The sequence below is a fragment of the Erythrolamprus reginae genome, chromosome Z (assembly GCF_031021105.1).
Source record: "Erythrolamprus reginae isolate rEryReg1 chromosome Z, rEryReg1.hap1, whole genome shotgun sequence".
Classification (NCBI taxonomy): Eukaryota; Metazoa; Chordata; class Lepidosauria; order Squamata; family Dipsadidae; genus Erythrolamprus; species Erythrolamprus reginae.
In genome coordinates, this window is record NC_091963.1 from 123,472,720 (window position 1) to 123,544,808 (window position 72,089).

The 72,089-nt window shown below is 36.9% G+C and overlaps 5 protein-coding genes and 1 pseudogene across 5 annotated transcripts; all 6 read right to left on the reverse strand.

Annotated features, from left to right (window-relative positions):
- Positions 1 to 12,334: 12,334 nt before the first annotated feature.
- Positions 12,335 to 13,275, reverse strand: LOC139153073 (olfactory receptor 14A16-like; annotated as a pseudogene).
- A 5,357-nt stretch (positions 13,276 to 18,632) lies between these two features.
- Positions 18,633 to 31,889, reverse strand: LOC139154052 (olfactory receptor 14A16-like). The gene is made up of 2 exons (XM_070728483.1): positions 31,814 to 31,889; positions 18,633 to 19,537 (listed from the first exon to the last, which is right to left on the reverse strand). The coding sequence occupies exons 1-2, from the start codon at positions 31,887 to 31,889 to the stop codon at positions 18,633 to 18,635; spliced, it is 981 nt and encodes a 326-aa protein (XP_070584584.1).
- A 2,305-nt stretch (positions 31,890 to 34,194) lies between these two features.
- Positions 34,195 to 35,115, reverse strand: LOC139154053 (olfactory receptor 14A16-like). Its single transcript, XM_070728484.1, has one exon. The coding sequence runs from the start codon at positions 35,113 to 35,115 to the stop codon at positions 34,195 to 34,197; it is 921 nt and encodes a 306-aa protein (XP_070584585.1).
- An 11,712-nt stretch (positions 35,116 to 46,827) lies between these two features.
- On the reverse strand, positions 46,828 to 47,766 carry LOC139154054 (olfactory receptor 14A16-like). Its single transcript, XM_070728485.1, has one exon. The coding sequence runs from the start codon at positions 47,764 to 47,766 to the stop codon at positions 46,828 to 46,830; it is 939 nt and encodes a 312-aa protein (XP_070584586.1).
- Positions 47,767 to 58,707: 10,941 nt separating this feature from the next.
- On the reverse strand, positions 58,708 to 62,263 carry LOC139175741 (olfactory receptor 14A2-like). The gene is made up of 2 exons (XM_070766980.1): positions 62,236 to 62,263; positions 58,708 to 59,303 (listed from the first exon to the last, which is right to left on the reverse strand). The coding sequence occupies exons 1-2, from the start codon at positions 62,261 to 62,263 to the stop codon at positions 58,708 to 58,710; spliced, it is 624 nt and encodes a 207-aa protein (XP_070623081.1).
- An 8,071-nt stretch (positions 62,264 to 70,334) lies between these two features.
- Positions 70,335 to 71,261, reverse strand: LOC139154055 (olfactory receptor 14A16-like). The gene has a single exon (XM_070728486.1). The coding sequence runs from the start codon at positions 71,259 to 71,261 to the stop codon at positions 70,335 to 70,337; it is 927 nt and encodes a 308-aa protein (XP_070584587.1).
- Positions 71,262 to 72,089: the final 828 nt, after the last annotated feature.

The following is a 72,089-nucleotide window of genomic DNA, read 5'->3' on the forward strand; positions in this document are numbered from 1 at the left end:
TCACGTGCTTGGACCTTGTATGCCGTCAGATCAAAGTAGGTGCACTGGACCCAGCACCATCTCAGGGATGAAGTCATTGACTGCCCCACCCTGAGGGAAAGACAAGTGGCAAATGAGGCAAAATTCGCCACTGGCCTTCTTGGGAACCACACCAAGAGGGAACACTTTAGGTAAGGATGGGAGGAGAGGGGAAGGAGCCAAGCACCCAGCCCTCTGGTACCTCTTTAGAAATTTGTGCCCTAACGAACTCCTCCCACCCCACTACTGACCAGAGGTTTGTGGAAGTTAAAGTCCCCCTGGGGGGCCCCAGATAGGAAATCCAGAAAAAATGTCCCCAGAAGAGGAAACGCAAAGCAACACCTCAGTCCTCCCCTGGGCTCATCTGCCTGCAGTAGGACCTTCAGCCAATCCAGTTTAACTGGGCCCTCCACCTTGAGAAGTGGGGAGTTGCCTGCCAGGGATCGACTTCTCTTTACCCCTTCCCCTTCTGGAGCGCAAGCACCCAAGTAGCATGCATGCCTCCGCAGACATTGCACACATGGCGGAATCTGCAAAAAGGGTGGGGACGATAGCCCCTTGTGCTAAATTCAAAGCAGGGAAAGATCAAGTGACCCTCCTGCCCCACTCCAGCAGGGGGAGTAGTCACAGCTGGTGCCCTAAGCAGGTAGTGCCTTATCCCCAGAGATGGAAACTCTAGTGGCATGAAGCCATAGGTCCTAGATAGTGACATCCCATGGCAGGGCCTTATTGAGTGCTGCCCTCCTGCGGAATGCTTCATCATAACGCTTCACCCTGGAACTCAAAGTGGGCATGGACAATAAAGTCCATATATTTAAGCATGGAAGGAGCCCTAAAAGGTGTGATAGGTATATAGCCAAGAGCCAAAAGACCTCTCTACCTTCACCGTCTCACTACGCTCCTCCTTGACTTCCTGTTCCCTGTCCTCCTTGGGGATTTCCCTATTTAATAATGTAAAGAGATCAACATATTCACCCCGCCGTATCTTTTTCTTGGTGGAAGGAGGGAGATGAAACCCCAAAGGGGTAATTGGACCCAATGGTATAGCCCTGAGGAGAGGGGCAGCCAGAGGGACAGCATCTCCAGTACCATCTCCTGGCCAGGAGCTTATTTATTTATTTATTTATTTATTTATTTATTTATTTATTTATTTATTTATTATTTGGATTTGTATGCCGCCCCTCTCCGAAGACTCGGGGCGGCTGAGCTTAGCTCATCCAAAGGCCCAGAAGACAGGGCAGAACCCTCAGAGGACCGAAGTCCAGGTAGGTGCGCACAAACCATGCTCCATCTGGCATCCATCTCATCCAGGTGGCCTAAAATCATGGAAACTGTAGCAACAGTTAATGTGGTACTGCGCCCACAAGCCCGCGTAGCCCATCCCTTCCCCCTGGGCACTCTCAGCTAGCCGGGCCCTCTCCGTGGGGATGACCACCCTTCCTGAGCGAGTGGCAAAGTTAGGCCTGCAGGGAAGGCTGCCCCTTCCTTGGAGCCATGGCCCTGTTTATTTATTATTATTATTATTATTATTATTATTATTATTATTATTATTATTTTATAAATCCCTAAAATTGATATATCCCATTAATCCAGGTATGTATTTATGTATGGATAGATTATATCCTTTGCCAGAACCCTTAAGGAATACATTTATTGTACACCTTTGACAATTGGGCTTGACAGGAGTAATGTAGAAAAAGCAAGCCTCCACAAAATAGCTGCCTGTCAAGATAACAAAATGGTGGCCAGGATCCACAAGGTAGTAAATTTTATTTATTTATTTATTTATTAGATTTGTATGCCGCCCCTCTCCGTAGACTCGGGGCAGCTCACAACACAATAAAACAGTTACTGACAAATCTAATAATTTACAATTTAAAATTTAAAATAGTTAAAAACCCCATTTTTAAGCAGATATACCTACAAACATACTATACATAAATTATATAGGCCCGGGGGAGATATCTCAATTCCCCCATGCCTGATGACAAAGGTGGGTTTTAAGGAGTTTGCGAAAGGCAAGGAGGGTAGGGGCGGTTCTAATCTCTGGGGGGAGCTGGTTCCAGAGAGTCAGGGCCGCCACAGAGAAGGCTCTTCCCCTGGGGCCCACCAACCGACATTGTTTAGTTGACGGGACCCGGAGAAGGCCCACTCTGTGGGACCTAATCGGTCACTGGGATTCGTGCAGCAGAAGGCGGTCTCGGAGATATTCTGGTCCGATGCCATGAAGGGCTTTATAGGTCATAACCAACACTTTGAATTGTGACCGGAAATTGATCGGCAACCAATGCAGACTGCGGAGTGTTGGTGTAACATGGGGCCCACCTCGCCAAACTGCCAAAGGAGAACAGGCTAGAAGCAGGAAAAAGCTATGAAATACAAGGGATTATATTTATTTATTTATTTATTTATCTATCTATCTATCTATCTATCTATCTATCTATCTATCTATCTATCTATCTATCTTTCTATCTATCTATCTATCTATCTATCTAACTAACTATATTAAGGAATAACAGGCCTAAAAGGAGACCTGGCACAGAATGCCTAAAGGTAAGCCTGCCAAAAAATGTCTTCCTACAAACGAGGCCCAAATGGTGACAGGCAAGCCCAGCCAAAAGCTGGAAAGACCAAATAATTTTAATATAAGACCAAAGACCGAAAGCTGGAAAGACCAAATAATTTTAAGCAAAAGGCTTAAAGGATTGATACCATCCAAAGAGAAACCTTTCTTTCTTTCTCTTAAACCCAATTCCTTTCCTCCCCCACCCCCTTATCAAACCAGACGTGGCCTGGGCCCAGGTCACGCAGCTATTCCCATGTTGGCGAACAGCACTTGTTTGCTGTTCAAATGACAGCTGGGGTGAAAAGGAAGAGGCCTCCCCTGCACAGCCCTATTTATAGGGCTCGCAGAGCATGCCCCCAGCTGTCAAAAGTAGCTTCGGCCAGAACACCAGCAGCATTACTGGATCGCCCCTTATTGGGTGATCAGCATGCCCCCAGCTGTCAAAACAGCTTCACCTGGTAGCCTAGCAACCAGATGAAGCCCCGGGAAAAGAGGCTGCATTGCCTGCTATCAGGCAAGCAGCCCCATCCCCTGGCCCAGCCGAAGCCTCGGCTGGTTGCCAGGGGTGACAGGGAGATTGCACGTCATCTTGCGCGATCTCCCCAAGCCGGCAGCAAGCCGGAGAGCGTCTTCTCTTCTGGCCCCCTCGCAACTCCAGCCAGCCGTTTTAAATGGCTGGCTGTTCATTTTTCTTACTAAGTATATATAAAACCTTCTCAACTTGCAGTCCACAGTTGTTAGCCTATTCTTTTTTATTATTATTATTTTATTTAAAATGAAACAGACATATGAAAACACACAAACATTAAAAAAAAATACACATATCTGGGATGATTTACTTCCCACTTTTTGTCAGAAGCACTTACGGAATTGTATATGGTTTTGCGTAAAATTGAAAATATTTTAGTCTATGTTCACTGTAAACACTGTACTGTACATTTTTATGTAAGAGAAAATAAAGAAGAAAATAAACATTTTAGAGAAGAACTTGAACGAAAATAGAAAAAAATACTTCAAAAAGCGAAAAAATCTAATTTCCAATTTTGAAAAAAGAGCTGACCTTATTAATTATTAATCTTTTAAACCTTGCATTCTATTTCATTTATTTGATTGTTTCTTTGTTTAAACCAATTGTAAAATTTATCCCAAATTCTATAATTATCTGTTTCTTTTTTCCCATCTAGTTTTTTGGTTAACATATCCATTTCAGCACATTCCACATAATTTTTAATAATCATTTCTTCTTTTGGAATGTCCTCCCTTTTCCATAGTGGAGTGTATGTTATTCTAACTGCTGTTAAAATATGCATAACCAAATATTTATCTTCTTTTTATATGATTTATTAAAGACCCCTAATAAAAAGAATTCTTTTTCCCCCCTCTATTTTTTCTTTTAAAATTTCTATTAACCAGTCCTCTATAGTTTTCCAATAGGTTTTGGCTTTAATACATGTCCACCATAAATGATAGAAAGATCCTTTTTCTTTTTTACATTTCCAGCGGCGATACATTTGGGAACATTTTTTAAATTCTCTTGGGGGCTAGATGCCAATGGGAGAATATCTTACATTGGTTTATTTAAATGCATTTGACTTGGTAATTTGCCAGTTAAAGGGCCACATTTTTCCCATTTATCTAATTCAATTGAATATCCGAATTATTTCCCCAACTGATCATATTTTTTTTTACTATCTCCACCTCCAATTTGTAATTAATTAAAAATTTATAAATTTTGCCAATTAATTTTGTGTCTGTGCCCATAATTATCTTATCTAGACCACTCTTCCCCACTTTAAAACCATATCCCACCTTGTCTTTTTGATATGTATCGTGTACTGTAAGTACTGTATGTACACCAATCTAAAGGTCTCCCTTTTTTTCCTAATTCTTCTTTTGATTTTAACATGAATTGTTCTTTCAATAACTCTTTATATCTTATAGAATTATTTAAATGTATTAGATTAGGATGGTATTCAGTTTCAATTGGAGAGACCCATTCAGGTATTTTTCGGTAGTGGTGTTTCTTAATATCCTGCCATATTTGTATTAGTGCGTTCCTAAGTATGTGTTTTTTAAAATATGCATATGTTTTGTGTTTTCTGTACCATACATAAGCATGCCATCCCAGAAGTAGATCATATCCTTCTAAAGTTAGTATTCTCTTATTTTCTAAAGTGATCCAGTCTTTAATCCAGGATAGTCCTATGGCATAGTAATATAATTTCCAGTTAGGTAGGCCTAACCCTCCCCTTTCTTTTACATCTTGTAATGATTTTAATTTTATTCTCATTTTTTTACCTAACCAAATGAATTTAGAAATTATCCTAGTTAATTCTGTAAAAAAATTCCTTCCTGGGTCAATTGGGATCATTTGGAATAGATAAAGAAATCTGGGTAAGACACTCATTTTTAGACCATTTATTCTTCCTAGTAAAGATAATTGTAGGTTCTTCCAACTCTGTAACTCTTTTCTTATTTGACAGCCTATTCTTTATTTATCATTATATCTATGTTTTCATACTTGAGACTACAAACTTTTTCTTCTCCTTCAATAGACTTACTGTCTGCTGTTTTATATTCTGTTTTGCCTCCTGTTCTGAATCCCATTATTTATAGCTTCAGAAACAAAGAAGCTGTGTGGAAAGTAATGTCAAAAATTAAAAGGAACTTTTGAATCTGATTGATCCATGTTCAAAATGCAAATCTATTATTCTGCTAACACAGCCTCCCTATGCAGAATCTGAATAATTTCCTATTTACATCCTTCTATGACAATCTAGCTTAACGTTCAGGATTTGATTGTTGATTACATGCAGTGGGGAGAGATTTTTGAAGGAAGCCTTTGCACAAGTGATGTTCTGCACAATTAATGAACCAACTATTCTGTCTTTATTTATGTTTCTGTCTTTATTTATGTTTTCAAAAGTAATTGGATCTCATTCCTTAAAAGAGATTTCTTGCATTTCAACAATTCTGTTTCATTAACACATAAAGCAGCTTGCAAACATGTGACTGTCTGTTGCAACTTTCTATATTGGCTTTCCCAGTAAAGTCCCCAGATGGTAATAAGTTACCGCTGAAAGTCTCTCTCACTGATGCACCTTCCCCATCTTCTCTGCACTCATACTGTACAGGCGATTTGCATAACCTACATTGTATCCCTATGCAACCTCTCCAAATTGTGCTGTACTTCTCGGGCACACCCATGCATGATTCTCCACCCATTCAGGTCCCTTGGGTAACCTCCTCCACTGAAGAGAAACATACTCCTTCCTGATCCACACCTCATCTCTGCACATTCTTCTTGATCCATGTGGCTCCAATCACACATTCCCATATACTCCTCATCACCTCCCCCCATCTATGTTGCACCTTCATGCACCCTTTGATCTATGTAGTATCTCTTGTGCACCCCCACGTATCCTTCCTGACCCAATGTATGTGTCACCTCTCTCCCTTACCCACACAGTATCACTTACACACCCCATATACTCTTTCTAAACCACATTTCATCTGTTCTGCACCCCATTGCATTCTTATGCACCTCCCTGATATTACCCATATCCTTCCAAGGAGGTGGAGAAGGAGTTGTTATTGGATTATAGTGCAGACTTTGGTACCTCAAGTATATGGCACATAGAACTTTATATACTCATATAACAGTTGAATAGGTAAAAAATAATAAACGAAGCATTGATTTTAGTCATTCAATGGTGATATTGGGGTTATTCTTTGAATTGGTGGGATTATCCATAGACGAACTTTCTTATTTTCAATCCCCAAACCTTGAGCAATAAATACTTCTTTAACTTTGATATGATCTCATTGGTATCTGGTATTAAAACATGCTCTTTAATTTTGATGGTAGAAAAACACAGGAAACGTCGCACATAAGGTAAGTTCAATTTACTGTTCTGGGCAAACTTCAGTGATTTTCAGAGATCATTGAAAACAGAAATGCTTAATTATGGCTCAAAACATTATAAAGCTACAAAGAAATCACTCCAAAATAGACCAAATTTGCGGACCAAATTAGCAGAAGTGCTGCATATTCATTTGCTTTGAAGTGGTTTGTATGCCATCATCCCTTTAGGGTTCCTGACTTGCAGAAAGAAAATAAAGAGTTTCTTTTTCTTACTGTTTTCTTGAATATAATTGTATTACGTTAAATTCCTCAATATTATTGAATATATCCTAGTTGCTCTCTTATATTATTATGTTATTTTATTATTCTGCCTTGCAATAAAGCTTTAAATACTCATACTGATATGGTCATTACTTTCTGAACCCCAAATAATCTATATCTAAAACTACAGTACTACAGTTCCCTAATTTTAACTCTTAAATTGAGTTCACGATGGAACATAGTCAATATTTTCTTCATTCTGGTACTTTGTTGATGTTAATAGATGTGTTGAATACTCTTTGTTAAAATGGGAAAAATAAAAAAAATGTTCATGTGGATTAATATCTTATTTTGCTTCTTCCATAAAACTAATCATTTTTATAATGATTTTTTAAAAAAATATTTTTTAAAATAATGTTTTTTTAAAAAAAATTAAGAATGTATGCAATGCAGACATAACTCTTAAAATGTTCAGAAGCAATATTTATTTCCACATTTTCACATTTCTAAATATATATATTCAATATGTACGTAAAATTTATCACAATCACACAGGTGATAACAAAAAAATCTACAGAGTTTTTAGAGCAGAATAGAGATGTCCTTAATCTTGATAAATGTATATTTTCTTTTATGTACACTGAGAGCATATGCACCAAAGTATGTCCAATCACACTTGGCCAATAAAGAATTCTATTCTATTCTTGAATAAGTAGTACAGCAACCATTTATGCAACCTCATTACTAACTTCAGATCGTGCAGAATGCAGCTGCGAGAGCAGTCATGGGCCTACCTAGGTATGCCCATGTTTCACCAACACTCCGCAGTCTGCATTGGTTGCCGATCAACTTCCGGTCACAATTCAAAGTGTTGGTTATGACCTTTAAAGCCCTTCATGGCACTGGACCAGAATATCTCCGAGACCGCCTGCTGCCGCACGAATCCCAGCGACCGATTAGGTCCCACAGAGTGGGCCTTCTCCGGGTCCCGTCAACTAAACAATGTCGGTTGGCGGGCCCCAGGGGAAGAGCCTTCTCTGTGGCGGCCCCGACCCTCTGGAACCAACTCCCCCCGGAGATTAGAACTGCCCCTACTCTCCTTGCCTTTCTTAAGCTCCTTAAGACCCACCTGTGTCATCAGGCATGGGGGAACTGAGACATCTCCCCCGGGCATATACAATTTATGAATGGTATGTGTGTATGTATGTGTGTTTAGAAAATGGGGTTTTTTAAAATGTTTTTAGTAGAAATTTAGATTTGTTATAAATTGTTTTTCACTTTGTTGTGAGCCGCCCCGAGTCTGCGGAGAGGGGCGGCATACAAATCTAATTTTTTTAAAAAAATAATAATAATAAAAATAAAATAAATCATGTTTGCCATTGCTGTGGGAGCTAACATTAACTAATATAAACTATTAATATTAACATAATTTGTCCCCTATAAAGCCCTAGTTATATAGAAGCTTGCATATTTGAGATTTTCTATTCCATATAGATTTTGCCTGAAAAGCCAAGAACAGAGAGTATGCCTGCAATTGAAGGAGATCCTCAATGTGGGTCTTTTCTGTGGAGGCTTTTTTTCTCTGAATAAATTTTCCCTATCCAAAGCAGGTAGCTCCCACTCTCTTGATTTTCCAAATTGCAGCAACTAGTTTATTCTATTACTATTAGACTGTTGTGTGTGAGTTTTATATTCTATTTCTTAAAATTTAAAAAATAAATAAATATTACTATTAGATTTCTCATCGTTCCTATCACCCATCTCCTCCCACTTATAACTGTATGATTGTAACTTGTTGTTTGTAACCTTACGATTTATATTGATTATTCCCTGATTGCTTATTTGAACCCTATGACAATCATTAAGTGTTGCACCTCAAGATTCTTGACAAATGTATCTTTTTCTTTATGTACAATGAGAGCATATGCACCAATGATAAATTCCTTGTGTGTCTAATCACACTTGGCCAATAAAGAATTCTATTCTGTTCTATTCTGTTCTGTTCTGTGCTGTGCTCTTCTGTTCTATTCTATTATACAAGGTTAGTAGTAGTAGTAGCAGCACTGATGCTACCACTAATAATGTTACCATTCAGTAATTTTAAAGTTTAGTATTCAAAAATGCAATATTCAATTTTTTTTAAATCCATTTAACACAGAGAGGGGCGGCATACAAATCTAATAAATAAATAAACAAACAAACAAACAAACAAACAAACAAATAAATAAATAAATAAATAAATAAATAAATAAATTCATGTAGCTAAACCTTTGCCTTTCTTTTTGCTGTTTATTTTAAATTCTTAAAAATTATGAACTTTATAAATTATGTTTATTTCATTACTTTAAGTATTGAAATTTCTTGGGTATTTTCAGTCTTGTCATTTTTTTTAAGTAGTTAATTGACAAGATGCTTTTTCAAGAAGTAACTTTTTTGTTTTTCTTATTCATTAAACATACTTACAAACATAAAATGAGCATAAAGGGAATCAACTTAATATGTTACAATTCTGTTTTCAATTATTCTTTCTTTTTTTTTAGATGTTAATTCGATTATTTTTTCTTTTCTATCCAACTGTATAGTTTCCCCCAAATTGTGTAATAGTCTTTATTTTACTTATTCTGTAATTCATATGTTAATTTGCTTAATTTGGCACAATTTAGCATTTTCCTAATCACCATTTCTTCATTTGGTATATTTTCCTTTTTCCAGGTTTTTGCAAACACCAACATTGCTGATGTTAATATATGCGTTATCAAATAGTAATCTTCCTTTTTATGCTGTCCTCTGATTATTCCCAAAAGATACATTTCAGGTTTTGTTTCCAATTGATAATTTAACATTTCTTTCAATCAATTTTGAATCCTAGACAAAAATTTTTTTGCTTCGGGACGCAACCACCAAATATGATAATATGTACCTATGGCAGATTTACATCTCCAGCATTTATTGCTTATGTTTGGATGAATTTTGGCTAAACGTGCCAGAGCGTAATGCCACCAATAAAACATCTTATGTAAATTTTATTTATACAATACTAACAATGTCACCTTATAATTAAATTTCTATAATTTTTCCCAATCATCTAACTGGATAGAATAACCAAAATTTATCATCCATGCTATCATATTATAACTATTTCCTCTGTATTTTCATAGTTTAGTAAATAACTGAACATTTTGGTAATAATATTTTTTATCTGGTCCTATTAAAATATTATTTATGTCACTGGGTTTTTTACATATTCCAAATTAAATTAGGTCTTTTTTATATATACTTTGTACCTGGAAATAAGATAACCAATCTAACTCCAGGCCTTCACTTTTGAGTTTTTCTCTAGATTTTAAGAGTCCCTTGGAATCTAAGAGTTCTTCATATGTTTTGATTTGGCTTTTATTAATTATATTCAGGTGTATTTGGGCTTCCAATGTAGATAACCGTCTAGGCACGTCTCTATAATGTTTTTTCCTTATTTTTCTCCAATGTCCAAGTAGAATGTTCCATATCTGGTATTGTTTAAATTGTGAGTGTTTAATATGCTCTTTTTCCCACAGGTGTGCGTGCCATCCCTCTAGAATATTATGTCCTTCTATAGCTAAAATTCTTTTATTATCCAATTTAATCCATTCTTTAATCCACAGTAATATTGTCACCTGATAATATAATTCTAAGTTCAGAATACACTGGTTTCTCTTCAGATCGTATACATCTTTCACTTTTTCAAGAGGTAACTGTAATTCTGATTCCAGGAATATTATATGAATTCTAATATTTATCATTATATACGCTGTATTTTTCTTATTATTCTGTAATTATTATATTGGTTGTAATTGTTTGTTTTTATATCACTTAGAAATGTTTTGACTAAAATCTTCATGCATTCCAAAATAAGTTGTTTTTTAAAAAAAGATCAGTTATTAGTTTTCATTTTCACTATAAATAAGATCAAAAATAATTTTGATTACAAGTAATAGTAAAGAACAAACTTCATGGATTTTTGGTAGAAGGATATAAAATATTTGTTGATATAATTTTCCTCAAATTCTAAGAAATATATATTGAAAATGTTAACACTTGTATCTTATCTTCTATATTTCATGAAATATATATTATAGTTCTATCATTAACTATAGCAAAGCTATGTATTTAACTCATCGGTGGATATATTAAAATTTGAATTGCTTTTTAGCTAATAGTCTTCAGCAAATAGTGTTTAAGCATTCAAATATGATAAGATTGATTAAAAGTAATAGATATGGATTTATTATATTTGGCCAGAACTGGATTTTATTAAGACAGAAAAGACAAAAGAATAAATATGTTGCTCAAGATAGAAAAATGTTATTCATAAAATCTATACACAGTCCTTGTATAGTCAAGTGGATAAACATCTATTACTAATTTTCCTTAAAGGAGATTGCCTTTTGTAGACATTGAAGTGCTGTAATATATTGGCTTAGGACTGTGATCTAGTATAACCAATTACCTTACTCTTATTGTACATATTAAAATGAATATCTGTAATGCCATGAAAGTAATTTAAACTACTGTGGTAAGAAATTGTACTTCTGATCCATCAGAAACAAAAATGTGTGTGAGTGTATGTGTGGTGTATGAATAAATATTATATTAATGTTAGCTATAAACAAATAAGAACAAAACGACCCAGTACAATATTTGACTGCAAATAATGTGGCCACAGATATGTCCTAAATATTGTGTTCTTTCCCTCATCTACATGTAAACACTTGCAATATATAAACCAAAAGGCTGAAAGACTACCCTGTATAGAATAATAGAATAATGTATACTGCTCAAAAAAATAAAGGGAACACTTAAACAACGCAATATTACTCCAAGTAAATCAAACTTCTGTGAAATCAAAGTGTCCATTTAGGAAGCAACACTGACTGACAATAAATTTCACATGTTGCCAGCACCAGTGTTCCCTCTAATTTTTTGGGAGGGTGGGCGGAAAAGTATAGTGTCTGAGCGGCAGTCCCTTCGGGACTGGGCGGCACAGAAATAATAAATAAATAAATAAATAAATAAATAAATAAATAAATAAACGAAAAACGAACGAACGAACGAACAAACAAACAAACAAACAAACAAACAAACAAACAACCCACCCTGTTTTTGCCTCAGAGAATTTCAAAATAAAATACTGTACTGTATGTCTATAACAGTGAGCTCATAATTGGGCAACTCTATCAATATCAAAATGCCACTTAAATAGTTGAGTTAGTTTCAAACTAGATTTTGATTTTCTTTCTCTCTTCCTTTCTCCCATTCTTTTTCTTTCTCTTTTCCTTCCTCTCTTTTTTCTGTTTCTCTCTCTTCCTCTCTTCCTCTCTTTCTCCTTCCCTCTCACTCTTTCCCTCTCGGCTTCTGGGCAGGTTTGGAAAACTCTGAGTTGATGATGATTTTTAAGTGAGCGATTGCTCACTGCTCAGCTTAGAGGGAACTATGGCCAGCACATTCAACTTTGTACAGAACAAAGTATTCAATGAGAATATTTCATTCATTCAGATCTAGGATGTGTTCTTTGTGTGTTCCCTTTATTTTTTTTAGGCAGTATATTTGTCACCCTGAAGATGATTCAGTCAGGCTAAAAAAAAAGTTCATTTGATTTTTGATGCTATTTTCCACACAGCTGCTTGAATGTCCTTGTTCCGGAGGCAATAAATGATGGGATTCAGAATGGGAGGCAAAACAGAATAAGCGACCGCAGAAAGCAAGTCTATAATGGAAAGGAAAGAGATTTTGGCCTCAGATATGAAAAGAAAGCTGTAGACATGAATAAAGAAAAAACTGTCAAGTGCGGACTGCAGGTTGAGAAGGCTTTGTATCTGCCTTCAACTGATGGAATCTTCAGCACATTAGAGATGATGTAGCCATAAGAAGAAAAAATGAACCCCACACTAAAGGAACCCACAATTAATCCAAATATCAAAATCAAAATTTGATTAACTTTTATATCTGTGCAAGAAATCTTTTGCAATTGTGGAATATCACAAAAAAATTGTCCAATTGTGTTTGGTCCACAGAAGTTTAATTGGAAGGTGATGACCGTTTGTAGCGATGAATAGAGCAGGGAGCTGACCCAGGAAGTAACTGTCATTTGATTGCATACATCCCAGTTCAGCATGAGACTATATTGCAGAGGATGGCAGATAGCTATATAACGGTCATAAGCCATGATGGTAAGCAAGAAGATCTCAGAACATGCACTAGTAATAACTAAAAAAACCTGAGCAATACATCCAGGAAAAGTAATAATTTTGTTATCAGTCAGTGAAACTGCCATGGATTTGGGGACTGTGGTTGTGATATAACATATATCAGTTAGGGACAGGTTGACCAAAAAGAAATACATGGGGGTGTGAAGTTGATGGTTTAGAATAACAGCAATAATTATAAGAAAATTTCCGGCCATGGCTACTAAATAAATGAATAGAAATATGACAAAATGCAGACGTTGAGTAACATGATCATTAGAAAATCCCATTAGAAGGAATTCTCTCACAGAAGATTGGTTGTCAGTTCTAGTTCTTTCAATCATTCTGGACCAAAACAGAAGGGGAAAAAAGTTAGCAGGGAACAAATTAGAGAAAAAATAGTTTTCAATACAGATCACTATTATCTATTTACTGCCAGAATATAGTTAAAATTATTGTCAAAACAATTTATTTCAATGGATACATCAAACATGCTTACTCATTTCATATACATGGAAATTGTTTTCCCATAATACAATTAATAGTAATATAAAATTTTGCAGAAATTTTCCACTTGTTATTACGAATTCTAAAGTAAATAAAATATATTATTTAATATTAAGAAGTCAGATAGAAAGCAGTAATAGATTGAGTGGAATATTATGTATAAGATTTGCATATGCATCTTCAAAATTATGTTTAGAATAAAATATCAGGATGTGGGTGGAAAGCAATAATGCCTTGAAGAAATTAAAAAGAAAAAAATGTGGGCAGTATTCAAAATAATCTGCTTTTTAAATCTGCATTAAAATATTTTAAAATACTTTCATCAGAAGTTAAAGTCATTGAGCTTGTCAGTTGGAAAGCTGACAGCCCAGGTTTGAAACCTGAGTGCTACATGATATGGTGAGCATTCATTACTCACCACAGCTCCTGCCAATACGTATACTTTAGTGGGAAGATAACTTTCTGTATGCCTTGGCATGTGATCATGCTGGCTACACGACCACAGAAGTGTCTTCGGACAATGCTGCTACCTCAGGCAAGAAACAGAGATGAGTACCATCCCTTAGATTCAGAAACCATTACCTTATTTATATTTAATATTTCTTAACTGCCGATCTCCCTTGGATTTACCTGAACTTGAATCCTGAACAGAAACTTGGCAACGTTTTAACATGGAATGAATGAAAGAGAGCTCCACTTAGCTCTGAATACTTTGAGAAGAAAGCTTTGCCAGTCAGTTTAAATATATATGCTATATTTTAGAATGTTTTGCTTTGTAGAGAGAAATTATGTTATCTTTGTTTTCTGTTCTGTTTTCTGAGAGATTTTAAACAATCTCTCAGATGGGAATATAAATTCCCAATGTAATAAAGAAAGTTTCACTTCTTTATATCTTCTTACCTGTCATTATCTCAAAATATTTAGTACATTTTAATGTCTCAATTAGCCCTCTCTTCCTCTGTCTCTTTTTTGTAAAATATAGATCTTGTCCTGAGTTTGAGAGACTGACTAAAGGAGCTTCCTGCTAACTCTACTACCAGTAGGAAGACTTCAGCTGATGGTTTCTGTTATGTTTGTACTTTTAAATAAAGGTGACCGCTGATTGGCTTAAGTCGTGGCCAAGGGAAACCTTGGCGCGGAAGTTTAAAAAAGAGGAACTCATGGATGTTTTTCCCACGCCAGCAAGGTATATAAGGTGCGGCTTCAGCCGGTAGCTCGCAGTCACTTCCTACTTGCGAGCTGGTCACTTCAACTGTTCCTGATTGCCAATAAAGAGCTGTTAACCTTCCTCGGCCTCCAGCTTCTGATTTAACCGTTTCCATCCCACTTCCATTGTGAGTTTATTAAGAATACCATAAATATGAACTTATGAATTGCTTTGTATCATTCCTTGCATACAAAATCCATAGCAATACAGGTACATAAATACAGAGGAAAACAGATACAATAACAATTTAAAATGTATTTCTTAAATCCATTGGGTACAAATCATTCAGCCTTCATTATTTCTGAAGTAGAAGTTTTTCTTATCTCTTATCCAACAACCAGGAAATCTCCTTAAAAGGAGAGAATGATTGAAAAGAAAAGCATATATTGTCAGCCCTGCAAAAAAAAAGTCAGCCAGGAATATCGCAATTTTATGTTACTATTTTTTAAGCTTATTTATTGGTTTATACACAAATACAAAAGACTAAGACAAATGTTGTTTGTCATTTACAGATCATAAACCATTCTATTATATTCCTTATTAACAGATCCATATACAATATATATTATTCAAAGGGATAGTGGTGAGTAAAATAGATTAGTATAGTCTGGATTTGATGCCATCATGCCAACACTGGAATTCTCTTCCGTATTTTTCTAGGTTAAATTTCATTACCATAACCCCACACCCACAAGTGCATTATCACAACCCCACACCCACAAGAACAATAGAGTAGGGTAGGCATCAGGGCAGTACCGCTTCCAAAACATTCTACCTCCTCTCTCTGGGAACCCTTGGCTTATTCGGGTAATTCTCATGGAACTGCCTGACTTACCTATCAGCCTTGACATCCCAACTCTTTACCCCGGTAGCCTCTGATAGAGGGTATCCCTTCCAATGAATTAGGTACTGTGAATTCCCTCTAAAAATGCAAGAATCCCAAAAAAAATTCACTTCGTAGTAGGATTCCCCCTGAATCACAACAGGGGAAAGGGGTGGCTGTGCGTGTGGCCTAATGTTGGAACCGATCACTGGCTTAAGCAAGCTGCAGTGAAATACAGGGTGGATTCTCCCTAGGATTCTAGGCAATACAAGCTGCACCATAACTGGGTTGATTACTTTCAAAATTGGGAAGGGGCCTAGTAATTTTGGACCTAGAGTCACTCAGTCTTGTCTGGGTTGATCTTGAGCGTGTTGGCTTCCATCCAGACCCTTACAGATTCCAAGCACTGCACATCGCATCAACCGCTTCACTGAATTGGCATGGGGTGGAGAATTATAACTGGGTATCATCAGAATACTAATGATACTTCACCCCATGCTGTCAGATGATCTCATCCAGTAGCTTCATGTAAAGCATATTACGGGGGGGGGGGGGGGGGAGGAGAGACTCCTGCAGCATCCCACAAAGCAGAGGTGAGGTGGCAGTTCTTACCCTGTTTTGCTGGTTGCATCAAAGCTACCGGCAGCTCTTCTGCTCCTTTTCCAGGTCTTTTTACTTCCAGGCATGTGCAGAATCAAAAAACACCCCGGAAATTGCATGCACATTTTCACATGACATTCGACTTCTTGCAACAGGGGCATGATGCAGGCACATAGGCGTAGTTCTGGCACGGGCACATGTGCGCACTCTTGGCCCATTCCGGTAGGGCCAGGAATGGTAGCCCACCACTGCACATACATGTGTGTTATTGAGTGTGCATACAAACACAGATACACACGAAGAAAAATGATCTAAAAATAACAAGAACTGGGCCTGCTGTTAGTAATGAATTGTATTAAAGTGCATTAAAAGCATGTTTGTAATGAAGAAAATTGTCTATTCATTACCATTTATTTATTTATTTATTTATTTATTTATTTATTTATTTATTTATTTATTTATTTATTTATTTATTTATTTATTTATTTATTTATTTATTTATTTATTTATTTATTTATTTATTATTTGGATTTGTATGCCGCCCCTCTCCGAAGACTCGGAGTTTATTTATTGAATACTTCATTAGTGAAGCTCTTTTGTTTTTCTTCCTAGTGTTTTCCTGAAAGTGCAGGATCTCCTTTTTTGGTCTCAACTAACTAATGATCCACTGCTTGTGACATAAATTGACTAACTGCCTGTCGCATGAGCCTGAAGTTTTCGACTGAGATACAATAACTAGCCCAAAATCACCCAGCCTAAGCTAGAACTAGGAACAGCCTCCTAATTTCTAGTCTGGTACCTTAATTTCATTTTGAAAACAAAAATGTGGAGCCAATTCTGTGGTTATTCTTCTGAATCAGTGGGTTATCTTATTATGGTTAGCTTAGAGTTCATCTTTACATTATTCTCCATGAGACCTTGAAATGAGAATTGAGGAAAGAATTACAAAGACAGACATCATTAAGTTGTTCGAACAGTCTGAATTCTAAATCTAGATAGAGAAATTCTAATAATATTTTGACATGCATTTGCCTTAACCATTGTAATATTGTTTGTTTGTTTAATTTGCACAATTAATTTCAATTAGGAATTGGAACTTACGGCAATTTTTTAGGAAAGATTCCATAAAATTGGATAGTCCTTCCTATGTTCATTTGAGGGACATTATAATTATTATTATTCAAATGGCTTGAAACACAGTTCATTAGTTATTTTCTTCCCTTTATCATCCCCTCGAAGGTATGTATGTGCTTTTCCATGCATATGTAGTTAGTTGAGACTCACATTCCCTCTTTTTTCACTTAAAATACAACATTTCAAGTACAGTATCTTTTTTCCTTTAGATATTTATGAAACACAACCTCTTAACATCCATAATTTTTAAAATTGATGTTTTACCTAGGTAGTACAAATTAATTCAGTTTTTAGTACCTTATTATGGGACCTAACTAATTCAGTGTGAATGTAGAAGGCAGATTTTGAAGATTTACTTCTGGCATATCTGAACATTCAATTTCTTTGTTTAAATTGAGAACATGGCAACATTCATTTGTGACTTATAAGTTCAGATACATTTAGTTTTTTTTAATTGTGAAAAAAGTAAGAATGATTATAAACATCATGTAAGAATACATATGAACAAGATCATCAAAGAAATACATATATAGTAAAACTGTATACAAGTTATACAGTTCTCAAGGACTCTCATTATATTAGAACACTTATTTATAGATTTGCATTGATAAAATTCTAAGTACAGAACTGCACTCCTTGAAGATTTTAATTCAACACATTTTATTCCTTAGGTGGATTACTGTCCTACTGAAACAATGTTTCTTTTAGTTTTTAAATATATACAAATATAAATATATAAATAACCATACAGATGCTATCTGTAAACTGCATGTAAACAAACTCTTTAAAAATGTTCCTTTATCAGTCCTTCCATATATATTATTATATACTGTTGAACAAAAATGACTGTTATTGTAAAATGTTCAGTGTGAAAAATATTTTTTTACTACCAACAGCATTTTTTAGAATAAAATTCTTTATTGGCCACGTGTGATTGGACACCCAAGGAATTTGTCTTGGTGCATATGATCTCAGTGTACATAATAGAAAAAGATACATTTCTCACGAATCATGTGGTACAACACTTAATGATTGTCATAGGGGTCAAATAAGAATTGAAGAAACAATCAATATTAATAAAAATATCAGGATACAAGCAACAAGTTAAGTGGGAGGACAAGGATGATAAGAATGATGAGAAAAAACTAGTAGAAATAGAAGTGCAGACTTACTAAAAAGATGACTGTTGAGGGAATTATTTGTTTAGTAGAGTGATGGGGTTGGGAAAAAACCTGTTCTTGTGTCTAGTTGTCTTGGTGTGCAGTGCTCTATTGCAACGTTTTGAAGGTAGCAGTTGAAACAATTTGTGTCCAGGGTGTGATGTGTCAGTAAATATTTTCACTGCCCTCTTTTTGACTCGTGCAGTATACAGGTCCTCAATTGAAGGCAGGTTGGCAGCAATTGTTTTTTTCTTTTTTCTTTTGTTTTTTCTACACAAACACTACAGTTATACATGTGAAGGATAAAAGCTTACAGTATGAGGGATTTTTCCCCCTGAAAGATCTCCAGGCAATGAGTTTCCAAAGTCCTCGCTTTATATCTTTATTCCTCATGCTATATATCACTGGATTCATGCATGGTGGCACCACACAGTAGGCTACAGCAGCCACTAAATCCATCTGCGATGGAATCCTGTTAATTGGCCGGAAATAAGCAAATAAGCCAAAAAAGAAGAACAGAGAAACCACAATAAGGTGAGGCAAACAGGTAGAGAAGGCCTTCTGTCTATCTTTTACAGAGGAAATTCTTATTATTGCTTTGAAGATCTGTCCATAAGAATTAACAATGAAAACAAAACAGGCAAAATATAAAAAGCCACTGAAAATAATAGCCCCAATTTCAATGAGATACATATCAGAGCAGGAGAGCCTGAGAATTTCTGGGATTTCACAAAAGAATTGGTAGATCACATTGGAGCAAAAGGTGTTTGCAAATGTGACACCAGTGTGCAGTATTGCTGTTAGAATGCCACCCATCCAGGCACAGCTTGCCATTTGGATACATCTGGATCTGTCCATTAAAGTTTCATATTGAAGTGGATGACAAATAGCAACATAACGATCGTAGGCCATAACTGTCAGTAGAAAGAATTCAGATGCTGCAAAGAGAACAAAGGAGAACATTTGGGCAGCACAATGAGAATAGAGGATTATCTTTGTTTTCATTAAGGAATTGGCTATGACTTTGGGGATGGTGACCGTGATATAGCCCAGGTCAACAATTGATAGATTTAGGACAAAAAAATACATTGGGATATGAAGATGAATATTTAAAATTACTATGATGATGATGAGTATATTTCCCGTCACACATGCAATATAAATTGGGTTGGTTTCTTCTCAAAAATCAATTTCAGAAAGAAGGATCAATTAACAGTAATAAAATAGAAAAAGAAGGATGATGAGGAAGAGATTGAAAGCAGGAAAGCAGTACCATGGGGCTTAGCTGCTGTTTAATCCTCATTTAGCTGAGAACAAACTGGCTGATTTCAATTAGATTTAATCAGTGGAAGAAATCATATCGTTTAGATTGAAATATTTGGAGTTTCTTCCTTGAAGAATTGCATCATGTTGATTATATAAATACACATAGCACATAAAATAAAATAGAAACAGATGTAATGTCCAGATGTCAATAAAAATAAAATATTTAAAAAGATTTAAAAGTTTGTTTTGTCTGCCAAATGCATCTAGATAAAATGTAGACAAGTGTGGAAGGTTTGGTTTTTGGATACCTGGTTTATAACATTTGACCATATAAAATGATTGAGAAAAAGAATCACATGCAAAGTTTACAGAGTAAATGAGATGCAACAAGAATGCTTTCTTAAGATAATGAAATCTGCTTTCCTTCTATAAGGGAATACATAAAATCATACATACTTTAATGCAGAAGCAGAAATTTTTTGCATGTTATACATTTTGCAGGTAAGGAAGTTAGATGTTTAAAGAATTACTGGCTTAGAATTTATGTTAGTTCTGTGTCAGTATCCCTGGAGGGCACTTTGTGACTCATCCCTGGTGTAGTACAATTTATCCAAAGAACTTTAGGTAGATTGTTGAACTGCAAATTTAGTTCCAATTCTTTACTCAGGTAAAATGCTCAATGGATAAAGTGAATTTATAACAACAGCAATAAAACAGCATATAATAATAATCCAATACTAAAACAGTTAAAAACCCTTATTATAAAACCAAACATACGTACAGACATACCATGCATAAAACTGTAAAGGCCTAGGGGGAAAGAGTATCTCAATTCCCCCATGCCTGGTGGCAGAGGTGGGTTTTAAGCAGCTTATGAAAGGCAAGGAGAGTGGGGGCAATTCTAATCTCTGGGGGGATTTGGTTCTAGAGGGCCGGGGCCGACACAGAGAAGGCTCTTCCCCTGGGTCCCACCAAGCGACATTGTTTAATTGACAGGACCCAGAGAAGACCCACTCTGTGGGACCTAACTGGTCACTGGGATTCGTGCAGCAGAAGGCGGTCCTAGCAGTTATTATTCTCTTGCATACTAAGGCAAATTCATCTTTCCCAACCACCTCCACACAATGATTAATCTATTGGCAATATATTGTAATAATAGTGCAGGCCCCTTTTGCCTAATGATGGCAGCCTAGCTGGCCAGAAATTAGGAGAATGAGGCAATAAGGGGCGAGGGGGCTGAGCCCCCAGGATCCCCTACCCCTACCCCTTTAATCCCAGGGGAGTATACAACAAAGACTTTCAGGTCCTTGTCTCTCCCTTCGCAGTGCTATGGCCTGCAGGGATGTCCCCTCCTTTGCCCTGTTCCCCAACCTGGGTCCACAGGGACATTCCCTGTGCCTTCACCCCTGCTCGCCCACTTGTCAAGGCCTGTGCCATGCAAACAAACCAAGCATGGCCTAAGAGTAGGCAGCACCATGTAGAGCACTCTCAGTGGTGAACATGCATGTATTCGCTTCATCTGGCAGCTGGGGGGGCAAAAGGAGGAAGGCCTGGGGCGTAGCCTAATTTATAGAGTTTGCCTGCCTCGCCCCGGCTCCCACAATGCCCCGCGCTGCTAGTGAGGGGCCAAAATGGCGATCTCACTAAATAACGCAAGATTACCATATCCCAAGCTAGCATGTGTGCTGGAGCTGTTTTTTCCGGCCCCAACACAATTTTCGGCCGGCCAATGGACCGTCCGACCATTCAAATGTATCAGACATAGGATGGGCAGTGTCAATTTTCTTCTCATAATTCAATTTTCAGTTTCACTCGAGGCTTTTAACTATCCCTTTACTTAGTTTCTTCCACAGTATTAGTTGCACAATCTTCCAGGTATCCTGCTAAATTATAAATTTAATAAACTGGCTCTGGATCAATCAAGGAGCAGAATATTTGTGCTCACCTTCTAACCTTGTGACTCGATATGAGAATTGGAGACAGGAGGAAGTAACATAGTCTAAGTAATAGTTAAGAGACAGCTGAAATCACAAAGCTGGATGGGGAACTTTTCAGAAGATGTCTTCTTTGGTTTTCCAGGGATTGTAAAAGCGGATGGTAGAAATATTTTCATTTTTGTAAGATTCTGTTTAATTTAACCCTACAATCAAGATGCTCCAGGTTGTGCATCTGTTCCTGTTTAACTTTTATGCAGATGGATTATCAATATTCTTTTCCCCCACCTCAAAATTATTGCCCCAATGATGAGAGACATATACCTTCTTTTTCTACTGATTCTCCAAAACTCTTAATTCTCTTTCCCTACTCCTTTCCTTGGCAACATGTCTTATACAGACCATATGTTTGACTTCTTATCCCTATATGGTGAGGCATAATTATCCCTCCCCATCCACAAAAACCCTATTCATTTCTATTTGTTAAGACATGTTTTAATGTTGTTTCCCTCTTGGATACCATTTCCCCGATAGTTATTGGTTGTTGGGTTTGGGGGGGGGGGTTTGTCACTGCTTTTGCCATTGACATGTTTTTCATAATCTTATCCTTCAATAAATATGTTTTTTTTCTGAAATATATGTTATCTGCATTTTTAGGATTATATATTTATTTTAGTATTAAATATTGGTTTCTGCTGGATAGCCTTGAAGCATCATCTGAATTAATTCTGACAATCTCTGAATCAAAGTCTTATATTGACTTAATTTGTGGGTGTTCCATTATGTTGTATAATGAACATATGTAGCTGAAGTTACAAAAAATAATGGAGAATGGGGGAAAAGAAATTAAGTCAATGTGACTCCTACATTTCTTATTATTGATCAACATATAACTCATTGATTATTTTTGGCATAAATGGTTCGTTACTAACTTTAGAAGTGAAATACGGCTAATTCAAGCTTTAACTTTGTACAACTAAACAGTTCTAGAGTCTACAATGTTGGAGCAATCCAACACTTTGCTTTTAGAAGTGATGAGACCTTGCTGTTTTTACAGGGCGCTTCTCCTGAACTGTCACTGAATTGAATGCCTTTCATCCCACCATATTCTTCAACTGAAAACAAAAAGCATTTTTACATAAGATTCAAGTCTGGATAGTTTTGGGAGTATAGAAATTTAAAAAGAAGGCTTTCTAAGCTCAGTAATTGTTTTGGGAGTATTATATGTTGTTTGTTCCCAGTGTTCTGATGAAATATTTACAATTTACTAGTAACAAGTAACATATTCTGATGAGTTTATTGGAATTTAACAATTTTCCTTTACTGGATTTGTATTTAAAATATGGAATCAAATATCTGTAGGATGTAGGATCTGTGCTGTAGGATTTCCTGCTTAAGCAGGGGGTTGGATTTGATGACCTGCAAGGTTCCTTTCAACATTAAATAATAAATAAATAAATAAATAACATAAATCTAAACTGAAATTATATTTCTTGTTTTATGTGGAAGCTTCAAAAGAGCTGTTGTGATCTCTTTGTTTCTCATGCTGTAAATGATGGGGTTCATGAAAGGAGGGACCATTGAGTACAACACTGCGAGTAGTAGATCCAAGCCTGATGAGGTTCTGAACATTGTCCCCAAACAAGCATAGACTCCAGTAAAGTAGAATAAGCAGAGCACAGCCAAGTGGGGCAGACAAGTTGAAAAGGCTTTTTTCTTTCCTTCCACAGAAGGAATAATAAAAACAGCCCTAAAGATGTATACATAAGAGGTAACTGTGAAACTAAAGCAGGTTACACATATTAACACGGTAAATACAAGGGGCCCAAGTTCAATAAGATAAGAGGAACTGGAACATGAAAGCTTCAGGAGCTGTGGGATTTCACAAAAGAATTGGTTGATTTTGTTGGAACAGAATGTGATAGTAAAAGTGCAAGCTGTGTTTAGTGATGCATCAAAAAACCCAAAGATCCATGCACTGGTAGCCATTTTCAAACAAGCCTCTCGGTTCATTTCTTTCACATAATTCAATGGATTACATATAGCAACATATCGATCATAAGCCATCAAGGTCAGAAGCAAGAATTCTGACGCTCCTGCCCAAAAAAAGAAAAAGACTTGTGCCATGCATTCATAATATGATATCCTTCTGGTATTCATCACTGAATTAGCCATAGCTTTTGGAACAGTGACTGAAATGAAACTTAGATCAACAATATTTAAATTAACTAGGAAAAAATACATTGGTGTTTGAAGATGTGGGTTGAGGGTTACAACAGTTATTATAAGAAGGTTTCCAATCAATGCAGCCAGATAGATAAGCAAAAATCCTCCAAATGTTAACATGCGAAGCGCCAGAACATCGGAGTAGCCTAAGAGTTGGAAATCAGTAACAAAACTTTGATTATCCATTGCTTTCTTGTGTAAACAGCCTGTAGAGAGAAAAACTCTTATTGAACTCTAAATTAATGAGAATACCAAAAGGACAACCAAAATTGTATCTTTACTTTCAGTTACTGAATAGCTGTAATTTTATTACTGTATTGCTAATACAGAATGACCCAGTAGAAGTTTAAAAATCTCTCTGCTCTCTCATGATGATTTAGAAACATGAATGAAAAATAGGCAGATATCTGAATTAATAAATTAAGCAGACTCTACTGTCTGATTCTGTTGAGGCAAAATGTATTTTTTTCATTTTCAAAAGGGGAGAGAAAGCATTATCTCTTATTAATTAGATATATGCAAAGTAATAATGTCAGGTAGACAGACATATAGAAAAACTGACAGATACGTGATAGACAGGCAGACAGATAGACAAACAAACAAACAAACAAACAGTAAGTAAGACAGAAAGACAGACAAATTCCACCAAGGAGAGATGCAGAGAAAAAATTAGCATTGTAATGTTCTGATTTAACCAAAACAATGAGCAAAATATGCATAAGAACATTTATGTTTAAGCTTGTACTACAACTGTATGATTGTAGTACAATTATTCTACTACATAATTGTTGAGCTAGATGGAAGTAGCAAAAGGAAACAAAATTTCCACCCTGAGCTTTTTCTCATAGCATATTGAATGTTACCTCAGTTGAGAGTCCCATCACCTGGCACTATATTGTCAATCACTTTTTAAAGGCTATCCCTTTATATACCATGCAGTTTTCTTGGTAAAATACAATAGTGATTTATTATTACCTTTTCCCATGCCATTTGAAATTATTCTTGTCACTAAAGTAAATTTCCACTGTGAACATCTTATTCTACTGCTGCTCTCCAATCTGTGCCTACTTGCTTTAGCTGAGCCACTGGGAATATAGCTGTACTAACTGTATATATACATGGTTTAAACCCACTGTAGTTTGTTTGTTTGTTTGTTTGTTTGTTTGTTTGTTTGTTTGTTTGTTTGTTTATTTATTTATTTATTTATTTTTGTCCTATTTTTATTACTTTTAATAAATAATTAAAAGCATTCCTTACTCAACTCAACTGGAAAGTGAGTTTCTCCCGGTTCGGACCAGTTTGTCTGAACCAGTAGCAAACTGCTAGTGATGTCACAATGACATCAAGGAACTGACTGGTTTGGAATTTTTTTCTGATTTTTCTTTTTTCTTTTGTGCTTGTGCAGAAGCCAAGTTTCCAGCACAGAGCATGAATCACCATCATGTTTTCAGCTTTTTTTTTTTAATGTATTTTTTGTCACTGTGCCATATTATAGCCTAGTGCCTTAACCTAAAACTGGTTCACTACACAGCTCATTCATCTCTTCTAAAAATACCCCCCTTCATCCCACAGACTTAAGGAGAACAAACACAATTAGGCTCTCTGGGAGAAAAATATGTTCTAGATCTTATAACGTCTCAGTGATATTAGTTGATGTATCTACTAATCCTTTTGTTTAGGCTAATTCTTTACCTCAATAGATTGCAATTTTTGAGGACCTATTTCATTATTCTTATATACTTAGTGCATCAGTAAGTAAGATCGACAACTTTTAAAAAAACATACATTATCATTGAGATTAATTTTTGCCTTATAATCTCTTATTATCAAGCTATGATTATACCTCTTGTGAGTTTAAGTTGCTGAAATCTTTAATTCAAAATGAGAAAAATCAAGTTAGAAGTTTTGGCCATCTCTTAAACAAATCAAGTTCTTTCATATGTAAAGCTTCTTTAATTAATGTGAAATATATATATTTACACACACACACACACACACACACACACACACACACACACAGATATATATATATATATATATATATATATATATATATATATATATATATATATATATATATATATATATATATGTTTTCGTAAATTTTCACGGGTATATGTATGTAGATTGTTCTGAGTTCGGGTTTTGCCCTGTGTAATGTTTTGCATATCTATGCGACGTTTCGGTGAAATCACATTCACCATCATCAGGCTGGAGTTCCAATCTTTGTTACTGTCAAAATTTGACAGTACCAAATTAATTTCCAAAACAGAACACTACAGCAGAAGAATAATCATGGAAGCCATCGAGATAGAAAAACATCCCCAAAATATGAACAAGCAGGATGATACCTCCCGCTTACCAGACATCTGGAAACCAGCCCTCAAACGTATCCCAGCCAGAGAAACCAGACTCAGAACACACATTGCAAAACAATCAAGTAGCCTGCAAGCTCCAACTACTCAGGATATCATGCCTAATCTACAACCATTAACTAATCAGCAAACCTCAACTACATCAACGACCCCAGATGTTACCCCACTGACTCACCAGGAAGTTTCTACACAGCAGGCAATTGCTGAGCCATCAAACCACACCCAGCCACCAGTATTTATAGAAGGAAGGCAGCTCAGGTCTCGCTGTGTTCGCCCTAGAAGAAGGACAGAAACACCAGCCTGAAGATGACAAGTGGGACCTCGTCGAAACATCGCCAGAAATTTCCAAATCCTACACGGGAAGAAACCCGAATATACCAAGATCGTCATACCTGTACCCGTGAAAATCTACGAATATATATATATGTATATCTTTGATAAATTTGTCTCATGTATGCTGTTCTGCAGAATTAATTCATTCTTCTTTTTTAAAAAGAATTATTTGCTTTAGATTCTGCTTATGGTGAAGCATAATTGATTTACTGCTTGATTAGATAATTCACATATAAAATTAGACTGTCACGTTTTTTAAAAAAGGTCCAGCAATCATTTACAATTTTAGTATATTTCAAAATCTGGACAAACACTTCATACCTACTGGACTGCAAATATAAATATAGATTTATATTTCTCTCTTGCAAGCTAATTAATTCTTTAACATGCGTTCCATTCTGCTATATCCAAACCTGTCATATTGTGGTAAAGGGACTTGTTCGTTCTTTCAGATATGAATATCAGTAGAAGAATGTTTATTTGGGAGGATTTTTTAAAGTTTCGTTTCTAATTATGTTAAATGACTTTTTCCCTGGATATCATAGTTCAATTTGTTGTATAATCAGGAGAGAATCCTTGAGGGGTCCTTGATGCTCTTTGAGCTTGGTTGTTTCCTTATAGACATTTAATTACCAAAACTAAGTAATATTATCAAGGAAGGAGGGGTTGCTCTCATTATATTCTAATGATTTGCTCTGTTGCTATTGGTGGGAATGATCTTGGAGGCTCTTTTGTGGACTCTTCACTATTAGCTTATTTGGCAAGTGCCTTCAGTGGAGTATTGTTTTTTTTTAAATATATTTTTATTGATTTTTAACAAGTTTAATATACACACAACATAAAACAGTGCATGGTGAAGACAAATGCCCACCACCCCGACACACACACATACCCCACCACCATATCGGAGGTGTTTCTTATATAACCCACTGTAAGCCAAGAGCAATTTATCTATTTACATATTATAGAGTGATTCCAATTTATTTCTTGTAGCTTGGTCTCAGATTCTACTCATCATATATAGAAACATAGAAACATAGAAGTCTGACGGCAGAAAAAGACCTCATGGTCCATCTAGTCTGCCCTTATACTATTTTCTGTATTTTATCTTAGGATGGATATATGTTTATCCCAGGCATGTTTAAATTCAGTTACTGTGGATTTATCTACCACGTCTGCTGGAAGTTTGTTCCAAGGATCTACTACTCTTTCAGTAAAATAATATTTTCTCATGTTGCTTTTGATCTTTCCCCCAACTAACTTCAGATTGTGTCCCCTTGTTCTTGTGTTCACTTTCCTATTAAAAACATTTCCCTCCTGGACCTTATTTAACCCTTTAACATATTTAAATGTTTCGATCATGTCCCCCCTTTTCCTTCTGTCCTCCAGACTATACAGATTGAGTTCATTAAGTCTTTCCTGATATGTTTTATGCTTAAGACCTTCCACCATTCTTGTAGCCCGTCTTTGGACCCGTTCAATTTTGTCAATATCTTTTTGTAGGTGAGGTCTCCAGAACTGAACACAGTATTCCAAATGTGGTCTCACCAGCATTCTATATAGTGGGATCATAATCTCCCTCTTCCTGCTTGTTATACCTCTAGCTATGCAGCCAAGCATCCTACTTGCTTTCCCTACCGCCTGACTTCCCTACCGCCTGACTTCTTACTTTGTCCCACCATCCCATCAGTTGTTTCAATTCAGTTTCATTATCCAAATTTATCCTTTTATCCATCATTTCAAATTGAATATGGTCCACCATGTACCTATACCAATTTTGCATTGTCCATTTTGTCGCATCCTTCCAACCCAAAACTATTATCGCCTGAGCGCTTTCTATTGCTGCTTGTTTTATTTCTCTAAATTCTCCCATCGCATTGCTTTTAACTAATGCTGTCATTTCCTTAGTGATTGTCCATTGTATATTTAAAATTCTATTTATGTCCTCTTGCACTTTTTGCCAAAATTCCTGCACTATGGGGCATTCCCAAATCATATGCATAAACACTCCTTTATCTTGACAGCCTCACCAACAATTACCCCTAACCTTTTGCTGAAAGTGTGCAAGTTGAACGGGAGTATAATACCACTTACGTAATATTTTCCTTCTCATTTCCCTAATTCTTGTATTCTTAGTTTTCTTTATATTTTTTACTATATTTTCCATGTCTTGTACCTCTACTTGTATCTCATTTTGCCACCATTTAGTCAATCCTCGAATTGTATCCCCCTCTGATTGCACTAACAGCTTATATATATATTGGTTGCTTGCACCTTTATACCCTCACTTTTTTCTCTTATTATTTTTTCTAACCCTGTCTCCTCCCTCAATACTACTTCTTTATTCTCCCTTTCATTGAGATATTTACATATTGCATTTATTTGTAGCCATATTTCCTTACCTAACCACCATTCTATACGATTTCTACTTGGCCTGCCATCCTTCTCATATAACAGTTCTATCTTGGTTATCCCCCTTCCCTTCAACTCTGTTATAACCCTATTCAAATTTGTTTCATTATCTCTATTTATTACATAAAGCAATGACAGTTTAGATTTATATAATCCTATTTTCCCCTGCCATTTTTTCCAAATTTCCTTAGTCCCTTTCATGGGACCTATTAATTTACCTAAGTCACTCCTATTCCACTTTATAAAAATTAATTCTCTATTCTTCATCACGTTTATCTGTTTTTCCAATTTCACCCATTTGTTTTCACATAGTTATAACTCCATTAACCTTTCCAGCTCCAAACAAGGAACTCCCCATCCCCCATCCCCCCCTCTTTTTCATTTGCAATTAACCAATTTTCATTTGCAATTAACCAATTTTTCCTTATTCTTGGTCTCTTATCTTCTTCAATCCATTAATTAAGGTTTTTGTCCCACCCTTTAAACTTAAATGTTGATAGCCCCCCTGACAGTACATCATTTTGGGAACTATCATCATTTTTAAAGCTCTTATTCTAGAGATTCTCCTTAACTTTTTCAACATTTTCCTCCATATTAATCTATAATTCACCTCCTCAATTTTCATTGGGTTTCTCAGTAACCAAATTCCCAAATATTTGATTTTTTTAAGTCCTAATTTCAACCCTGATTCTTTCCTAATTTCTATCTGCTCTCTCAGACCTGTAATTAAACACATAATCTCTGATTTTTCCATATTAACCGACAGTCCCGATTCCTATTTAAACTCTTGTAAAATATTTCTTTTACCTTTAATCATCTCCATTGGGATCAGGGTCAATATAATTGCATCATCTACAAATAAGTTTATTTTCATTTCTAATTCCCCTATTCTATATCCTGCCCAGGTGTTATCTTGTCTTATCTCATTAGCTAAGATCTCTATTGCTATTACAAATAATTTGGGAGATAAAGGACATCCCTGCTTGGTGCCGTTTAATATTTTAATTCTCTGCATTCTTTGTCCATTCACTCTTATATATGCTTCTTTCCCTTTATAAATCTCTTTTATAGTTTCACAAAATTTATCCCCCATATTTAGTTCCTTACATAATTTATATAAATAGCTATGGTTAACTTTATCAAAAGCTTTATACACATCTAATTTCAAAACTCCGAATTTCCTTTTAGTGACAGTAGCATGGTGCATCACATTTATTACATTTCTAATTGGTTCGGTTATTTTCCTTCCCTTCACAAATCCATATTGATCCTCTTCAATTATTTTTGATAAAATGTTTTCTAGTCTATTTGCCAATATTTTCATAAATATGTTATAATCTTGATTTGCCAAACTGATAGGACGGTAGGACCCAGGCTCTCTTAAGTCTCGACCCATCTTCAGGATAGTAACAATTTCTGAAAGCTTCCATGTCTGTGGGATATCATGATTTAACAATATATTCTTAAATAGTTTCCCCAAATGCGGCAGCAATACATTCATACAATTTTTATAAAATTTCCCTGTAAACCCATCCGGGCCCGGTGCTTTGGCTTGTTTTAACCCTTTAATTACTCTAGCAATTTCATCTTGTATAATTTCTGCATTCAATATTTGTTTATCTTCTTCACTTACTATTTTCCCAACATTGAGGACTCCTATCTTCACCTGCTCCTCTTTATACAAATCTTCATAATATTTTCCCATTATCTGCTCTAGCTGCTCTTTACCATATCTAACCACTCCACTAGAGTCTCTCAATGCTAAAATACATGATTTTTCTTTCCTCTTCTTCAAATATCTGGCCATTTGCTGTATTGATTTTGTCCCCCAGCTCAGTATTTTTTGTCACATCATCATTCTCATCTTGTTCCATTTGATCTCATCATACACCATCAATTGTTTCTTTTTCAATTTCAATAAACTATTCCAATCTCTACTTTTAGTTCATCTTAACTGCTCTTGTATCAAATCTATTTCCCTTATCTTCATTTTCCCAGTGGAGTATTGTTTACTTCTTGGATGTTGGTCTGATGTTACCTTTTGGGTTAATCTATGCTCATCTGGGTGTTGATTACTAGTGGGAAGGTGTTTTGGTGTTTTTGTTCCCTTGTTGGCTGAAGCGAAACAAGCCAGCAATCAACATGTAATATTGCATCATTTGCCAATGGGAGTACTTCTTCCAGTTATAGTCATGAGTCAATGATTTATACATTGTATAAAATTCAACTAATAAAATAGCTATATATTGTATGGTCATCTGCTTTTAAACTTAACATATCTAAAAAAGGGACAGCTTGCAAGAGCAGTTCTAAGCATCCCCCATTTATTTATTAGATTTGTATGCCGCCCCTCTTCAAGTTTGCTCATATTACACTACTGTTGCAGAAAGTGTACTGTCTCTGAGGTTCTTTCCAAATGCTGGGTATTCCTGTCAAAGTCCTGAGGATACTAGCTCATCACTTCATATCAGAGTATCAGTAGTGGGTTTCTGCTGCTTCAGATCAGTTTTATAGAACCGGTAGCAACTTGGCAGCCTAGGTTGCTAGAACTGGCAGTGACATCTTATAGAGGTTTTCCTTATACAGTACCGATAGTGTTAATTTATAGTTTTCTTTGCACAGTTTTGTCCATTCTTCTAAGTGAATTGGATACCCAAAATTCTTCATCCATGCCAACATGCTGTCTTTTACTATTTCTTCTAAGTTATCAAATTTTATTAAATAATTATACATTTCATTACGAATTTTGTGGGTGGGCCTAATAAAAATTTGTCTATTATATTTAATTTAGAGCTTATTCCATATTCTTCAGAATCAATTTTATATCTATTTTGAAGTTGTATATATGGAAACCAATCTATATGTTTCCCTTCAGCTTCTAAAGTTTGTCTAGATTTAAGCTTACTGTCCTCATCTAACAGATCATCATATGTTCTCACTTTAGTATTTCCTAGGACATTCGGGTATATCAAGGCTTCCATGGTGGATAACCACCTTGGTATTTCTATAAAGTGTTTATTTTTTATTTTCCTCCAAATGAATAGTAAGGTACCTCTTATTGCGGGTTGTTGGAATTGTGTGTGTTTGATATTCTTTTTTCCCCAAAGGTGGGCATGCCATCCTTCTTGTAGATTATAAGCTTCTAATTTGAGAATTCTTTGATTTTTTAGTGTGATCCAATCCTTAATCCATAAGAGGCTGGCTGAATAGTAGTAAGTTTCAAGATCAGGTAGGCCGAAGCCCCCCGCCTCTTGTTTGTCAACCGGATTTTTATATTTAATTCTTGGTTTTCTCCCTGCCCATGTGAACTTTGATATAACTCTATTAATTTCTTTGAATATTTTTTTTTCTAATTTAATTGGAGCCGTTTAGAATAGGTAAAGCCATCAGGGAAGAATATTTGATTTTATAATTGCGATTCTGCCAAGAAGTGATAATTGTATTTTACCCCATTTTTCTAGGTCTTCTTTTGTGTTGCGATGTAGTTTTATATAATTATCTTCTTTTAATGATGAGTATCTAGCTGTGAGCCATATGCCTAAGTATTTAATTCTCTTTATTGCTTGCAATCCTGAAAATTTTTCTAGTTCCTTTATCTGTGCTTGAGTGCAATTTTTGAGTAAGAATTGGTTTTACCTTTGTTAATTTTTAAACCTGCGGCCTTCCCAAATAGTTTTAATTCCTTTAACAGATTGGTTATTGATGATTTTGGTTCTTCAAGGAAGAATACCAAGTCATCCACAAAAGCTTGGGTTTTATAAATTTCTTTATTAATTTTTGTGCCTTTAATATTCGGGTTGTTTCTAATTTGGTTAAGTAATATTTCAAGTGATAACATAAATAGTAGGGGTAATAAAGGGCAGCCTTGTCTTACGCCTTTACAAATTTTAAGTTCATCAGTCAAGTTACCATTTACCCTCACGCTCACCTTTTGATTAGTATACATGGCATCAATCATTTTTTCATATTTAGGACCAAATTTCATAATTTTAATTTGCTGTTTTAAAAAGTCCCAATTTAAGTTGTCGAAGGCTTTTTGTGCATCTAGAAAAAGCATGGCCAATTGTTTATCATTGTTACCTTTGTAAAATTCTAATACTAGAACTATTCTAGTATTATTTCTGATTTGTCGTGTGGGTAGAAATCCATTTTGATCAGAATGAATAGTTTTGTTTAAGATTTTTTTGATCCTTTCTGCAATAATTGTCATAAAAATTTTGTAATCCACATTTAATAGTGAAATTGGTCTATAATTTTTAATTTCCATATCCATATATTTCCATATCCATTTCCCCCTCAGAATTAATATATATTTAATGTATTTAAAATGGATAAAAATACATTAATATCTATTTGTTTTATAATTAATAATAATGTAGTGTAATTGTGTATACAGTTCAATCTAATTTAAATTATATGTTATAGATAAATATGTTAATTTATACAATCAAGCATACCATAAATATATCAACTACATATATATTATGATTATAAATTCATCTCAAGATACATATATAATAAAATAACTAATAAAATGGTAGTATCACATATACTATAAAGTTCAAACATATATTCAGGTATTAATTTACCAAGCTATACTGTAACTCGACTGTTCAGTTTGATTAGTATAACTAAACTTTTTAGATATATTTCTTGTCTGAGAGTGGCTGCTACAAATAGAAAAGATCTGATTATTCGTTTGTTGTAGGATATAAAACAGAGACAAGTGCCTAAATAAATTTCACAGTAAAAGATTTGTATTTCCCTTTTGTGGCTAGCGTGCTTCATGCAAAAAGTCTATAATATATTTCCTGTCTGCAATATATGTACATATCAAAGAGTTCAATGTAGCCATGCCAGCAAGTTCCATCATCTTCACCAGCCATTTTTCTATTACGGTTTATGTGTTGTGGTGCATCTTTGTGCATAGAGTAATCTTGCTGCGGTTATCATATATAAAAATAAAGTTATATTCCATCAATCACAGAACAAAAACTTCTTATTTAATTTATATATATATATATATATATATCTTTGCAATCCTCTGAATCAGCATATGCCTTTGCCTACAGAACTTTTTACTTGTCCACCAAATATGATGAAATCTCCATTCTAGTAATTTATCTTTGCAGTTTCTCTGGTGACATATACCAATAGTACATTGCTTTATTAAAATTCTCCTTAGATTATAATATAATGTAAATGGCATTGTGTTTGATTTCATTATACCATTTGTTGATGATGATATGATTTGTTTCCATGCTTACATATCATATTTATCAAATATCAAATTTCACATTTAAACATTTTCCACAATGCAATTTTAATCTCTTTGTTCCTCATAGTATAGATAATCGGATTCATTAAAGGAGGAATCACACAATATAATACAGCAATTACTACATCCACATCTGAAGGAGAGTCCGAAGTAGGCTTTAAGTAAGCAATACTTCCAGTGCTGATTAACAAGGAGACAACAATAAGATGGGGAAAACAAGTTGAGAAGGCCTTATTACGTCCTTGTGAAGTAGGAATTCTAAGCACAGATTTGAAAATCTGCACATATGAAATAATTATGAAACTAAAGCAACCCAGAGAAATACATGCATTGAGTACAATAACTCCAACTTCAAACAGATATGCATTATCACAGGATACTTTCAGAAGCTGTGGGACTTCACAGAAGAACTGATTGAGAATATTGGAACAAAAGTTAATTGCAAATGTGCTACAAGTATGCCAGGCTGAAAAAAGAAGACCAGCTATCCATACAATGGCTGTCAGCTGAAGGCAAGCTTTTGTGTCCATTATGCTTTCATAGCGTAATGGATCACAGATAGCAATGTATCTATCATATGCCATGGCCGTGAGTAGGAAAAGATCTGATATAATGAAGAAGAATAAAAAAAATACTTGTGTCATGCACCCATAATAGGAAATTTCCCTGGAATTCAAAAAAGCATTTATCATGGCTTTGGGAATAATGACAGAAATAGACCCAAGATCCATAACTGATAAATTCATTAAGAAAAAGTACATAGGTGTATGGAGCTGATGATGGAAGGACACTGCTGAGATAATGAGAAAATTTGCAATCAAAGCTGTTAAGTAGAGCACTAGAACAAAAAAGAAAATTAGTACATTTTGTTCAAACTGCTCAGAAAAACCCAGGAGAAGAAAAACATTGATGTCACTTACATTAGACATTTTCTTCCTGAAGTCTGTTTACTGCATTTTTGTGGAAAGAATACAAATTATTCAATGCATAATGCAACAACAACAACAACAACAACAACAATAATAATAATAATAAATGTTTATTTAGAAAGCCCTTTTAACAAAGGACAGAACAGTATGTTAGCAATAGCACTTTTTAACAGAGCCAGCATATTGCCCACACAATCTGGGTCCTCATTTTACCCAACTCAGATGGATGGAAGGCTGAGTCAACTTTGAGCTGGTGATGAGATTTGAACCGCTGATCTGCAGATCTACAGTCAGCTTTAGTGGCCTGCAGTACTGCATTCTACCTACTGTGCCACCTCGGCTCTATTAATTAATATAATAAAAATTTAAATATTTGCAAATACTTTGATCATACAGTTTTATCATAAATAAGATTTTTGAATTGTGTGGATGGTTGGAGATGTTGACATATTAATTTGGGCTATTTAATTAAATTAAATAGATTTATTAAGATGTTTTCTTGCTAGAGAAGAAAGCTCAAATGTTACTCTATCTCCCAATCAAGGTCAATTCAAACTATAAATATATTTTAAGAATAATTGAACTCAAAACAGTTTCTAATTCCTAAATGACACCTCTCCAATCCAAAACAATAACAGAAAAGTGACTTCAATGAAACAAATATTACCTTTTAGGATAGTTGATAAAGGAAAACTCTTATGATTTTGAGTAGCTATGGCACCTTTTGGAGTAGATCCAGAGGAAATAAAGTGTTCCAGTGAATGTTTTCACAGGTAAACTGTTTTTCTGGTTAACCAGAACATCTCTGAGCTCAGAAGATAAACATAGCTAAGAACATAAAATAATAAAGTTAGAAGGGACTTTGGAGGTTTTCTAGTCCAACTCCTGCTCAAGCACCTCTTTTCAACTCTTCTTGAGAACCTTTTGTGTTGGAGCTCCCACACCTTTTAAAGACAAGCTGTTCCATTGGTTAATTATTCCATCAGGAAGTATCTTAATTCTAGATCAAATCTCAATCACTTTACAGCCCTACACCAGTCCAAAGGTCCCATCTACCAAATAAAAAATCCCTATTAATTGGAATGTGTATTGTTAAATGTGAGGGTAAGAATTTTACTTTACTTAGGCTATGTTGTAGATCTTCCAGAATTTTTCAGATTCTGAACTAGACTAGAAAATTCATGGGGAAACAAAATAGTAGTTTTGTTTTATATATTTGGCAACAGAACCATTTCTGGTCTATCATAGGGCATTAAAAATCTGGTTTTGCCATTACAAATAGAGAAGAATGGGTATATCTATTTCTTGGTTTTTTTGAAATTGGAATGCTATGAGTATTCTCAATTGCTATTCTATTAATATTATTTCTAGCTTTGGTTGTTTTTATTTTATTTTAATCATTAGCCACTCAGAATTATATACATAAGAGGAGTGACTATATTGAGTAAATAAATAAACAAATAACCAACAAACATAGCCATGAAACCAAATCATCTGGAAGTTACTCATCTTAGGGAACTATATTATTTTAATCTTACACAATGTAATATATTATTTAATAAATTGAATAACATATTCCTTCTCCCAAAACCATGTCTACCCCAAATTTATTTTAATGCTAAAATACTTTTCTTTAATCTTTAGAGATTGAATTTCAAATTTAATAGGAATTAAGATTTTTTTCTAAATTGTGTGGACACTGTTAATTCTGTGCTTCCTTTGTGTGCTATATCATGACTTTAACTTCTACAATAAAAAGTAAAATGAAGGATGAAAGAAATGATATACACGAAGAAAAAGTTTGACTAAGAGAAAAATTACCTCTCAATGCAACATCTTAATTAATCTTAAGTATCACTGAAGAAAGGTTGCACAGCCTGTGATGCAGGTCCTAGAATTCCATGCTTTTCTGATTATGAATTGGATGAGATCACAATACTTTTTCATCCTGTTCAGTTACATTTTATAAGCATGTCTGTAGTACCACAGCACCCAGTACAAATAAATAATGTATATCCCAAGAGAAATTAGTGCATTAGTAATTTGAAATAGGTCTTTCTGGAAAAAACCCTTGTAAATGTCACAACATATATATATAGGTAATTTGTGTTCATATAATTATTTCATTGGAATTGGAAAATGTGATGCAGCCAAGTGAGCTCACTGTAGGACAACTCACCGTGGTCCTCTAACTGTGGTACAGCTTGCAATTCTACAATTTAATTTAAATATTTAAATTATTTTAAAAAATATTTTAATTTTTGCCATTCACTACCTCTATCCCTCCTTTGCATTCTTTCTTTAATGATTACATTCCATCAAGACATTATAAAATTTCTGGAAATTTTGATACCATATGAAAAAATCCCAGGTTTTTTTCCCTATTTTTCTGGGGGGAAATAGAAACAATTGAAAAAATTGGGAAAAAAATTACAAATTGCATGAAATGCAGTGTACGTATATAAAAATATTATGCTTGCTGTAAACAAGTAACCAACCTTTCCCTCAAAAGCAGCCATCAACATAAAAATAATTAGATATGACCTTAAACACCAGCAATAAAGTTAATGCCTACCTCAAAATTTAGGCTCCATAGAAGGTGTGCCTTTTGAATGGTACTTTTAAAAAAGAAAAGAAACAGAAGACACAACATATACATTCAATATATATCTAATTTTCTGTTATAATTTTCCATTTCTTTTTGTCATTTTTCTCATGGACAAAACAAGCTTTTCTACCCTTTTACAGGTCAGTTTCTTTCTTGATTTGGTATCAATATTACCAAACGTACACCAGATTCTTTCACATGCATCCGAAGATGCAGGAATCTGCAGTAAGTGAGATGCAAGGGGTGTCAGCGGCTTTGTGGTGCAGAGACCTGACTACCATGTTGCAGGAGGGATATATTTTGCATGAATGAATTCCTGGTCCAAATACCTAAAGATGTTCTATATTCTTCAACATTGAAAGTATATTTCAAACATCAAGTCTTAAGTGAGCAGCTTGTTTTATAATCCAATCAAATGCAACAAATGTGTTCTCATCATTCACACCACCACTTTTCAATCTTGCATCCAGTAGATCTGCAGCAGCATGTATTGGATAGCAACAAAATTCTTCCCATTTCTTAATAAAATCTTCCATTTTACTTTGTTCAGTAATTGTGATGATATACTTAGTTTTTCAAAAATGGATGTTTTTATCATAGCCACATAATTAAGAATTTCTGATAAAAGTGCAGTGTCTGATTCAGACGCACGAATTGCTGAAAAAAATGAACCCAAAACACCTCCTCATCATGCACAGCGCTCTTTGCATTTCTGAGATTTTTAAGATCCTCAATTATTATTGTTACTTGAAGAACTGCTTATTTTTTAAGAAAATTTTAAAAGGAGATCTCCACCTCAAGGTGTTTTATTAGAGCTTCCTTTTCATTATTTTATTCTGTGCATATTGTGTATTTTTGTGAGGCAGTGGTTTGCAACATTTCCTTACTTGAAGATGCTGCTACTGAAGGAACACTTGGTGATGATATAGAAGCAGGAGAAAGAGTGTTTCTGGAATTAGAATTCTGGAAGGAGAAGCTACTTGCACTTTCATTCTGGTCCTCATCATTTAATTTAATAAAGTATTTTTAACGTCTTTAGGGCAGCTATGAAATAAAAGGATGTGTTTTGTCATCCTTGGAGCATTTGGAAAATAATATTTCTTCTCACAAGATTTGCAAATTGCAGTTTTGCTCTTGTAGATTTGCACTGTAGAAATGTTTCCAAACTCTAGATATTGGTCTCACCATTTTACTAGGAGAAGGAAAAGCAAACCAATGTACTGAGAAGACTATAGAGAAACATTATGTTGTGGTGGTGGATAACATTAATAGGAATCATTTAAAGGTTACAAAAGAGAAACTAATTTGACAGACAAATTTACAATAAAGCACTCTGAAGTGGTATATAAGTCTTACTTGTCAGTTAAGATCTGAGAGGATAGAAACAATCATCTACTGCAGCGTTTCCCAACTGGTGTGCCGCGGCACACTAGTGTGCCGCGAGACACAGCCAGGTGTGCCACCAAGCTCCTAGGGAAAAAGGAGAGCTTAAGGAGAGCCCTGTCCAGCTGGAGATTCCCTGGCAGCACCAGGTAGAAGCCTGCAATGCAGCACCCTTTTCCAGTGCCGCGCAAGGAGCTGGGCGTTGGAGTTTGGGGTGGGGAGCGATGAAAGTGCGGAGGCTGGTGCCACGGCTGCCCCCACCCCCCAGTGCCTCCATTCCCCTCGCACCCCTGGCTTCTCACCGGTGACGCACGCCCGCACGCCCTCCCACTCGATCTGCCCCTGTCTCCAGCTCCTCCGGCGAGCGCTCGGAGAAAACCTTCTCACAGCAGAGGTCGGAGAAGGTTCTTTGGAACGTCGGGGGTGCGTGCGCGCGCGCACCCTATCCCCCAGCCAGTCTACCCGGAAAAGCTTTGCCGGCCTCCGCAGAGAAGGAAGAGAGAGAACAAGAGAGAGAAAGAAAGGAAGAGAGAGAAATAGATAGCAAGAGAGACAGAATGAGAGAGAGAGAGAAAGAGAAAGAAAGAAAGAGACAGCAAGAGGGGGGAAGGAGGGAGAGAGAAAGAGAGCCAAAGAGAGAGGAAGGAAGGAAGAGAGAAAGAAAGAGATAGCAAGAGAGGCAGAATGAGAGAGAGAGAGAGAAAGAGAAAGAAAGAAAGAAAGAGACAGCAAGAGGGGGGAAGGAGGGAGAGAGAAAGAGCAAAAGAGAGAGGAAGGAAGAGAGAAAGAAAGAGATAGCAAGAGAGACAGAATGAGAGAGAGAGAGAAAGGAAAGAAAGAAAGAAAGACAGCAAGAGGGGGGAAGGAGGGAGAGAGAAAGAGCAAAAGAGAGAGGAAGGAAGGGAGAAAGAAAGAAAGGGATGGAGAGAGAGAGAAAGAGGGAGGGAGAGAAAGAGGGAGGGAGAGAGAAATAGAGCGAAAGGGAGAAAGAGAGATTTTTTTTGTCCAAACTTTTTTGCCCCCCCCCTCAATGTTCCCCAGGATTTTGAAAATGTGAATAATGTGCCGCGGCTCAAAAAAGGTTGGGAAACATTGATCTACTGTATACTAACAATTACTCAACTGTAGAAGATCCCAGGTACACAATCAAACTAAATGGGAGCTTTTTCAGTGCAGTGCCTCCTAGTGGCACAAATGCATATTTCTCTTATTTCAGAAATACAGTGTTACTTGAATTGTATTCCAGGATGTGCTTGTCTTCAGCTGACAGAACTTGCAATAATTTAAGACTTTACAAAAAAATCTCAGAAATCTTTCATTAAGGTCTTCATGTTATATAGTTTGAATAACGTTAGAAAGTATTATTTTACTGAAAGAGTAGTAGATACTTGGAACAAACTTCCAGCAGACGTAGTTGGGATGTGGGATAAACATGCCTGGGATAAACATATATCCATCCTAAGATAAAATACAGGAAATAGTATACGGGCAGACTAGATGGACCATGAGGTCTTTTTCTGTTGTCAATCTTCTATGTTTCTATGAATAAAATGTCACAGATACATGCTTTATCGTTGGAAAAGAACATATTTGACACTTCTTTTTTTCCAAATTTTGCAAAAAGAAAAAAAGAGAAAGAAAAAATGGGGAGAGACTTTTTTTTCTCAATTTTCCAGTTTTTTTCCCCTTAAGCCTTCCCATCTCTAATTCGACAATTTGTTCAATATTAGTGTAACTCTTGTTCTACAATAGGTTATCCTGCAGTGAATTGGCGGTGGCAAGTTATGCCTCAGTGAATTCACCAGAGTAAGTTAAGTAGTAACAAATTGGGTCTGAACCTTAAACACTCAAAGAGCTATTTGAACCCATTTGCAACAGAAAAGAAAACATAGGAAGCCACAAAACCTGAGTGGGCATGGCCAACTTGGCTTCATTCATCTCCCACACAGTCGCATGCATTAGCCACACCAATGCAGCTGGTCATTAGAGCCAAGAACCAATTGTTAAATTATTTGCAATGCCCAGCCCAGTACCACCTAGCCCCTCCTTTCCCAGCCACCTCTTCTCACACCCTGCCTCACTTACTGGCCACTGGTCTCAGAGGCCTCCATGTATTTATAGTTCTGTACAAAGGTTGTTTATTTCTCTCTACCTCCCTTCATCCACTCCTTCTCTCTCTCTCCCGCTCTCTGTCTCTTGTCTCTCTCTTTTTCTTCCTGCCTCTCTTTTCCTCTCTCTCTTTCCCTCCCTCCCTTCCCCTCTCTCTGTTTCTATCTCTGTGTTTCCCCTTCTCTCTCTTTTCCTTCCTCTCTCGCTCCCTCACTCCTTCCTCTTTCTCTCTCTCCCTCTTTCCCACTATCTGAGTTGATGAGCAAAATGGCAAAACTACTTTCTGGACATTCAGGGGTAGATTTCTCTCTCTCTCTCTCTCTCTCTCTCTCTCTCTCTCTTTCTCTCTCTCTCTCTCCTCTCTCTCTCTGACCCTTCCCTCTCTCCCACCCTCCCCTGGGGGAGGAAAGGAACCTCTGAAATAGTGGTTGGTGGTGGGAATCTGACATCTGGAGATCAGGAGCAATATGCCAAAAATCAGCTGGTTAGTGGAGAGCAGAAGACCAGCCGGTTGGTGGAGAGGTAGGGCATCACAATACTGGCAGCTCTGTGCATGAAAATCAACTGACATCTGGGAGGGAAGAGCAAGCTAATGATGACACAGGATAACATTTTTGCTCCACATCGTAATGTCTTCCAGGAGCCCCCATGGTGAAGCATGTTAAATTTCACTGTACTGTGCAAGGTGCTGTGCAGGTCATGAAAGCAGCAATAGCAAAAGTGTGGCAATGAAGGTGGAATACTATTTTGCACAAATGCAAGTGCAGGAACGCTTCACTCCTGCACTAAGACTGTAGCCGTCATCATTGTTGCAACAGGCCAACAGCTCTTTAATTCCTTTGCCACAACAGGATGACAGGAGCCACAGCAAAAGGATGAAAGAGCCACAGGTTATAATAAAAATAACAGAGTTGGAAGGGACCTTGGAGGTCTTCTACTCCAATGCCCTGCTTAGGCAGTAAACTCTACACTACTTCAGATAGATGGTTATCCAACATCTGCTTAAAAACTTCCAGTGTTGGGGCATTCACCACTTCTAGAGGCAAGCTGTTCCACTGACCAACCATTCTGACTGCCAGGAAATTTTTCCTTAGTTCTAAGTTACTTCTCTCCTTGTTTAATTTCCACCCACTGCTTCTTATTCCACCTGGTTGGGTTGGTGGGCTGACTGAACTGGTTTGCTGCTTGGGCACAAACTGGCTAATTTCCACAAATGCAGCTCTGATAGGTTCTTCATCTTGGACCAAGATCCCCTGCTTATTTGAGTTATCATTATCACAACTACCTTGTCCTGTCACTCTAGTGTCCCTATTAAGGTCATCCAGGGCACTATATCTGTTATACTGGGACACAGCATAAGCATTGTGTTTGTGTTTCATAGTTCTTACCCTGCCAGATCCCACAGTTGTCCATGCTCCCCTTCTCCTGCAGGATCTTTGTGGTAGATGGGGCTAGTAATGTGGCTCATTAGAATGGAATGGCTGAATTTTGCACCTGATTTCTGCTTGCAGAGCACAGATTAGAGATTCTATTTTTTAAATTATTTTTTATTTTGATAATGAACAAACAAAACAAAACATACGTACAAAAAACACAAAATGGATTTAGCTTAATACTTTACAATTCTGTTTCCATTGATTCATTCTTTTTCTTAATAAACGCTAATTCAATTCTTTTTTCCTTTCTATCCAGCTATATAATTTTCCCCAAACTGTATAGTAGTTTTTATTTTGTTTATTCTGTAACTCATATGTTAATTTGCTTAGTTTAGCACAATCTAGCATTTTCCTAATTACCATTGCTTCATGTGGTAGATTTTCCCTTTTCAAAGTTTGCTGGTGTTAATATATGTGTTATCAAGTAGTAGTCTTCTTTCATATGATGTCCTCTAATTATTCCCAAAAGATACATTTCCGGTTTCATTTCCAATTGATAGTTTAACCAGTTTTGAATCCTAGACTAAAATTTTTCTGCTTCCGGACATAACCACCAAATATGATAGTACGTACCTATGGCAGATTTGCATTTCCAGCACTTATTACTTATGTTTGGATAAATTTTGGCTAAACGTGCTGGAGCATAATGCCACCGATAAAACATGTTGTGTAAATTTTCTTTATACGATACTGACAATGTCATCTTATAATTAATTTTCCATAATTTTTCCCAATGGTCCAGCTGAATAGAATAACCAAAATTTGTCATCAATGCTATCATATTATGTTTAACTACTTCCTCTGTATTTTCATAATTTAGTAAATAATTATACATTTTTGAAATATTTTTTTTATCTGATCCTATTAAGATTTTATCTATTTCACTAGGTTTTTTATATATTCCAAATTCAATTAGGTCTTTTTTTTATCTACTTTGTACCTGAAAATATGGTAACCAATCTAATTCCAGGTCTCCACTTTTAAGTTTTTCTCTGGATTTTAAGAGTCCCTTGGAATCTAAGAGTTCTTTGTATGTTTTAATTTGGTTTTTCTTAATTATATTCAGATGTATTTGAGCTTCCAATGTAGATAGCCATCTTGGCACTTCTCTGTAATGTTTTTTTCTTACTTTTCTCCAATGATCAAGTAAGATATTCCGCATCTGCTGTTGGCTAAATTGTGAGTGTTTAATATGTTCTCTTTCCCACAGGTGTGTGTGCCATCCCTCACTAATATTATGTCCCTCTATTGTTAAAATTCTGCTGTTATCCAATTTAATCCATTCTTTAATCCACAGTAATATTGTCGCCTGATAGTATAATTCTAAGTTCGGAAGACTTAGTTCCTCCTCTCAGTCTTGAATCCTGCAATGCTTTTATACTTATTCTTGGTTTTTTATTATGCCAAATAAATTTAGAGATTGTTCTATTTATGTTTGAGAATTTTTTTTTTAATCCAATTGGATTGGTGCCGTTTGAAAGAGGCACAACCATCTCGGAAGTACATTATATTTTATAGTGTTAATCCTTCCCATTAAAGATTAATTTGGACCATTTTTCTAAGTCTTCTCTGGTTCTATTTAAAAGTTTAATATAATTTAATTCTTTTAAAGATGAATATCTAGATGAGAGCCCAAGTCCTAAGTACTTAATTTTTTTTTCTATTTGAAATCCAGTTTTCTCCATTAATGTCATGGTTTGGTTTTGGTTGCAATTTTAGTTAGTATCTTGGTTTTATTCCTATTTATTTTAAGACCAGCTATCCTTCCATATGATTCCAATTCTTTTATTAAATGTATCATTGAATTAGTTGGCTTTTCTAAAAAAAAGACTAAATCATCTGCGAATGCCTGTATTTTATAAGCTTGTTTTTTAACCTTGGTTCTGTTGTGGTTCAGTCTGGGACCCCTCCGGGAATGGCTGACCTTCTGTCGGTTTCCAGCTCAGAGGGAGAGGCTGAGGAACAGGAGGTGCAGACTGACGAGGAAGAGGAATCCCAGGCTGAAGAAGAAGGACAGCCAGAGTCCCACCAGGGGGAGCTCTCCCCAGCAAGCAGCCTGGATTCCTTAGGGGAAAATGCTCAAGACATCATAGATATGCGACAAAGGAGAGCTAATCAGAGACGGACTCAATTGGCTAAGTATTTCCAGCATTAGAGGTCACAGCTGGGTTTGGGTGTGGTGCTCTTGGGAAAGGATAAAAGGCGGACCCACCCTTCCTGGCTTGTGGAGTTTTATCTTGGAGATTCGTGAGACCTGTCTGTGAACTTTGGTGGCTTACAATCCTGGTTTGTGCCTTGGACTATTGAAACCTTTGGGGGGGGGGGGTGCCAGCAAGAAGCTTGTGGTATTGACTGGACATCAGGACCCTGCTGTAACGTATTATAGCCTGTCTGTTGTGAAGACAGGTTTTCCTTTGTGCTTATTTTTTCCAGCTATAAAATACTTTTGGCTTTTACCAGAGTGTCTGGCTGTTTTTTCAGTTGGTGTTGAGGTCTGGGAAAACCCAGACAGAACAGGTTCTAGAGATTCTAGATACTGTGTGTAATATGTCCATGTAGACTAGTAATTTAGACAGTATCCATATTTGAACAGAGTACTTTGAAACATAGCTGTAAAACAAGTATTACACTGAACTAAACTATTCATTCTGAAATAAAATCCCTTTGTGCCCCTTTTTTTGCTTATATTTTCTCATCTATTAAAAATACAATGGACACCAATCAAACAAACCAATGAAATATCAATTAACCCAGAAGTCCCACTTAAGACACAAACAATCACATTCAAATTATCTCAGGTAGATATACTTTTGGAAAGAAAAAAGAATATTAAAAAGATGGATGGATTCAATGTTAATTGAGTACACAATTTGAAAACCTGAAGGACCAAATTAAGTACACATTGTCACTAACATGATCTATGTGGTCATTAGGAATCAAAAAACTTGATGGCACAAAATAATCACTCAGATCTATTGATGTAACTGCAGATATATTGTGGGGCTATATAAAGTTATGTGTATGCATCCATTTTAGTATTGTACAGAATATACTCAGCTATGATTCCATTACATTTCTGCACTATTATTTCAGAAATAATAAAAAATAGGACATACAATAATCTTTATTTTGGTTTGTAACTTGCCTTGAATTGTACATTTCTGCTGAATATACATGTTCTGGTTTATGACTTTTACAAATATATGTCTATCTATATATTTGTCTAACCAGTGTTTCAATTGAAACTGTATTAAAAAATCTGGAATAAGATAACAGAATAATAGAATAACAAAGTTCAAAGAAATCTTGGAAGTCTACTAGTCCAACCCCCTACTCAGGCATGAAACTCTATAACTTTTCAGACAATGGTGATCCAAAGTCATCTTAAAAACCTCCAATTTTGAAGCACTCACAACCTCTACAGACAAGTTGTTCCATTGATCAATTGTTTCAACTTCAGGAAATTTCTCCTTAATTATAGATTGCTTTTCTCCTTGATTAGTTTCCATCCATTGCTTCTTATTTTGTCTTCAGGTGCTTTGAAGAACAGATTGATCTCTTTTTCGTAAGTTTTTTAGATATTGGAACATTGATGTCATGCCACCCCTAGTTCTTCTTTTCATGAACTAGACATATCTAATTGTCTAGTGGTTGAGTTTGGAACAATTCTTTGTGATGGTCTGAGGATTCCCACCTTGTGCAGAGGTTTGAAATCAAAGCCTTCCAAGCTCGTTTCCAATCCTACAAATTCACTAACATTTTCTAACATTTTTTGAAACATTTTTTTCAAAACAGATTTAAGTATGTTTATCAGATAGCTAGAGATACTTTATACATAAATTTAGATATAGACCTACATGAAGAAGGAATAATATCAGCACAAAGAGAATACAAACTCTTTTTATATATATTCAAGCACTAATCAATGAGATCTTACTTGCTTTTCAAAGAGAATTAATGGAGCTAAAATACCAAAGTGAAATGATATAGTAACATAAAGTACTACTGTAGTACATCTTATGGATTTTCCAGTGGAGTTATACATAGAGTTGAATTTTCCAATGAAAGTTTTAGGCAGCCCAAATCAGCATGCTATTTATGTTTATTGTGCCATTTGTTTGTGAGATTTCTAAAAATAAATATAGTAATGTTGGGAAACCATTTGGAAACAAAAAGTCATGATATATTCTTTGATGTAAGATCACATTTAAACATTTTCCACAAGGAAACTTTGATTTCTTTGTTCCTCATAGTATAGATAATTGGATTCATCAAAGGAGGAACCACAGAATATAATACAGTGATTACTATGTCCACATCTGAAGGAGAATCTGAAGTAGGCTTTAAATAGGCAACACTTCCAGTGCTGATAAACAAGGAGACAACAATGAGATGGGGAATGCAAGTTGAGAAAGCTTTGCTTTGTCCTTGCGAAGTAGGAATTCTAAACACAGATTTGAAAATCTGCACGTATGAAACAATTATGAAACTAAAGCAACCAAAGACGATGAATGCACTAAATAGAATAACTCCAACTTCAATCAGGTATGAATTATCACATGATACCTTCAGAAGTTGTGGGATTTCACAGAAGAACTGATTAAGAACATTGGAACAAAAGGTGACTGCAAAAGTGCTACAAGTATGCAAAGCTGAATAAAGAAGACCAGTTACCCATGCAATGGCTGCCAACTGAAAACAGGCTTTCCTGTCCATTATGCTTTCATAGTGCAGTGGGTCACAGATAGCAATATATCTATCATATGCCATGCCTGTGAGGAGGAACAAATCTAAGATCAGGAAGAAGAATAAAAAAAATACTTGTGTGATGCATCCATAGTATGAGATCTCTCGGCTGTTCAAGAATGCATTTATCATGGCTTTCGGAATAGTGACAGAAATGGAGCCAAGGTCAGCAACTGATAAATTCACTAAGAAAAAGTACATGGGTGTATGAAGCTGTTGACGGAAAGACACTGCTAAAATGATGAGAGCATTTGCTATCAAAGCTGCTATATAGATCACTAAAAAGAGAGTGAAATATAGCATATTTTGCTCAAATTGGTCAGAAAAACCCAGGAGAAGAAAAATAGAGAAATAAGTTACATTAGGCATTTTTCTTAAGAATGATTCATGTATTCTTCTGCAAAAAAAATAAAAAATAATTTCAGGAGATCAGATAGTAAGTATAAATAATAATAAAATTAATGGCTTTCAGAATATAAATATAAAGTTCTGAATTACATTTGTATCTTTCTTTTCTCCTATTTAAGACACAGAAAGAAACCAGGTTTTAACAATTAAGTATATGGACATGGGTATTCCATAAAGTCATCAGGAATCAAGCTCAATCTGGAGAATATATTGCTTTATCCTTTGGAATATTTTCAATTGTTTCATCAACTAAATAATTTCCATAAGATCAAACCCCTCTTTCATTTAGTAGAAGTTAACATTTTCTGAATAATTTGGGCACAAAGATATAGAAACATTTTCATTGTGCTGTACCATAGATTATGCTTCCAAAATAAATATGTGAGAAATTATTCGGAGACAATAATTATGGGAAATAACGATAGTATTTAGACTTCACACCTTGGAAGGGTGGAAACCTGGATCAACTATGAACTGTTCAGAATCAAATTCCTGGAATGAGCAGTGAGTTAGCCTGCAATACTACATTCTAACTACTGCGCCACCATGGTTCTTATAGAATATAAAGAAGAGAGAAATTACCTTTCAATTCCACATTTTAGATTGTCTGAATAGTGCCTTCAATAAAGGAAGGTACATATTCAATTTCTGAATGTGAGTTGGGTGATATCAGAATCATTATGTATCCTTTGAAACTGCAGTTTTTACATCTTTCTGAAAATACCACAGGGCCCAGGATTATTTAATCAGTTCCCAAGAATATTCAGTAGCATTAGAAGTCTGAAATGTATCTCAAACAAAAATATGAAGTACAAGAATATGCCTATAGATGTCCTGTGCTTTTAAAGCTTTGGGGAATAATATGTTTGGCTTCCTTTGAAAAGTAAATGTCTTTAAATACAGGGTGACCACCATAGGAAAAGAGGAATGTACAAAATGATTATTTTTGACTTTGAAATGGCAAGCCAATCTGAGTGATCAAAACTCTGCATCTTTTTAACAAACATTGCATTGACATAGAAAGGAGTGGAAATTTAAGCACTGATTATGCCTCACATGTTTCAAACTAAGTATATCATCAGAAGACATAAGACAGACACAAGACAGACAGATAGAACGATATACCTTATTTTTTTGAAGGATAAGACACACCTTTCCTTCCTAAAAGAGGGTGAAAATTTGGGTGTGTTTTATACATCAAATGTAGCCTTGCTCATTTGTGTCTACACTTTGGCCTCTGCCTCCCAGCAATTTACCTCCTTGCCAGTGATGGGCTCTTACAGGTATGGTCAGGTACGCAGAACTGGTAGAAAAACTTCCAGTTTTCCCCCCTTTTTTCCCCTTCTGGGCTCTGGGTATGTTTTTCTTATTGTAGTAAATGAGGTTGAATGTGTATAATGTGTGTGTGTGTAAACATACAGTTTATATAGTAGATAATGTATATTTTTGTGTGCCTGTGTATAATATGTAAGTACACATATGACTCACCCAGGGTCTCAACTGCATTAGGAGAAGCTCCCATTTCCCCCCGCCTTTTTGCCCCCTCTCCAACGACACCAAGGTTAAGAAGTAGCAGCTATTCCACCCCAGGTGAACTTTAGCAGCTCCAATCCTTCCCCACAGGGAGGCAGAACCAATTAAGTTGTTCCGCCCCAGACGCCTGATGGACCAAGAGGGCTTTCAAAAGGCGTTTGGGGTTATTCCAGATGCACTCATCCACAGTTTGGTGGAGTCTCTTGCTGAGGCCTGGAACAAGGTTGCAGCGGAGGCACTTGACCGGATTGCGCCATTGCGACCTCTCCGCAGCACTAGACCCCATAGAGCTCCATGGTTCAACGAGGAGCTCCGGGAGTTGAAATGCCAGAAGAGACATCTAGAGAAGCAATGGAGGAAGAGTAAGTCTGAATCCGATCGAACACTTGTAAGAACTTTCGTTAAGGCTTACAAAGTGGCACTCAAGGCGGCAATATGCGCGTATCATGCCACCTTGATTGCATCAGCGGAATCCCGCCCAGCCACTCTGTTTAGGGTGACCCACTCCCTTCTTAACCAGGGGGAAGTTGGGGAGCCCTTACAGAGTGGTGCCGAGGATTTTAACACATTTTTTGCTGATAAAATCGCTCGGATCCAGGCAGACCTTGACTCCAATTGGATCACAGAGTCGACTGACAATGAGTTAGTCGAGGTGACTGGGGCCCATACTTTTTCACCTGTCTGGGAAGAGTTTGATCTGGTGACACCTGATGAAGTGGACAAGGCCATTGGAGCTGTGAGTTCTGCCACCTGTATACTGGATCCATGTCCCTCCGGGCTGGTCTCGGCCAGCAGGAAGGTGACACAGAGCTGGGTCCAGGAGATTGTCAATGCTTCTTTGGGGAGGGGGTCCTTTCTGGATCGCTACAAGGAGGTACTTGTGCGCCCCATCCTCAAGAAGCCTTCCCTGGACCCAGCCATTCTTAACAACTACCAGCTATTCTCCAACCTTCCCTTATGGGGAAGGTTGTTGAGAAGGTGGTGGCGCTCCAACTCCAATGGTCCTTGGAAGAAGCCAATTATCTAGGCCCACAACAGTCAGGATTCATGCCCGGCTACAGCATGGAAACTGCTTTGGTTGCATTGATAGATGATCTCTGGAGGGCCTGGAACAGGGGTTTATCCTCTGTCCTGGTGCTACTTGACTTCTCAGCGGCTTTCGATACCATCAACCATCGTATCCTTCTGTGCTGGCTGGAGGGAGTGGTTCTCCTCCTACCTCTCCAGTCGGTCGCAGTTGGTGTTAGTGGGGGTTAGTGGCAAGGGGGATGTTTGCCCAGGTTCGCCTGGTGCACCAGTTGCCGGCCTATCTGGATCGGGACTCACTACTCACAGTCACTCATGCCCTCATCATCTGAAGATTCAACTACTGTAATGCTTTCTACATGGGGCTACCATTGAAAAGTGTTCGGAAACTTCAGATCGTGTAGAATGCAGCTGCAAGAGCAATCATGGGCTTCCCTAAGTATGCCCATGTTACACCAACACTCCACAGTCTGCATTGGCTGCCGATCAATTTCCGTTCACAATTCAAAGTGTTGGTTTTGAGCTATAAAGCCCTTCATGGCATTGGACCAGAATATCTCCGGGACCACCTTCTGCCACACAAATCCCAGCAAACGATTAGGTCTCACAGAGTTGATCTTCTCTGGGTCCTGTCGACTAAACAATGTCATTTGGTGGGTCCCAGGGGAAGAGCCTTCTCTGTGGCAGCCCCGACCCTTTGGAACCAGCTCCTCCCACCCTCCTTGCCTTTTGTAAACTCCTTAAAAACCCCCTCTGCCGTCAGGCATGGGGGAACTGAGATAACTTCCCCAGGCCTATACTGTTTATGTATGGTATGTTGTGTGCATGTTTTTTTTAAATTATGGGTTTTTAGTTTTAATTATTAGATTTGTATTATATATTGTTTTCTATTACTGTTGTGAGCTGTCCCGATTCTACAGAGAGGGGCGTCATACAAATTTAATAAACAAACAAACAAACAAATAAATAAATAAATATACATAGAATTAAATAGTATATTTTGGATGTTCAGTAATAGTAAATAGATAGTAAATTGAGGCTAGGAGAGACGAGGCACCTTCACCCTAATTCAAACTCTTGACGTGAGTGATGTGTGACCCCTGGTCACATGATCATCAAGCTACTCTCACCTGGTCACATGGCTGGCAAGCCACACCCACAAAATAAGCCACACCCACAAATATGCTCAAATTTATCATTCTTCACCCCATAATGTAACAAACAAATATCTGTTCTTCCATTATTCTACCCCTCTTTCTTCCTTTGTCATTTTCTCTCTTTTTTCATGTAGTAGCCAGCTTCTAAGAAATACTGCATTAAACTACAATCACTAGTGTAATGGCAAAATCCACTGAAAGAAACCAAAGACAGCAACGCAAACAATAATTCTTACTTTAAGAATCAGAGGTTTATTTCACTAATAACTTGGAACATAAACAACCATCATAACATCACTTACATTAATAACTCATTGTAATGAGGTCCACTAACATAACTGATCCAGCAAAGATAGCTATAGGCCAGTGGTCCCGAACTCATCCCAAGACCAGGGGTGGCTGCTGGAGTTTTGCAGCAGATAGGGAGAAACTCTAGCTGAAATTCTGTGCAGTTCAGAGAACTTCCAAATACCAGTCCTGGCTGGCCCTAATCACCCCATCACACCCCATCCTGCCCCTCCCAGCAGTCCCCAGGCAGCCCATTTTGGATGCATGTACGTGCTGGGTGTGGGTGGAGGCTCAGTGAGGGTGAAAAGGAGGATGTTTCTGGCCTCCAGAGGACCTTAGGAGCCTGGGGAGGCTGTCTTTGCCCTACCAGAGGCTTAAGAAAAGGTCCTGGGGCCCAGAGAGGGCAAAAATATCCCCTTGCAATGATCCAGAAGGCTGAATAACCCAGGCCCAGCATGGTGATAGCCAACCAGGTAGAAAACTCCTTGCTAAATTTTTTGAAGCACAAACCTGCCCAATATTCTGCTGTAGTCTATGCTAATCAGAAGGGAGAATCTACGCTTTAAGATTTCAAAGAATATATAGAAAGCAGGAGTTATACAAGCAAATGTAGGCCTTTCAGTTCAGCTTGGCAGCTTTCCATGATAAATTGGCTAAGAAATAAAAGTCTGGCCAGTCGCCAAGAGTCAAAGATAATTATAATTCCTCAGTGATAAGGATTCTTTGGACACACATACACATACTTACGATTCTCCAAGTGTTGCTCACACAGTCTCACCTCTACCCAATGGATTTTAGAAGGAGAATAGCAGATTGCCAGCATGGCATTTCTGGAACCCCAAATCTAGGACTGCTACCATTATGAAGATTGTAACGCTACACCTCTTTTATGCAGAAATCCTCCTTATATATAACTATCTGGCTGTGGTCACTGTTCCCTAGAGAAATAATTCTCTGGACTTTCTTTCATAGACTCACTTTCTGAACTTTTCCCCATAAAGATATTCCTGTCTTCTTCTTGACCTTCTGATCTGGGCATCTAATAGAGGCTCCTGATCTTCCATGTCCTCCTCCTCCTCTGATTCAGACATTACCATCATTGGGATTGCTACAGTCTCTGGAGGTTCCTCAAGTTTCTTAGGTTCCAACTCTCCCTCACTGTCACTATCTGACACAGTTGTCAAGAACACTGGCTTAGGGTACCAAGACAGACCTGGTTCATCTTCCTCAGAATCTGTCACAACACCCAAAACGTATTTTTATACCCTTCTGCACACATTTCACAACTTATTTCCCTGTTCCTCATTTCTGACAGTTTCCACATATACCCATGCACATCTCAAACTTCTACCTGTCAGCTACTTTCAGTTTCTTATTTCTCATGGTTTTGTCTGTTTATATCAAAACAAAGTTTTAAAAATAACTATACTTTGAATTATAGAATCAGAATTTTTAAATATTGGTAAGAATGAGCAGATGAGCAGCTAAAAGGAATGACTTTATTCCATTGAAAGAAGCAAGCTTGCAACAAGTAAAAACCCAATGGCAGAAAGAAAGTCTCTGAAAGGCTGCACCCTCTCAGCTCTCAAATATCTGGTCCAGCAATCCCACCTAGCAATTAACCAATTGTGTCCGACCCAGTCCTTGCTAGAATGCAACACCCCTCCCTACCTGGCAGCCCTCCACATAATCATCAAGGTAAGCTGGACACCTGTGCAACCGGCTGGATCTTTGGAGTTGCAAGATATAGGAGGGACTCCTGGAACAGACCCAGTACCCCAGATCAGGCTCAGCACAAGACTCCAATCTGGGGAAAACTATTGCTCAACTACTAGGCTTGAAGGAACCTCAGTGAATGGAGGGAATGGCGACTGGAGTCCCAGTGAGGGAGACGTTGGATGTTGTGATGGGCATTGCAATGATTTGGAGGAAGAAGAAGATGGTTGCTCGGGTACTGAACTTGATGGAACCTGGGCAGATGAAAGAGAGGGCCAGGTAATGGAAGCATTGAATGTAATGATGGACATTACATCAAGCTGGGGACAACCTTGGGACAATTAGAATTGGCTGCTTGGCTGCCTCACCTCAGCTGATCAACATGCTATCTCCAGCACTGGCCATCCCTCTTCTGGACCCTATAAGAACAAAGGCCAATCACTTCCATGATAACACCTGGAACCCTGTGCGAATCTCCCCCATATCCTTGGGCAAAAACTGCACCCCAGCTTAAATTCCCTGACCGATTGAATAAAAGTCTGAATAAAAGTTTAGAAGGCCTCAAAAGGCCTAAAGTTTAGCCTTATTGGACAGTGGGGGTGCTGGTTAAATAGCCACAACTTTGGAAGAGGTGGGATGAATACCTTTAGAATCAATAGAATACCCCCAAAATTCCACCTTGGGGACCCCTATGTGGCATTTACTGTGCTTCAACTTAAGGCATGCCTGTTGAAATTGAAGAGGTACTCCCTTAATGCATGCAACAAGATCTGATGAAGAATTTGCTGAGATCAGGAGATCATCAAAATAAGGAATGATGCCAGGCAGACCACAAAGCAAACACTCCATCAAATTTTGAAAGAGGTCAGGGGCCAAATTGGAGGTGCCAACATTTAAATGCCCCCTGGTGTGTGACTATGGTCTGGACCTCAGCAATTGCGTCATCTCCTGGGAACTATTGATACACCTGTGCGAGGTCTAACTTGGCGAAAATGGACCCGTGGCCTAGAGAATGTAGAGGATGTTGTACTATGGGTACTGGATAGAGGTGTGAATGCAGAGCCTTATTCAATGTCAATTTATAGTCCCCACAGATTCTCAGGGTACCAACAGATTTGACAGGAATTACTATCAGGGTTTCCCAATGAGAGTGATCAGTGGATTTCAAGACACTCTGAGTGATTAATTTATCTAATTCCGCAACCACCCTGGCTCTTAGGTCAAATGGAATACATCTGGGCTTAAAACAGATTAGAGCCACCAATGGATCCAGGCACAAGGATATAGTGGTACCAGTATAACAACCCAATTGATTCTTAAACACATCAGAAAAGTCATTCAAAATGGCTTCAAAGTGGTTCAAAGAAGCTACATGCACTCTTGAAACTGAAAGACCCAGTGTGGAGAACCAGTCAAGCCCCAGTAGCAAGGGCCAGTACATTATCAGTAATGGTTAGAGTCCCACATGGGACCCCTTGGTGATCAACAGGGTAATCAGGCCCTCAATTGGAATGGTGTTTCCTTGATAGTCCCATAGTAGTAATAGCAGGGGGACAAATGGCTTCTAGAAAACCCCAATAAAAGATATTTAAGTGTCTGCCAGGACACTAGGCACCAAGAGGACAGACAAAGGAGAGCACTCAATATTTACAGTCAAATGTATTTTCTTATGCCCATCCCTAGATGCTGGAAAAACCTCTTCCTCTTCTTCCAGGGGTGGAGCCTCCAGCCAGATAGCAAAACAGCCATACAGTCAGCAGCCATACAGTCAGCAGACAAACAGTGTGAAGATGCTGAGCAAACCACACCCAGCAAGGGGGCGGAGTGACACACCCTCGCCTAACAAGAGAGGTTGAGAACCACTTTGAAAGGGTTTTTGACTCATTCCTTTTTGTCAGACAAAAATGTGAGCAGGAGATTGATGGATTAAAAAGCAACACATACATAAATTGGGTAAAACTTGAGTTTATTAAGCAAATGAGATCAATGTTTAATGACAAGAATTATCCACAAACAATGCAAGAAAAAAATAGATACCAATATTCAATAGAAGCGTATAAATGTACAAGAAAATGTCATATCTCTTTAGCTGAAAGACCCTCACATTCATCAAAAGAAGATACTGATGTTGCCTAGGTAATTCCATTAATCATATTACATCTTTTTGAAGTACACTTATTCTAAGCAGAGAGTAATATAGATAAGAGCAAATCTAGATATGGTGTTTGATGTGCCTTATCAGTAGCTTTGATGAAATCCAATCATTCTCAAGCACATTTCATCCTAATGTACATTTATTTACACTTGGTTCTTCAGATGTTGGACCAGGGAGAATATCTCATCTCTTCCTATTTGTATGAAGTTGTGAAATTTCTGAAAGCTTCTTTTATTGGAATTATGCACCATCCTAATGATACTTCTTGCCTTTGTAATTTCTTGTGATTATGAATTTATGATATAGTGCCAGCTTATCCATCCTATCTAATCTTTCCAAAGAACTTCTAAGGAAAAGAGATAGTACTCCTGAGATAAAGTATGTAAAAATCAGCTTGATGTGGTGCTTAATGCATCAGGCTAGGAACAGGAAATCTATTCCAATCTTTCCTAAACAATGGCAAACATCTTTAGAAATAGCCTGCTAAGAAAAATGTATGGACTTGTGCAAGAAAACAACAGGAGTTAAAACTGACTCAAAGGTACAAAATATCAAAATGTATATGCAAATGACCATTGAAAGGAGAGGAGAATATAGAGTCCTGTGTATTTCTTGAAAAATTAAAGCTTTAATTATCCGTGTTATGGGCAAGCATTAAAGGGGAAGCCAATTCACTTAGGAAAGCACTGGGGAAAATGACCACATCATTTAAATTTGCAGTTGTTTTCTGTAACATTGCACCTTGATCCTTACTTCATTAAATCAGGATTCAACAGCTTGTGGCATACCAGAAGTTGCCAGACATCTATGTTTATCATCTATAAAGTGCATTGATAGTAATTAAGTATTATTTAACCAACTTCAAAAGACGCTGCAAAACCATTTGCCAACAAATAAAAGCAGAATGTCTCAACTACTACAGCAAACAAGAGGAAAATCTCCATCACACCAAATCTAACTGAACATTCTGCAACTTTCTCAACAACAAACTCAAAGACTCTAGACCTATTCCACCTCTAGCTGGACACAACAACAAAGAATACCATGATGATCCATCCAAAGCTAACCTCTTCAACTCTTTCTTTGCTCTGTCTTCGTTAACAGTAATGGCTCATCCCCCATCTTCACAAATCGCACCTCAAACTCTCTCAATGACCTAACCCCAAGTAGACTTCACTATAAACTGTGTTGAAAAAGCAATCTGAGACCTCAAACCTTCTCTATCAGTCGGACCAGGTGGTCTTTGCGCATACTTCCTAAAAAACCTTTCTTCTGCTATAGCCAAACCACTAAGCATCATCTTTCAAAATTCCTTCAGGACCAGCACACTCCCCAAGCTATGGTCAAAAGCAGTAGTCACCCCCATCTTCAAAAAAGGAGACCCTTCTCTCATTGACAATTACAGACCAATTTCGCTATGCTGCGTCTCATGTAAAGTCATCGAATCAATTATAAATCAATCAATCACCCTTTACTTAGAATCTAATCTATTCTCTAACAAACAATTCGGATTCAGAAAGAAATTATCCTGCAACCTTCAACTACTTCACTGCAGAAACATATGGACTACCCCCCTAGATCAAGGAAAATCCATTGATGCAATTTATATTGACTTTTGCAAAGCCTTCGATTCAGGGGTCCATGACAAACTACTCCTAAAACTCAAATCCTATGGCATCTCAGGATTCCTCCACAGTTGGATTACTGCATTCCTGTCAAACAGGCAACAGGTTGTCAAAATTGGAAGTGCCATTTCCACCCCTGTATCAGTTAAAAGTGGCGTTCCCCAAGGCAGCATACTAGGACCTACTCTATTCATTCTCTACATCAACGACTTCTGCGATCATATCACAAGCAACTATGTTCTTTTCGCTGATGATGTAAAACTTTTCAACACCACGGACAACACATCCACTCTCCAAAAAGACTTTGACTTTGTCTCAGATTGGTCTAACACCTGGCAACTTCAAATATCAACCAGCAAATGTTCTACCCTCCACATCGGCAAAAAGAATCCGAACCTCATATATAAACTGAATAAACAAAATCTCACAGCCGACCACCACGCAGTAAAAGACCTTGGAATACTAATATCAATAAGTGCCAAAGCCCACTGCAACAATATCGCCAAAAAGACTTCTAGAGTTGTTAACCTGATCCTACACAGCTTCTGCTCCGGCAATCTCACACTACTCACCAGAGCCTACAAAACTTTTGCCAGACCCATCCTTGAATACAGTTCATCTGCCTGGAACCCATACCACATCTCGGACATAAACACCCTTGAAAATGTCCAAATATACTTCACCAGAAGAGCCCTTCACTCCTCCACTCAAAACAGAATACCCTACAAAAGCAGACTAAAAATCCTAGGTCTAGAAAGCTTAAAACTATGACACCTAAAACACGATCTAAATATTGCCCACAGGATCATATGCTGCAATGTTCTACCTATCAATGACTACTTCAGCTTCAATCACAACAACACAAGAGCACGCAACAGATTCAAACTTAATATTAACCACTCCAAACTTGACTGTAAAAAATATGATTTCAGCAAACGAGTTGTCGAAGCATAGAACTCATTACCTGACTCAGTAGTGTCAACCCCTAACCCCCAAATTTTTTCCTTTAGATTATCCATGATTGACCTCTCCAGGTTCCTAAGAGGTCATTAAGGGGCATGCATAAGTGCACCAGTGTGCCTTCCGTCCCCTGTCCAATTGTCTCTCCTTATCTCATTTATCTTTTCTTCCTTTCATATACGTTCTCCTATACTTTCATATCTTTTCTTCTATCCTTTTCTTTATTAATATTACTACATATCTATTTTCTTCAATGTGTATTATTTATTGGACAAAATAAATAAATAAATAAAAATAAATTAGGGATTCAGGATTTTTGCTGAGCAACTACTGGAATTAAATTCTGCTAGATAATGTATTGTTTTGGTCAAAGAAGTAAAGGAAATGACAGGAAAATATAAATTTTTGTTGAATAGAATACAAATTGTATTAAAAGATTTTTTTAGAACCTCAAGAGTTTAGAAAGGACAAATTTAATATTCTTATTTCTCATGCTGTAGATGATTGGATTGAACAGGGGTGGAAGAAGGGAATATAGAACACTTAACCCAAAATCTAAGTAAGATGGGGTGTTAGAGGGAGGTCTCAAATAGGCAAAAAATCCAGTTAATAAAAATATAAGCACTACTGTAAGATGAGGAAAACATGTTGATAAGGCTTTTTGCCTCCCTTGTTCAGAAGGGATTTTTAGCACCGCCTTGAAAATCATGGCATATGATATGATAATAAAAGTAAAACAACCTAGTCCAGCAATGACACTGGCCACAACAATTCCAAGCTCAAATGGATTGAAATCAGAGCAGGATAACTTCAGCAATTGCGGAATTTCACAGAAAAATTGGTTGATAACATTAGAACAAAAAACGATTGAAAAAGTACCAGTTGTGTGCAATGTCCCATAGAAAAGACTGATAATCCACGCTAAAATTATTATTTCAGTGCAGGCTTTCCAATTCATCACCATCTCATAGTGCAATGGATTGCAAATGGCAACATACCTATCATATGCCATGACTGTCAGGAGGGATAAATCAGAAGCTGTAAATGAAACAAAGAGAAATACTTGAACCACACATCCTAAGTAAGAGATGTGTCTGGTGTCCATAAGGGAATTCACTATGGATTTTGGAACAATAACAGAAACTGAACCCAGGTCCTGCACAGCCAAATTCATCAGAAACCAGTACATGGGGCTATGCAGTCGATTATCTGTAGCTACCGCTGAGATGATGAGAAGATTTGCTATTATAGTTGACAAATATAATACAATGAATAAAAAGAAATGTAAAATCTGCAAATGCCATTTTTTTGAGAATTCCAGGAGCAAAAAGTAAGACACTGTGGTTTGATTATTCATTAGCTCATGACTTAATTTAATTTAATGTATAACATAGGTGGGAGATATAGTTAGTTCAAAATAGTGAACATATGTAACTTGTTACAATCTGACACCAGAATGGAAAAATATAGATAAGACATGCAAAGAATTAAAACTCAGTTCATGAAAATGGATGCAATACATTTAGTGTTCAATAACAGCACTATTTATATATTTCAAATTATCCTTGACTAAACAAAAAAACATAAACCACAACTTTCTTCTTCCTTTCATTTATTTTGCTTGTTGTATATATTATAAAATGTTTGCCTAGGACTTGAAAGACCTTTTGAAGTCATCTTAACTGCAGCTTCCCTGGAGCTTTTTCAACCAGCAAGTGTTTCTTATTACTCTTGTTTCAATAATGGAAAATTGAAGACAGAAATACCATATAGAGAGAACACCTTAAGGAAAGGTTGGATGCAAACCTAGTAAAGAAACAATAGAATTAGTTACTATAGTAAAAGTCATAATTAGTTGCTATGTCTTTTATCCTGAAAAAAAATGAAGGAATGGACTTTCAATTGACTGAATTTGTATAAAACACATAAAGAAAACAATTGACACAGAGGGAGAGAGAGAGAGAGAGGGAAAGGGAGATTTTAATAGTCAGTCTGGGAATGTTGAAATTTAAAAAAAAATAACTTACAATAATGCTTCAAGCCATTATTTTATACCTTGACAACTTTAAGAGGCATTGACTTCAACTGGGGTATTCAAAACCACTTACTTTAACATTGTCAGGGTTGACACTGCCTTTAGCAAATAAATATTAGTTGACAAACAAACTAATGATAATACCTTTAAGTACATTAATAGTGCATTAGAATTTCACAAAAATATATAATATGGGTCCTTAAAATTACAGTACGTGAGGAAGAAAGTATCATTTTATCTAGCCATGTATTTATTTATTTATTTATTTATTTATTTATCCATCCATCCATCCATCCATCCATCCATCCATCCATCCATCCATCCATCCATCCATCCATCCATCCATTTATTTATTTATTTATTTATTTATTTATTTATGTATTTATTTATTTATTTATTTATTTATTTATTTATTTATTTATTTATTTATTTATTTATTTATTTGATTTTTATGCTGCCCTTCTGCTTAGACTCAGGGCGGCTTACAATGTGTTAGCAATAGCACTTTTTAACAGAGCCAGCCTATTGCCCCCACAATCTGGGTCCTGTATGTATTTTTGTCCATTTTTTTTGCCTTTGGACATATCCACCACATGTGATAATCTGAGCTTGGTATGTAGTTACATTTCCAACATTTGGAAGACATGTTTTTAAACATCTTTGTTAGTCTTGCTGGTGGCCAATGCCACCTGTAGAGCATTTTATATAAATGTTCTTTATATGCAATTGCCATTATCAATTTATAATTTCTATCGCAGAGTTTTTGCCATATGTCTAATTCTATTGTATATCCAAAGTTTTTTGCCTTATCATTGTTTCTTCAACCAGACAATAATTGATAAGGGATATTATTAAGAACAAATGAAGATCTGGAATAAATATGAGTTAATTGTTTTACCGGTAAATTGTTAACCAAGGGTTTTGAAACTTGAATTTTGATTTCGTTCTATCTGTTAACCATACTGTTATTAATATAGTAGATCAATGACAGGTCAATAAGTTAAAAATAGACTTAGAAGTTAAAAAAAGTTAGGGTTGCTTTCCAAGGGGAGGGGAAATTAATATTTTTGCAATATACTGTATATTTATTAGTATTCAACTAGGGAGGATAATGTGTTTATGTTTTTAATGCACGTTTTTAATGCTCTGTTTATTTTTTTTCTTTCTGTTTTTGTAAAAAACCCCGAGTCTCTATTTTAATTTTTTAAATAAAAATGTTGCAAGGGAAACTACATTCAGAAGTGGGACAAATGAAAAACTGGCAGAGTTGGTAACTGTGACCAAATGAAGAGCAAACATGTAACCCTACTCTATAATTTCTCTCTGGACAAGGAGTGGAAATAATCCTGGCAGCTGTTGAATATCAGCAATTTTTATTGCCATAAAATATTTAATAAAAGTGTAATATTTAATAAAAGTGCTATAAAAGAGAAACTACTCCTCAAAAGATCTTTCGCATTACAAAATTCTTCAAACATCTTAGGTAGGGCAAAAATTATAATATGTAATATTTTCTAATTGGTTTGAATAGGGAGCCTTAATATTGGTGGGTAAGATATCAAGAAAAGTGAATATAAAAGAAAATGCCAGAATGATTATAATTATTAAAAATTTGTAAATAAATTGTAATATTTATATAATTGCTTGGTTCTAAGTCAGTCATCCATAGTAATCCCTAATAGAAGTAAGAAAGAAATTTCATAGAATTGACTTACAAAATGAGCTTTTATGAGGCAGATCTTCTATTTCCTTTCTCCTTCTCGGTGTCTTGAAATTCTCCTCCTGATATGCGGAAAATTAAGAAAGAGAAAATTGAACACAATTTATATTTAATGTCTATAATTAAAGAATAGGGAAAAATGCATTAACAGCTACAAAGTAGTACAAACTATTTCCCTTGTTAATTATCATGAATCATGGGTGGAGCTAAATAACAACTCATTAAAATCTTTTTTTTTTCCATTATGTCTAATGCTTGGCAAGGAAACAGCATGTTATTCTAGAAAACAAGGAAAAATCATTTGTTTGTTTGTTTGTTTTGTCAAGTATGTATACAAAGATATAACAATGTTTATATATATGATACTAGTAAGAGAGAAGCATTAAGACAGGGAACAGAAGGAACACTGGTGCACCCCTTACTGACTTCTTAGGAATCGGGAGAGGTCAATAGTGGATAGTCTAAGGGAAAAGTTTTGGGGCTTAGGTAATGATACTACAAAGTCAGGTAGTGAGTTCCATACATCAAATGCTTGGTTACTAAAGTCATATTTCTTATTGTTGTGGTTGAAGCTGAAGTAATTGTTGACAGGAAGGACACTGGAGCAGATGATTTTATGGGCTATGCTTAGGTCATGTTTAAGGCGACGTATTTCTAAGCTTTCTAAACCTGGGATTGTAAGTCTAGTTCCATAGGGCATACATTGCGAGTGGAGGGCTCTTCTAGTAAAGCATCACTGGACATTTTCTAGAGTGTTTGTGTCTGAAATGTGGTGGGGGTTCCAGACAGATGAGCTGGATTCGAGGATTGGTCCAGTGAAAGTTTTGTATGCTCTGGTTAGTAGTGTGACTTTTCCGGAGCAGAAGCTAACGTAGGATTAGGTTAACAACTCTTGAAGCCTTTTTGGTGATGTTGTTGCAGTGGACTTTGGCACTTAAGTAATTTGATATGAGTATTCCAAGGTCTTTTTCAGAGTGAGAGTTGTCTGTAAGCTTGTTTGTTCAGATTGTATTTAGTGTTCTGATTCTTTTTGCCAATGTATAGGACAAAGCATTTTTTGGTTGAGATTTGGAGTTGCCAGATGTTTGACCATTCAGACACAGAGTCATGGTATTTTTGGAGAGTAGCTGTGTTATTGGTGGTGTTGAAAAGTTTTACATCACTGCTGAAGAGAACGCAGTTGCTTGTAATGTGATCGCAAAGGTCATTTATATAGAATATGAAGAGTGTTGGTTCCAGCATGCTGCCTTGGGGTACGCTGCTGTTAACTGGAACATGATTAGATATGGCACTCCCTATTTCAACCACTTCTTGTCTATGTGAAAGGAATGCAGTTATCCAGCTATGAAAGGATCCTAAGATGCCGTAGGATTTGAGTTTTAGAAGCAGTTTGTCATGAACTATTGAGTCAAAGACTTTACAGAAGTCAATGTAAATTGCATCTATTGATTTGTCCTGATCAAGATGTGTAGTCCATATGTTTTTGCAGTGAAGAAGTTGCAGGTTACAAGATATTTGTTTTCTGAAATCAAATTGTTTGTTGGAGAGTAGGTGTTAGTTTCTAGGTGGAGGGTAATTGATTGTTTTATTATTGATTCCATGACTTTGCATGTGATGCAGCACAGATAGATTGTTCTGTAGTTTTCAACTAGACTGGGATCTCCTTTTTTGAAGATGGGGATGACTGTTGCTTGTGACTACAACATTGGTAGCGAGCTGATCCTGAATGATTTTTTTAAAGCTTATGCTTAATGGTTCAGCTATGGCTTTGAGAGCTTTTTTAGGATGTATGCACATAGATCATCAGGCAGAATTGATAGAGAAGGTTTAAGATTGCATAGTGCCTTTTCAATGTTGTCTTCTGTGAAGTCTATTTGTGTTAAGTTGTTGTGAGTGTTTGAGGTACGATTGGTGAATTTTGGGGATGAGCCATTGCTGTTTACAAAGATTGAGTCAAAGAATGTGTTAAAGAGGTTGATTCATAATAGAATTTTTTGTTGTTGGGTCCTTTTAGGGGTGGGATGGGTCTTGAGTCCTTGAGTTTGTTATTTTCAAAGTTGTAGAAGGCATGGTTGGATTTGGTGCACAGGACATTTTCTCCTTGTTTGCTGTGATAGGTGAAGCATTCTATTGGTAGCATAGTTTTTGGAGGGGCTTTTAAAGTTGGTTACATGACCTTTTTTGTTTTTCCGCCAGATAGATTTTTTTTATTTTAGTTTTCTTATTGAGATGGGTAGTTTGTTTGCTCCGAATAATTTTTTTCAGCCCTAACCAGGTGCTAACGATGATCCCAATATGCAAGCTCTTTCATTGTTACTCTCTGTGCATAATGTTTTCCAAACCCTGTCTCTGTAGGGTTTTTAAAATTCTTTTACTTGCTCCAAATGTTTCTTTTCAGGCCTAACCAGGTGCTAACAATGTTTCCAGCTCTTACCAACTTGCAAGCTGTTTCATTGTTACTCTCTGTGAAGAATGTTTTCCAAGTCCTAAATCTTTGCAGGGTTTTTTCCATTGCTCTACTTGCTCCAAATGTTTCTTTCCAGGTGCTAATGATGTTCCCAACTCTTACTGGCTTGCAAGCTCTTTCATTGTTACTCTCTCCAAATAAAGGTTTTTTTTAAAGTTCTAACCAAGGGATAAAATAATGTGCTAGCCAGATAAGGATGCTAGCCAGATGAATACCTGGTAAGCAGATTCTTTTCCCTATTTTCCTCCCCAAAAACTAAGGTGTGTTTCATACTCTGGTGCATCTTATATTCCAAAAAATGTGGTATATTTTTATAATTATAACAAACAAATGACAAGACAGAAAGGGTGATTAAAACCCTGTATTTATTATATTTTTAAGTAAAAGGTGGTGGAGCTTTATCTCTAATCATGAATATTGCTTTTCGAACTATACCATCCTCAGGCATGAGACAGACACACACATAGAGAGATAGACACACATTCAATATAAATGATATAATATCTATACAGTGGTACCTCAAGATACGAACCCCTCGTCTTACGAACAACTCGTGATACGAACCCGGGGTTCAGAAAAATTTTGCCTCTTCTTACGAACTTTTTTCGAGTTACGAACCGACGTTCGGAGACTGCTGGGAAGCTGCGTGGCTGTTTTAAAAGGTGACAGCCGGGCGGCGGGGCTTCCCAGAAGCCTCCCGAACGCCGGTTCGTAACTCGAACAAAGTTCGTAAGAAGAGGCAAAACCACGGGTTCAGTTCGGGAGGTTGCTGGCAAGCCCCCCAGGCCGGCTGCGACCTTTTAAAACACCCGCACCGCTTTGCAGCTGTCTCCCGAAGCTGAACGCGGAAGTTCGGCTTTAGTGTTCAGCTTCAGGAGACAGCTGCGAAGCGGCGCGGGTGTTTTAAAAGGTCGCATCCGGCCTGGGGGGCTTGCCAGCACCCCCCCCGAACCCAGGTTTGGGGTTCGGGGGGTGCTGGCAAGCCCCCCAGGCCAGCTGCGAACTTTTAAAACACCCGCACCGCTTCGCGGCTGTCTCCCGAAGCCGAACGCGGAAGTTCAGCTTTAGCGTTCGGCTTCAGGAGACAGCTGCGAAGCGGCGCGGGTGTTTTAAAAAGTCGCAGCCGGCCTGTGGGGCTTGCCAGCACCCCCCGAACCCCAAACCTGGGTTAGGGGGGGTGCTGGGAAGCCCCCCAGGCCGGCTGTCACCTTTTAAAACAGCCGCGCGGCTTCCCAGCAGTCGCCGAAAGCCGTTTTTTTGGGAGCGTTTTTTTGGTTGCACGGATTAATTGACTTTACATTGTTTCCTATGGGAAACAATGTTTCGTCTTACGAACCTTTCGTCTTACGAACCTCCTCCTTGCACCAATTAAGTTTGTATCATGAGGTATTACTGTATTTCATTCTTTTTTCTGAGGATCTTTAAATGATCCTATTTGATAGGTTCTTTGTTAGGAGAAAACCCTAAAAATATTTATGTTAAAGTATTGATCAGCTGTCAGCTAGACTGGGGTCTCCAACAAGCTCAGAATTCTGGAAAAATACAGGTGGTCCCTTATTAATTAATTAATTAATTAATTAATTAATTAATTAATTAATTAGATTTCTATGCCACCCTTCTCCTGAAACTCAGGGCGGCTTACAACAAGTAAATACAAAAACATGTGAGAAATCTAATACTAAATCATATTAAAAACCTCAATGCTAAAAGCCATGTAATTTAAATTCTAAAACCACTATATTTAAAACCATTCAATCTAACATCCAGTCATAGGCTGGGGTAGATGTTGAAATTTCAATGGCCCAGATGACAGAGATGTGTTTTTAAGGCCTTACAAAAGACTGGGAGGGTAGGGGCAGTAGATATCTGTGGGGGGAGTTGGTACCAGAGGGCTGGGCTACCACAAAGAAGGCTCTTGCCCTAGGCCCCGCCAAATGGCATTGTCTAGTTGATGAGACCTGGAGAAGGCCAACTCTGTGGGACCTGACCAGCCACTGGGATGTATGAGGCAAATGATAGTCCCATAGATAATCTGGTACAATGCCATGTAGGGCTTTATAGATCATAACCAACATTTTGAATTGCGTTCAGAGACCAATCGGCAGCCAATGCATCTTGTGGAGTGTTTGAGAGACATGGGTCCTTGACTTAAGATCAGTTGTTCAGGAACTGTATGAAATTATGGTGGTGCAGAATGAAGGGTTATATGATCTATATTTGAAAGTTACAGCTGTTATAGTGTCTCTACAATCACATGATGGTAATTCAGATTTTGGGAATCTGAACATGTTTATGACTGACTGCAGAGATTTACAATTTCCTTCACCCACTTATCTTTCATCCATCCGGCTGAATCCCAGAGTACTTGGGCCACTACTGTACTCTGCCCCATCAACCCTTCCATACTTACCTCTTCCATGGATTGCATTTCTAAAGATGTGCCCTGTTGTTGAAATGCATGGTCTTCCTAGCTAGGCCATCTTATCCCATTTGGAAAATAGATTCTATTCTGAATCTGTGCCTTTCTCACAATCTCTCATAAGAGCACAATTTTTAAAATTGCACCCTTGGAGAGATCAAAGATTGAGACCCCCTTCCAGACTGGTGTAATGGATCTTGGTAGGTGGAAACTGTGTAGTGGGACCCTTAGGTGGTGGGGAATATCTTTGGAGACCACATACTAGTCACATGTTAGCTAGGGTAATACTGAAGTGTAGGCCTGAGCCTGCCTCTTGTCCACACATCCAGTGAGCCACCCCATAGATCACTTAACAACCCACAGTCACTTAACATTTATAACAGGGAGAACCAGAATTGAAATTATTGAGTAAGGCAGTCATGGTAAATGTCTGCAATGACTTTCTACTATAATTTGAAATGTGTAAACAAGTTGAGAATTAACAAATTTACTACAAGTGCAGAGAAATTTGAAATGAGATTTTGGAATTAATTATAAAGAAATTTTTTCATATATTCTATTTTGAAAAAAATTTCCCCTCCAATGATTACATTTTAAAAAAGCCTCAGTATAGAAGTAAACCATTCATTCCTCTTCTGCAGAAATTTATTTTTCTGAAAATTAAATATAAAGTTAAAAAATCCTTTGTAACTTATAATTTTGTTTATACAACTTGCTAAATTGTATTATTTCTTTAGTTTGAGGATTAGCATGTTATATGAACAATTCATATTTTTATAACCATTACAGGTATTTATTATTTAATCTTGAGACATAACAATGGCTCCATTTTGAGATTTCAACTATTTGAGGTTTGTTCCATAATAAACCACCAATTGTCATTTATCATCATACATGATACAATTTCTGAAAATAAAATATTTAGACAGAAATTAGAAAACCTCTTGCAAGTATATGTGCTAACTCATTTTTTTCACACAAAAATATGAATAGGGGATTCATGAAAAGAAATAATCACAGAAATTAGTTAAACAATAGAAGATTTTATTAAACACAGCAGTATAATAAGTTTAAATACAAAGTATAATGTAAAGATATATTCATAGATAAAGCAGAAGAACTAGAAAACAGCATTCAATAGAGGAATATAAATGTCATATTCCTGGAAACCACTCACCTTTACCAAAGAAAGGTACAATATTCTGTAGATCAGTGTTTGCCAACCTTTTTTGCGCCGTGGCACATTATTCATATTTTCAAAATCCTGGGGAACATTGAGCGGGGGGTGGGGCTAAAAAAAAGTTTGGACAAAAAAAATATCTCTCTTCCTCCCTTTCGCACTATTTCTCACTCCCTCCCTCTTTCTCTCCCTCCCTCTTCCTTCCTTCCTCACTTTTTTTCTCTCTTTCCCTCTCCCTCCTTCCCTCCCTCTATGTCTTTCTCTCTCCCTCCTTCACCCCCACTTGCTCTCTCTCTCTTTGTTTCTCTTTCTTTATTTCTCTCTCTCTCTTTCTCTGTCTCTCTTGCTATCTCTCTTTCTTTCTCTCTCTCTTTCTCTCTCTCTCTTACTATCTCTCTCTTTCTCTCTCTCTCTTTCTCTCTCATTACACCATGCCGGCAACAATGGCATCGGGCAGTAGCCAGGGGTGGCAGCAGAGTGGTTGATTGCGAGTGGGAGCCCTGATGGTGGCAGCTGGATGTACTGCTAGATGCCGTATATGCTGGTGCTGCGCTGGGCATAGGTGTGGGGCTGGCACCTCCAACCCAGCCAGCGGGCCAGTTCCCAGCCCCGCAGCACCAGCATGTACAGCGTCCAGCAGCACTGTTGATGGCTCCGTTGATGGCTCTATCCTGGAGCTCCCTCTTGCCACCGCCATCCCCCAGCAACTGCCTGGGGCCGCTGCAGCCGGCACCCTCCCACTCCAACTGCCAGTGCCTCCCCCTGGGCCCCAAAAGATACTTGTTGCCATCCCTGCCAGGGAAGCTCCAGCTGGGCGGGGTGCTGCTGGTGCCTCCACTCTGGAGCTCTTGCTCGCCGCCGCCATCCCCCGGCTACTACCCGATGCTGCTGCTGATGGCGCCCTCCTGCTGCCGATGCCCTCCCACCAGGCCCCAAAGGACACTTGCTGCTGATGCCAGGGAAGCTCCAGCTGGGCAGGGCACTGCTGGTGCCTGCGACCTGGAGCTCCTGCTCGCAGCCGCCACCTGGCTACTGTCCAATGCCGCTGTTGCCGGAGCTCTCCTGCTGGGCCCCAAAGCTCATCTGCCACAAAGAAGGAAGGCACAAAAAAGGAGGCGTGAAGAATGAAGCTCAGCTTCCGATCTTGGAAGCTGAACTTCGCGGCACACCTGACCATGTCTCGTGGCACACTAGTTGAAAAACACTGCTCTAGATAAATCCAATAAGTAGCTGGCACCTTCGTAAGTACACTTATAAAGAACCCTAAAATATTTAACAAATCTTCCTTCTTTCCATCTAAGATCTCATTCACTGTGTACTTTTATCTAGCCTCCCTTATCCAAGTCAGGATCAGGAATGATAAATTATCCCATCCAATTTCTAAGATTTCTGAAATACATACTGATGTTTGTTATAATTTTTCACCATCCTAATTACTCTCCTTGCACTTCTCATTTCTTGGAGTTATCAACATGTTATGTGCTCATCCATCCTGCCCTTCCTGCCTAGTGTCACATCCTGTCAGAACATTTCTAAGGAAAAGAACATTAAATTATGTAAGAACCAATTTGGAACAAAAGTTTAAAGCATCAGGTTAGAAATTGAAGAGCTGCAAGCTCTAGTGCCTTACGAATTCAGCCAGTTGGGATTTTTGGGGACAGTTTCTTTCTTTTTCTCTCTCTTTCTGCTTTAGGAATGAGATAATGGCAACACTCTGTTAAAATCCATTGCCAGCAGAAATGCAGGAACTTCTCCAGGCAGTTGTCAGATATCCATATTGATTTGAAGAAGCAAAATATTAAAGTATGCAATCAAAGGACCATTTAAAGAGAAAAGATCCCTGTGTACTTTGGGAAAAGCTAAAGCTTTAAATATCCATATTATTAAACAAGCATTACAGGAGAAGCCATTTCTTTACAGAATAGGAAAAATGGGAAACATTATTTAAACTTTCTCTCAATTACACTTCTTTTTCATAATCATATTACACCCTGATCTATTTCACTAAAGATCAAGGTTTGTTAGCCTGTGGCGTGCTAGAAGTTGCCAAACAATTATATTTAGCCCCTGAAAACTGCATTGACTAATTAGGAAAACTAGATATATGCTTAAAATTTTTTGAAGTTCTAACATTCTTCTGGTTGAACAATTGGATATACATGTATCTGGATCTTAACTGTGCTTTTTTGTAACTTACACTTATTTCAAAGATGTAATTTCCCTGTGATGAACAGAATAGAAATAACATTTAAGGTAATTTTCCGAATTTCCACAGTTTTGAAAGGCCCAATTTGATATTCTTATTTCTCATACTATAGATGATTGGATTGAACAGGGGTGGAAGAAGGGAATACAGAACAGTCACCCCAAAATTTAGGTAAGATGGTGTATAAGAAGGAGATCTCAGATAGGCAAAGCATCCGGTTAATAAAAACATAGATACTACTACAAGGTGAGGAATACAAGTGGATAAAGCTTTTTGTCTTCCTTCCTCAGAAGGAATTCTAAGCACTGCCTTAAAAATCATGAAATAAGATGCAACAATAAAATTAAAACAACCTAGTCCTGCAGTGACACTGGCCATAAGAACTCCAAGTTCAACTATATTGAAGCCAGTGCAGGATAGCTTTAGCAACTGTGGAATTTCACAGAAGAATTGGTTAACAACATTAGAACAAAAAAGGGTTGAAAAAGTGCCAGTTGTATGCAGTGTTCCATAGAGAAGGCTGGTGACCCAAACCAGAATCATCATTTTATTGCAGGCATTCCAATTCATTACCATCTCATAGTGCAGTGGATGGCAAATGGCAACATATCGATCATATGCCATGACAGTCAGGAGCGATAAATCAGAAGCTGCAAAGGAGATAAATATGAAGACTTGAGCAGCACATCCTGAGTAAGAGATGTATCTGGTGTCCATGAGAGAATTCACCATGGATTTTGGAACTATGACAGAAACTGTGCCTAAGTCTTGCACAGCCAGGTTCATCAGAAACCAGTACACGGGGCTATGCAGTTGATTTTCTAAAGCTACTGTCAAGATAATGAGAAGATTTGCCATTACAGTTGTCAGATATAAAACAAAAAACACTAAAAAATGTAAAAGCTGAAGATGTCGATTTTTTGAGAACTCCAGGAGTAAAAAGTAATGGACTGTTGTATGATTATTCATGTTTATGACTTAATTAAATTAATTTGTACACATAGGTGTGACATACAATTATATAAAATAGGGAACTAATAGCATGATACATTGATGCAAATGGTGAACAGGATATGAAATACACTGCAATAATGCAAAGAATGAAAAGATAATCACAAAAGAATGGATATAATACACCCCTGTACCTAATCACAGCATTATTCCTATACTTGATTAACTAAATTCTAACCTACACATCACATTATTTTCTTTTTCCACTTCATTTTTTTTCCTGGTCGTAGGAACCTGAAACACTTTTCAAGTCCATCTTCTTTAGAAATTTCCTGACACTTTAGGACCCGTAATTATTCCTTATTTTTCTTGCAGAATTATTATAGTGATGAGACAGTATCCAATATATAGAGTGAGTTCCTGAAGGATAGACGGAATAAAGATATAGAAGAAAAATAAAGTAATTAATTGTTATATTTTAACTTGAGGAAACAATTTTCCAACTGCTTTAAAAAAATGTTATTAATTTTCTATTAATTACATTTGAGTGCTTAATAAACATCATGTTGTCTAAACTTGCTTAGCAATACAGATTCCATTCTTATTCTCCACACATTTTTCCAACCATCAGTAACCAGCATGGTCACCATGATGTACAAAGGATATTGAGACTCTAGAAAGAGTGCAAGAAGAGTGCAAGAATTCTATTCTAATCAATTACAGCTATGAACTTGGTAATACCAAAATTTCTTCAAATGTGAACCTGCTTTCAACAATAATATTTAAACTATTAAATAGAAACACATAGAAAAGATTACTATTACTATTCATTTCATTCCATTCATA

What these genes read in the sequence shown, in the direction of transcription:
- LOC139154052 (XM_070728483.1), bottom strand. Translation starts at nt 31,889, where the DNA reads ATGGAAGCCTTGATATACCCGAATGTCCTAGGAAATACTAAAGTGAGA. An exon ending in TGATCTGTTAGATGAGGACA is followed by an intron (nt 19,538 to 31,813) that starts GTAAGCTTAAAT and finishes ATTTTTGAGAAG; the next exon opens with AAACCAACCCAATTTATATT.
- LOC139175741 (XM_070766980.1), bottom strand. Translation starts at nt 62,263, where the DNA reads ATGGAAAAAAAAAAGATTTTAATGAGTT. An exon ending in AAAAAAGATTTTAATGAGTT is followed by an intron (nt 59,304 to 62,235) that starts GTTATTTAGCTC and finishes TTTCATTTACAG; the next exon opens with CTTCTGATTTATCCCTCCTG.
- LOC139154055 (XM_070728486.1), bottom strand. Translation starts at nt 71,261, where the DNA reads ATGAATAATCATACAACAGTCCATTACTTTTTACTCCTGGAGTTCTCA.
- LOC139154053 (XM_070728484.1), bottom strand. Translation starts at nt 35,115, where the DNA reads ATGTCTAATGTAAGTGACATCAATGTTTTTCTTCTCCTGGGTTTTTCT.
- LOC139154054 (XM_070728485.1), bottom strand. Translation starts at nt 47,766, where the DNA reads ATGCCTAATGTAACTTATTTCTCTATTTTTCTTCTCCTGGGTTTTTCT.